Raw genomic sequence first — 72,089 nt, 5'->3', positions numbered from 1 at the left:
TGGATTCCAACTGTGGGTTAGAAAGTACATATCCATTGGGTCACTCAGGTAATTTGGGCCCATTCTGATGTAGGATTTGAAAATTAAAGCCTAGAATGTCTAAGAGATGGTATAGTTTAAATCTTTTTCAGGCTGTTAAAGGCATATTTTTCTCTTTTTCAGGCCACTCTAAAAAGGAAACCTGACGTTATTCCAGCTTCATGCCAAATCTGAGGGAGACATCACCTATACAGTGTGTCTCTCAGGTAATTTCAGAGCATTCTGATGTACGGTTTTAAAATTAAGGGCTTAAAAGTAGAGCTATATTGAATTGTTTTTAGGCTTTTAAAGCTGTATTTAACTCTCCTTCATGCCACTCTAAAATGGATTCCTACTGTTATGCCAGGTTCATTCCAACTGTGGGTTAGAAAGTACATATCCATTGTGTCACTCAGGTAATTTGGGCCCATTCTGATGTAGGATTTGAAAATTAAAGCCTAGAATGTCTAAGAGATGGTATAGTTTAAATCTTTTTCAGGCTGTTAAAGGCATATTTTTCTCTTTTTCAGGCCACTCTAAAAGGAAGCCTGACGTTATTCCAGCTTCTTGCCAAATCTGAGGGAGACATCACATATACAGTGTGTCTCTCAGGTAATTTCAGAGCATTCTGATGTACGGTTTTAAAATTAAGGGCTTAAAAGTAGAGCTATATTGAATTGTTTTTAGGCTTTTAAAGCTGTATTTAACTCTCCTTCATGCCACTCTAAAATGGATTCCTACTGTTATGCCAGGTTCATTCCAACTGTGGGTTAGAAAGTACATATCCATTGTGTCACTCAGGTAATTTGGGCCCATTCTGATGTAGGATTTGAAAATTAAAGCCTAGGATGTCTAAGGGATGGTATAGTTTAAATCTTTTTCAGGCTGTTGAAGGCATATTTTTCTCTTTTTCAGGCCACTCTAAAAAGGAAACCTGACGTTATTCCAGCTTCATGCCAAATCTGAGGGAGACATCACCTATACAGTGTGTCTGTCAGGTAATTTCAGAGCATTCTGATGTACGGTTTTAAAATTAAGGGCTTAAAAGTAGAGCTATATTGAATTGTTTTTAGGCTTTTAAAGCTGTATTTAACTCTCCTTCATGCCACTCTAAAATGGATTCCTACTGTTATGCCAGGTTCATTCCAACTGTGGGTTAGAAAGTACATATCCATTGTGTCACTCAGGTAATTTGGGCCCATTCTGATGTAGGATTTTAAAATTAAAGCCTAGAATGTCTAAGAGATGGTGTAGTTTAAATCTTTTTCAGGCTGTTAAAGGCATATTTTTCTCTTTTTCAGGCCACTCTAAAAAGGAAACCTGACGTTTTTCCAGCTTCATTCGAAGTCCGAGGGAGACATCACATATACAGTGTGTCTGTCAGGTAATTTAAGAGCATTCTGATGTACGGTTTTAAAATTAAGGTCTTAAAAGTAGAGCTATATTGAATAGTTTTTAGGCTTTTAAAGCTGTATTTAACTCTCCTTCATGCCACTCTAAAATGGATTCCTACTGTTATGCCAGGTTCATTCCAACTGTGGCTTAGAAAGTACATATCCATTGGGTCACTCAGGTAATTTGGGCCCATTCTGATGTAGGATTTTAAAATTAAAGCCTAGAATGTCTAAGAGATGGTCTAGTTTAAATCTTTTTCAGGCTGTTAAAGGCATATTTTTCTCTTTTTCAGGCCACTCTAAAAAGGAAACCTGACGTTATTCCAGCTTCATTCCAAGTCTGAGGGAGACATCACCTATACAGTGTGTCTATCAGGTAATATAAGAGCATTCTGATGTACGGTTTTAAAATTAAGGGCTTAAAAGTAGAGCTATATTGAATTGTTTTTAGGCTTTTAAAGCTGTTTTTAACTCTCCTTCATGCCACTCTAAAATGGATTCCTACTGTTATGCCAGGTTCATTCCAACTGTGGGTTAGAAAGTACATATCCATTGGGTCACTCAGGTAATTTGGGCCCATTCTGATGTAGGATTTTAAAATTAAAGCCTAGAATGTCTAAGAGATGGTCTAGTTTAAATCTTTTTCAGGCTGTTAAAGAAATATTTTTCTCTTTTTCAGGGCACTCTAAAAAGGAAACCTGACGTTATTCCAGCTTCATGCCAAATCTGAGGGAGACATCACCTATACAGTGTGTCTGTCAGGTAATTTCAGAGCATTCTGATGTACGGTTTTAAAATTAAGGGCTTAAAAGTAGAGCTATATTGAATTGTTTTTAGGCTTTTAAAGCTGTATTTAACTCTCCTTCATGCCACTCTAAAATGGATTCCAACTGTGGGTTAGAAAGTACATATCCATTGGGTCACTCAGGTAATTTGGGCCCATTCTGATGTAGGATTTGAAAATTAAAGCCTAGAATGTCTAAGAGATGGTATAGTTTAAATCTTTTTCAGGCTGTTAAAGGCATATTTTTCTCTTTTTCAGGCCACTCTAAAAGGAAACCTGACGTTATTCCAGCTTCATGCCAAATCTGAGGGAGACATCACCTATACAGTGTGTCTCTCAGGTAATTTCAGAGCATTCTGATGTACGGTTTTAAAATTAAGGGCTTAAAAGTAGAGCTATATTGAATTGTTTTTAGGCTTTTAAAGCTGTATTTAACTCTCCTTCATGCCACTCTAAAATGGATTCCTACTGTTATGCCAGGTTCATTCCAACTGTGGGTTAGAAAGTACATATCCATTGGGTCACTCAGGTAATTTGGGCCCATTCTGATGTAGGATTTTAAAATTAAAGCCTAGAATGTCTAAGAGATGGTGTAGTTTAAATCTTTTTCAGGCTGTTAAAGGCATATTTTTCTCTTTTTCAGGCCACTCTAAAAAGGAAACCTGACGTTATTCCAGCTTCATTCCAAGTCTGAGGGAGACATCACATATACAGTGTGTCTGTCAGGTAATTTCAGAGCATTCTGATGTACGGTTTTAAAATTAAGGGCTTAAAAGTAGAGCTATATTGAATTGTTTTTAGGCTTTTAAAGCTGTATTTAACTCTCCTTCATGCCACTCTAAAATGGATTCCTACTGTTATGCCAGGTTCATTCCAACTGTGGGTTAGAAAGTACATATCCATTGGGTCACTCAGGTAATTTGGGCCCATTCTGATGTAGGATTTTAAAATTAAAGCCTAGAATGTCTAAGAGATGGTCTAGTTTAAATCTTTTTCAGGCTGTTAAAGGCATATTTTTCTCTTTTTCAGGCCACTTTAAAAAGGAAACCTGACGTTATTCCAGCTTCATTCGAAGTCCGAGGGAGACATCACATATACAGTGTGTCTGTCAGGTAATTTCAGAGCATTTTGATGTACGGTTTTAAAATTAAGGTCTTAAAAGTAGAGCTATATTGAATTGTTTTTAGGCTTTTAAAGCTGTTTTTAACTCTCCTTCATGCCACTCTAAAATGGATTCCTACTGTTATGCCAGGTTCATTCCAACTGTGGGTTAGAAAGTACATATCCATTGGGTCACTCAGGTAATTTGGGCCCATTCTGATGTAGGATTTTAAAATTAAAGCCTAGAATGTCTAAGAGATGGTATAGTTTAAATCTTTTTCAGGCTGTTAAAGGCATATTTTTCTCTTTTTCAGGCCACTCTAAAAAGGAAACCTGACGTTATTCCAGCTTCATTCCAAGTCTGAGGGAGACATCACCTATACAGTGTGTCTGTCAGGTAATTTCAGAGCATTCTGATGTACGGTTTTAAAATTAAGGGCTTAAAAGTAGAGCTATATTGAATTGTTTTTAGGCTTTTAAAGCTGTATTTAACTCTCCTTCATGCCACTCTAAAATGGATTCCTACTGTTATGCCAGGTTCATTCCAACTGTGGGTTAGAAAGTACATATCCATTGGGTCACTCAGGTAATTTGGGCCCATTCTGATGTAGGATTTTAAAATTAAAGCCTAGAATGTCTAAGAGATGGTCTAGTTTAAATCTTTTTCAGGCCACTCTAAAAAGGAAACCTGACGTTATTCCAGCTTCATGCCAAATCTGAGGGAGACATCACCTATACAGTGTGTCTGTCAGGTAATTTCAGAGCATTCTGATGTACGGTTTTAAAATTAAGGGCTTAAAAGTAGAGCTATATTGAATTGTTTTTAGGCTTTTAAAGCTGTATTTAACTCTCCTTCATGCCACTCTAAAATGGATTCCAACTGTGGGTTAGAAAGTACATATCCATTGGGTCACTCAGGTAATTTGGGCCCATTCTGATGTAGGATTTGAAAATTAAAGCCTAGAATGTCTAAGAGATGGTATAGTTTAAATCTTTTTCAGGCTGTTAAAGGCATATTTTTCTCTTTTTCAGGCCACTCTAAAAAGGAAACCTGACGTTATTCCAGCTTCATGCCAAATCTGAGGGAGACATCACCTATACAGTGTGTCTCTCAGGTAATTTCAGAGCATTCTGATGTACGGTTTTAAAATTAAGGGCTTAAAAGTAGAGCTATATTGAATTGTTTTTAGGCTTTTAAAGCTGTATTTAACTCTCCTTCATGCCACTCTAAAATGGATTCCTACTGTTATGCCAGGTTCATTCCAACTGTGGGTTAGAAAGTACATATCCATTGTGTCACTCAGGTAATTTGGGCCCATTCTGATGTAGGATTTTAAAATTAAAGCCTAGAATGTCTAAGAGATGGTCTAGTTTAAATCTTTTTCAGGCTGTTAAAGGCATATTTTTCTCTTTTTCAGGCCACTCTAAAAAGGAAGCCTGACGTTATTCCAGCTTCTTGCCAAATCTGAGGGAGACATCACATATACAGTGTGTCTCTCAGGTAATTTCAGAGCATTCTGATGTACGGTTTTAAAATTAAGGGCTTAAAAGTAGAGCTATATTGAATTGTTTTTAGGCTTTTAAAGCTGTATTTAACTCTCCTTCATGCCACTCTAAAATGGATTCCTACTGTTATGCCAGGTTCATTCCAACTGTGGGTTAGAAAGTACATATCCATTGTGTCACTCAGGTAATTTGGGCCCATTCTGATGTAGGATTTTAAAATTAAAGCCTAGAATGTCTAAGAGATGGTGTAGTTTAAATCTTTTTCAGGCTGTTAAAGGCATATTTTCTCTTTTTCAGGCCACTCTAAAAGGAAACCTGACGTTATTCCAGCTTCATTCGAAGTCCGAGGGAGACATCACATATACAGTGTGTCTGTCAGGTAATTTCAGAGCATTCTGATGTACGGTTTTTAAATTAAGGGCTTAAAAGTAGAGCTATATTGAATTGTTTTTAGGCTTTTAAAGCTGTATCAACTCTCCTTCATGCCACTCTAAAATGGATTCCTATTGTTATGCCAGGTTCATTCCAACTGTGGGTTAGAAAGTACATATCCATTGGGTCACTCAGGTAATTTGGGCCCATTCTGATATAGGATTTTAAAATTAAAGCCTAGAATGTCTAAGAGATGGTATAGTTTAAATCTTTTTCAGGCTGTTAAAGGCATATTTTTCTCTTTTTCAGGCCACTCTAAAAGGAAACCTGACGTTATTACAGCTTCATGCCAAGTCCGAGGGAGACATCACCTATACAGTGTGTCTGTCAGGTAATTTCAGAGCATTCTGATGTACGGTTTTAAAATTAAGGGCTTAAAAGTAGAGCTATATTGAATTGTTTTTAGGCTTTTAAAGCTGTATTCAACTCTCCTTCATGCCACTCTAAAATGGATTCCTACTGTTATGCCAGGTTCATTCCAACTGTGGGTTAGAAAGTACATATCCATTGGGTCACTCAGGTAATTTGGGCCCATTCTGATGTAGGATTTTAAAATTAAAGCCTAGAATGTCTAAGAGATGGTCTAGTTTAAATCTTTTTCAGGCTGTTAAAGGCATATTTTTCTCTTTTTCAGGCCACTTTAAAAAGGAAACCTGACGTTATTCCAGCTTCATTCCAAGTCCGAGGAGACATCACATATACAGTGTGTCTGTCAGGTAATTTCAGAGCATTTTGATGTACGGTTTTAAAATTAAGGGCTTAAAAGTAGAGCTATATTGAATTGTTTTTAGGCTTTTAAAGCTGTATTTAACTCTCCTTCATGCCACTCTAAAATGGATTCCAACTGTGGGTTAGAAAGTACATATCCATTGGTCACTCAGGTAATTTGGGCCCATTCTGATGTAGGATTTGAAAATTAAAGCCTAGAATGTCTAAGAGATGGTATAGTTTAAATCTTTTTCAGGCTGTTAAAGGCATATTTTTCTCTTTTTCAGGCCACTCTAAAAAGGAAACCTGACGTTATTCCAGCTTCATGCCAATCGAGGGAGACATCACCTATACAGTGTGTCTCTCAGGTAATTTCAGAGCATTCTGATGTACGGTTTAAAATTAAGGGCTTAAAAGTAGAGCTATATTGAATTGTTTTTAGGCTTTTAAAGCTGTATTTAACTCTCCTTCATGCCACTCTAAAATGGATTCCTACTGTTATGCCAGTTCATTCCAACTGTGGGTTAGAAAGTACATATCCATTGTGTCACTCAGGTAATTTGGGCCCATTCTGATGTAGGATTTTAAAATTAAAGCCTAGAATGTCTAAGAGATGGTATAGTTTAAATCTTTTTCAGGCTGTTAAAGGCATATTTTTCTCTTTTTCAGGCCACTCTAAAAAGGAAACCTGACGTTATTCCAGCTTCATGCCAAATCTGAGGGAGACATCACATATACAGTGTGTCTCTCAGGTAATTTCAGAGCATTCTGATGTACGGTTTTTAAATTAAGGGCTTAAAAGTAGAGCTATATTGAATTGTTTTTAGGCTTTTAAAGCTGTATTTAACTCTCCTTCATGCCACTCTAAAATGGATTCCTACTGTTATGCCAGGTTCATTCCAACTGTGGGTTAGAAAGTACATATCCATTGTGTCACTCAGGTAATTTGGGCCCATTCTGATGTAGGATTGTAAAATTAAAGCCTAGAATGTCTAAGAGATGGTGTATTTTAAATCTTTTTCAGGTTGTTAAAGGCATATTTTTCTCTTTTTCAGGCCACTCTAAAAAGGAAACCTGATGTTATTCCAGCTTCATTCCAAGTCCGAGGGAGACTTCACATATACAGTGTGTCTGTCAGGTAATTTCAGAGCATTCTGATGTACGGTTTTAAAATTAAGGGCTTAAAAGTAGAGCTATATTGAATTGTTTTTAGGCTTTTAAAGCTGTATTCAACTCTCCTTCATGCCACTCTAAAATGGATTCCTACTGTTATGCCAGGTTCATTCCAACTGTGGGTTAGAAAGTACATATCCATTGGGTCACTCAGGTAATTTGGGCCCATTCTGATGTAGGATTTTAAAATTAAAGCCTAGAATGTCTAAGAGATGGTCTAGTTTAAATCTTTTTCAGGCTGTTAAAGGCATATTTTTCTCTTTTTCAGGCCACTCTAAAAAGGAAACCTGACGTTATTCCAGCTTCATTCCAAGTCCGAGGGAGACATCACCTATACAGTGTGTCTGTCAGGTAATTTCAGAGCATTCTGATGTACGGTTTTAAAATTAAGGGCTTAAAAGTAGAGCTATATTGAATTGTTTTTAGGCTTTTAAAGCTGTATTTAACTCTCCTTCATGCCACTCTAAAATGGATTCCTACTGTTATGCCAGGTTCATTCCAACTGTGGGTTAGAAAGTACATATCCATTGGGTCACTCAGGTAATTTGGGCCCATTCTGATGTAGGATTTTAAAATTAAAGCCTAGAATGTCTAAGAGATGGTCTAGTTTAAATCTTTTTCAGGCTGTTAAAGGCATATTTTTCTCTTTTTCAGGCCACTCTAAAAAGGAAACCTGACGTTATTCCAGCTTCATGCCAAGTCCGAGGGAGACATCACCTATACAGTGTGTCTGTCAGGTAATTTCAGAGCATTCTGATGTACGGTTTTAAAATTAAGGGCTTAAAAGTAGAGCTATATTGAATTGTTTTTAGGCTTTTAAAGCTGTATTTAACTCTCCTTCATGCCACTCTAAAATGGATTCCTACTGTATGCCAGGTTCCAACTGTGGGTTAGAAAGTACATATCCATTGGGTCACTCAGGTAATTTGGGCCCATTCTGATGTAGGATTTTAAAATTAAAGCCTAGAATGTCTAAGAGATGGTCTAGTTTAAATCTTTTTCAGGCTGTTAAAGGCATATTTTTCTCTTTTTCAGGCCACTCTAAAAAGGAAACCTGACGTTATTCCAGCTTCATTCCAAGTCCGAGGGAGACATCACCTATACAGTGTGTCTGTCAGGTAATTTCAGAGCATTCTGATGTACGGTTTTTAAATTAAGGGCTTAAAAGTAGAGCTATATTGAATTGTTTTTAGGCTTTTAAAGCTGTATTTAACTCTCCTTCATGCCACTCTAAAATGGATTCCTACTGTTATGCCAGGTTCATTCCAACTGTGGGTTAGAAAGTACATATCCATTGGGTCACTCAGGTAATTTGGGCCCATTCTGATGTAGGATTCTAAAATTAAAGCCTAGAATGTCTAAGAGATGGTATAGTTTAAATCTTTTTCAGGCTGTTAAAGGCATATTTTTCTCTTTTTCAGGCCACTCTAAAAAGGAAACCTGACGTTATTCCAGCTTCTTGCCAAGTCTGAGGGAGACATCACATATACAGTGTGTCTCTCAGGTAATTTCAGAGCATTCTGATGTACGGTTTTAAAATTAAGGGCTTAAAAGTAGAGCTATATTGAATTGTTTTTAGGCTTTTAAAGCTGTATTTAACTCTCCTTCATGCCACTCTAAAATGGATTCCTACTGTTATGCCAGGTTCATTCCAACTGTGGGTTAGAAAGTACATATCCATTGTGTCACTCAGGTAATTTGGGCCCATTCTGATGTAGGATTTTAAAATTAAAGCCTAGAATGTCTAAGAGATGGTGTAGTTTAAATCTTTTTCAGGCTGTTAAAGGCATATTTTTCTCTTTTTCAGGCCACTCTAAAAAGGAAACCTGACGTTATTCCAGCTTCATTCGAAGTCCGAGGGAGACATCACATATACAGTGTGTCTGTCAGGTAATTTAAGAGCATTCTGATGTACGGTTTTTAAATTAAGGGCTTAAAAGTAGAGCTATATTGAATTGTTTTTAGGCTTTTAAAGCTGTATTCAACTCTCCTTCATGCCACTCTAAAATGGATTCCTACTTTTATGCCAGGTTCATTCCAACTGTGGGTTAGAAAGTACATATCCATTGGGTCACTCAGGTAATTTGGGCCCATTCCGATGTAGGATTTTAAAATTAAAGCCTAGAATGTCTAAGAGATGGTCTAGTTTAAATCTTTTTCAGGCTGTTAAAGGCTATTTTTCTCTTTTTCAGGCCACTCTAAAAAGGAACCTGACGTTATTCCAGCTTCATTGCCAAATCTGAGGGAGACATCACTATACAGTGTGTCTCTCAGGTAATTTCAGAGCATTCTGGTGTACGGTTTTAAAATTAAGGGCTTAAAAGTAGAGCTATATTGAATTGTTTTTAGGCTTTTAAAGCTGTATTTAACTCTCCTTCATGCCACTCTAAAATGGATTCCAACTGTGGGTTAGAAAGTACATATCCATTGGGTCACTCAGGTAATTTGGGCCCATTCTGATGTAGGATTTGAAAATTAAAGCCTAGAATGTCTAAGAGATGGTCTAGTTTAAATCTTTTTCAGGCTGTTAAAGGCATATTTTTCTCTTTTTCAGGCCACTTTAAAAAGGAAACTTGACGTTATTCCAGCTTCATTCCAAGTCCGAGGGAGACATCACATATACAGTGTGTCTGTCAGGTAATTTCAGAGCATTCTGATGTACGGTTTTAAAATTAAGGGCTTAAAAGTAGAGCTATATTGAATTGTTTTTAGGCTTTTAAAGCTGTATTTAACTCTCCTTCATGCCACTCTAAAATGGATTCCAACTGTGGGTTAGAAAGTGCCTCCTTCTTCAAAGACAAAATTCAAAAGATTAGACAAACAGTCAGTGCCTCCATATCAAGTCCAGGATATGTGTTGTCACAGTGTTCAAGCAAAAATAGTTCCAATATGACAGAATTTCACACGATCAACCATACAAACCTGGAGGACATTATTCAACATCTGAAAACCTCGACCTGTTGCCTTGATGTTCTACCAACGGGACTTTTCAAAAATGTTTCCAATTGTTTGACTTCTGATCTTCTACAGATTGTGAACACATCTCTTCTTTCAGGTATCTTTCCACAGGCCCTGAAAACTGCAGTAATCAAGCCACTCTTAAAAAAGAACAACCTAGACAAGTCACTAATGAGCAACTATAGGCCAATATCAAACCTTCCGTTTTTAAGTAAAATCATTGAAAAAGTAGTCTTTCAACAACTCAACCATTTCTTGTCACTAAGCAACAGTTTTGATACCTTTCAGTCGGGTTTCCGACCACACCACAGCACTGAAACGGCTCTTGTCAAAGTCTTTAATGACATCCACCTTAACACAGATAATGGCAAAATTTCAATCTTAGTATTACTTGATCTCAGTGCTGCATTTGACACGGTCGACCACGATATACTACTAGACCGATTGGAAAACTGCGTTGGCCTTTCTGGCTCAGTACTAAACTGGTTTGAATCCTACCTAAAGAATAGGGATTACTTTGTGTCTATAGGTAATTATGCATCTGAGCGTACAAATATGACGTGCGGAGTTCCGCAAGGCTCCATTCTGGGGCCTCTTCTGTTTAACATCTACATGCTTCCACTGGCTCAGATTATGGAGAAAAACAAAATAAGTTACCATAGTTATGCGGACGACACACAAATTTACATAACCTTATCGCCAGGGGACTATAGTCCAATACAAAAACTGACTAAGTGCATCGAACAAATTAACGGCTGGATGTGCCAGAACTTTCTGAAATTAAATGAAGGAAAAACTGAGGTGGTTGTTTTTGGAGCAAGAGAGGAACGATTAAAAGTCTGCGCTCAGCTTCAAACAACAATGTTAAAAACAACAGACAAAGCCAGAAATCTTGGTGTAGTCATGGACTCAGACCTGAACTTTAACAGCCACATTAAGACAATTACAAAGTCAGCCTACTATCACCTTAAGAATATATCAAGGGTTAAAGGACTTATGTGTCAACAGGATTTGGAAAAACTTGTCCATGCCTTTATCTTCAGTAGACTTGACTACTGTAACGGGGTCTTTACAGGTCTCCCTAAAAATCAATCAGACAGCTGCAGCTGATTCAGAACGCTGCTGCTCGAGTCCTCACTAAGACCAAGAGACTGGATCACATCACTCCAGTTCTGAAGTCTTTACACTGGCTTCCTGTGTCTCAAAGAATTGATTTCAAAGTACTCTTGCTAGTTTATAAATCACTTAACGGTTTAGGTCCAAAATATATTGCTGATCTGCTACTACACTATGAACCACCCAGACCTCTCAGGTCATCTGGGACAGGTCTGCTTTCTGTCCCCAGAGTCAGAACTAAACAGGGTGAAGCAGCTTTCAGTTTCTATGCTCCTCATATCTGGAATAAACTCCCAGAAACCTGTAGATCCGCTGCTACTCTCAGTTCTTTTAAATCAAGGCTGAAGACCTTTCTATTTGATGCTGCCTTTCTTTAAATGACTAATCATTTCTTTAAATTTCTTATGCTGCACTGTAAATTTTATTCTTGTGTTTTATGTTTCTCTTTGTTTTTAACTGTCTATTCATGTGTTTTACCGGTTTTTAATGCTTGTGATTTTTAACTGTTTTTACTTGTGTTTTATCTGTTTAACTGATTTTGTGTAAAGCACTTTGAATTGCCTTGTTGCTGAAATGTGCTATACAAATAAAGCTGCCTTGCCTTGCCTTACATATCCATTGGGTCACTCAGGTAATTTGGGCCCATTCTGATGTAGGATTTGAAAATTAAAGCCTAGAATGTCTAAGAGATGGTATAGTTTAAATCTTTTTCAGGCTGTTAAAGGCATATTTTTCTCTTTTTCAGGCCACTCTAAAAAGGAAACCTGACGTTATTCCAGCTTCATGCCAAATCTGAGGGAGACATCACCTATACAGTGTGTCTCTCAGGTAATTTCAGAGCATTCTGATGTACGGTTTTAAAATTAAGGGCTTAAAAGTAGAGCTATATTGAATTGTTTTTAGGCTTTTAAAGCTGTATTTAACTCTCCTTCATGCCACTCTAAAATGGATTCCTACTGTTATGCCAGGTTCATTCCAACTGTGGGTTAGAAAGTACATATCCATTGTGTCACTCAGGTAATTTGGGCCCATTCTGATGTAGGATTTGAAAATTAAAGCCTAGAATGTCTAAGAGATGGTATAGTTTAAATCTTTTTCAGGCTGTTAAAGGCATATTTTTCTCTTTTTCAGGCCACTCTAAAAAGGAAGCCTGACGTTATTCCAGCTTCTTGCCAAATCTGAGGGAGACATCACATATACAGTGTGTCTCTCAGGTAATTTCAGAGCATTCTGATGTACGGTTTTAAAATTAAGGGCTTAAAAGTAGAGCTATATTGAATTGTTTTTAGGCTTTTAAAGCTGTATTTAACTCTCCTTCATGCCACTCTAAATGGATTCCTACTGTTATGCCAGGTTCATTCCAACTGTGGGTTAGAAAGTACATATCCATTGTGTCACTCAGGTAATTTGGGCCCATTCTGATGTAGGATTTTAAAATTAAAGCCTAGAATGTCTAAGAGATGGTGTAGTTTAAATCTTTTTCAGGCTGTTAAAGGCATATTTTTCTCTTTTTCAGGCCACTCTAAAAAGGAAACCTGACGTTATTCCAGCTTCATTCGAAGTCCGAGGGAGACATCACATATACAGTGTGTCTGTCAGGTAATTTAAGAGCATTCTGATGTACGGTTTTTAAATTAAGGGCTTAAAAGTAGAGCTATATTGAATTGTTTTTAGGCTTTTAAAGCTGTATTCAACTCTCCTTCATGCCACTCTAAAATGGATTCCTATTGTTATGCCAGGTTCATTCCAACTGTGGGTTAGAAAGTACATATCCATTGGGTCACTCAGGTAATTTGGGCCCATTCTGATATAGGATTTTAAAATTAAAGCCTAGAATGTCTAAGAGATGGTATAGTTTAAATCTTTTTCAGGCTGTTAAAGGCATATTTTTCTCTTTTTCAGGCCACTCTAAAAAGGAAACCTGACGTTATTACAGCTTCATGCCAAGTCCGAGGGAGACATCACCTATACAGTGTGTCTGTCAGGTAATTTCAGAGCATTCTGATGTACGGTTTTAAAATTAAGGGCTTAAAAGTAGAGCTATATTGAATTGTTTTTAGGCTTTTAAAGCTGTATTCAACTCTCCTTCATGCCACTCTAAAATGGATTCCTACTTTTATGCCAGGTTCATTCCAACTGTGGGTTAGAAAGTACATATCCATTGGGTCACTCAGGTAATTTGGGCCCATTCCGATGTAGGATTTTAAAATTAAAGCCTAGAATGTCTAAGAGATGGTCTAGTTTAAATCTTTTTCAGGCTGTTAAAGGCATATTTTTCTCTTTTTCAGGCCACTTTAAAAAGGAAACCTGACGTTATTCCAGCTTCATTCCAAGTCCGAGGGAGACATCACATATACAGTGTGTCTGTCAGGTAATTTCAGAGCATTTTGATGTACGGTTTTAAAATTAAGGGCTTAAAAGTAGAGCTATATTGAATTGTTTTTAGGCTTTTAAAGCTGTATTTAACTCTCCTTCATGCCACTCTAAAATGGATTCCAACTGTGGGTTAGAAAGTACATATCCATTGGGTCACTCAGGTAATTTGGGCCCATTCTGATGTAGGATTTGAAAATTAAAGCCTAGAATGTCTAAGAGATGGTATAGTTTAAATCTTTTTCAGGCTGTTAAAGGCATATTTTTCTCTTTTTCAGGCCACTCTAAAAAGGAAACCTGACGTTATTCCAGCTTCATGCCAAATCTGAGGGAGACATCACCTATACAGTGTGTCTCTCAGGTAATTTCAGAGCATTCTGATGTACGGTTTTAAAATTAAGGGCTTAAAAGTAGAGCAATATTGAATTGTTTTTAGGCTTTTAAAGCTGTATTTAACTCTCCTTCATGCCACTCTAAAATGGATTCCTACTGTTATGCCAGGTTCATTCCAACTGTGGGTTAGAAAGTACATATCCATTGTGTCACTCAGGTAATTTGGGCCCATTCTGATGTAGGATTTTAAAATTAAAGCCTAGAATGTCTAAGAGATGGTATAGTTTAAATCTTTTTCAGGCTGTTAAAGGCATATTTTTCTCTTTTTCAGGCCACTCTAAAAGGAAGCCTGACGTTATTCCAGCTTCTTGCCAAATCTGAGGGAGACATCACATTACAGTGTGTCTCTCAGGTAATTTCAGAGCATTCTGATGTACGGTTTTAAAATTAAGGGCTTAAAAGTAGAGCTATATTGAATTGTTTTTAGGCTTTTAAAGCTGTATTTAACTCTCCTTCATGCCACTCTAAAATGGATTCCTACTGTTATGCCAGGTTCATTCCAACTGTGGGTTAGAAAGTACATATCCATTGTGTCACTCAGGTAATTTGGGCCCATTCTGATGTAGGATTTTAAAATTAAAGCCTAGAATGTCTAAGAGATGGTGTAGTTTAAATCTTTTTCAGGCTGTTAAAGGCATATTTTTCTCTTTTTCAGGCCACTCTAAAAGGAAACCTGACGTTATTCCAGCTTCATTCGAAGTCCGAGGGAGACATCACATATACAGTGTGTCTGTCAGGTAATTTAAGAGCATTCTGATGTACGGTTTTTAAATTAAGGGCTTAAAGTAGAGCTATATTGAATTGTTTTTAGGCTTTTAAAGCTGTATTCAACTCTCCTTCATGCCACTCTAAAATGGATTCCTACTTTTATGCCAGGTTCATTCCAACTGTGGGTTAGAAAGTACATATCCATTGGGTCACTCAGGTAATTTGGGCCCATTCCGATGTAGGATTTTAAAATTAAAGCCTAGAATGTCTAAGAGATGGTCTAGTTTAAATCTTTTTCAGGCTGTTAAAGGCATATTTTTCTCTTTTTCAGGCCACTCTAAAAAGGAAGCCTGACGTTATTCCAGCTTCTTGCCAAATCTGAGGGAGACATCACATATACAGTGTGTCTCTCAGGTAATTTCAGAGCATTCTGATGTACGGTTTTAAAATTAAGGGCTTAAAAGTAGAGCTATATTGAATTGTTTTTAGGCTTTTAAAGCTGTATTTAACTCTCCTTCATGCCACTCTAAAATGGATTCCAACTGTGGGTTAGAAAGTACATATCCATTGGGTCACTCAGGTAATTTGGGCCCATTCTGATGTAGGATTTGAAAATTAAAGCCTAGAATGTCTAAGAGATGGTCTAGTTTAAATCTTTTTCAGGCTGTTAAAGGCATATTTTTCTCTTTTTCAGGCCACTTTAAAAAGGAAACTTGACGTTATTCCAGCTTCATTCCAAGTCCGAGGGAGACATCACATATACAGTGTGTCTGTCAGGTAATTTCAGAGCATTCTGATGTACGGTTTTAAAATTAAGGGCTTAAAAGTAGAGCTATATTGAATTGTTTTTAGGCTTTTAAAGCTGTATTTAACTCTCCTTCATGCCACTCTAAAATGGATTCCAACTGTGGGTTAGAAAGTGCCTCCTTCTTCAAAGACAAAATTCAAAAGATTAGACAAACAGTCAGTGCCTCCATATCAAGTCCAGGATATGTGTTGTCACAGTGTTCAAGCAAAAATAGTTCCAATATGACAGAATTTCACACGATCAACCATACAAACCTGGAGGACATTATTCAACATCTGAAAACCTCGACCTGTTGCCTTGATGTTCTACCAACGGGACTTTTCAAAAATGTTTCCAATTGTTTGACTTCTGATCTTCTACAGATTGTGAACACATCTCTTCTTTCAGGTATCTTTCCACAGGCCCTGAAAACTGCAGTAATCAAGCCACTCTTAAAAAAGAACAACCTAGACAAGTCACTAATGAGCAACTATAGGCCAATATCAAACCTTCCGTTTTTAAGTAAAATCATTGAAAAAGTAGTCTTTCAACAACTCAACCATTTCTTGTCACTAAGCAACAGTTTTGATACCTTTCAGTCGGGTTTCCGACCACACCACAGCACTGAAACGGCTCTTGTCAAAGTCTTTAATGACATCCACCTTAACACAGATAATGGCAAAATTTCAATCTTAGTATTACTTGATCTCAGTGCTGCATTTGACACGGTCGACCACGATATACTACTAGACCGATTGGAAAACTGCGTTGGCCTTTCTGGCTCAGTACTAAACTGGTTTGAATCCTACCTAAAGAATAGGGATTACTTTGTGTCTATAGGTAATTATGCATCTGAGCGTACAAATATGACGTGCGGAGTTCCGCAAGGCTCCATTCTGGGGCCTCTTCTGTTTAACATCTACATGCTTCCACTGGCTCAGATTATGGAGAAAAACAAAATAAGTTACCATAGTTATGCGGACGACACACAAATTTACATAACCTTATCGCCAGGGGACTATAGTCCAATACAAAAACTGACTAAGTGCATCGAACAAATTAACGGCTGGATGTGCCAGAACTTTCTGAAATTAAATGAAGGAAAAACTGAGGTGGTTGTTTTTGGAGCAAGAGAGGAACGATTAAAAGTCTGCGCTCAGCTTCAAACAACAATGTTAAAAACAACAGACAAAGCCAGAAATCTTGGTGTAGTCATGGACTCAGACCTGAACTTTAACAGCCACATTAAGACAATTACAAAGTCAGCCTACTATCACCTTAAGAATATATCAAGGGTTAAAGGACTTATGTGTCAACAGGATTTGGAAAAACTTGTCCATGCCTTTATCTTCAGTAGACTTGACTACTGTAACGGGGTCTTTACAGGTCTCCCTAAAAAATCAATCAGACAGCTGCAGCTGATTCAGAACGCTGCTGCTCGAGTCCTCACTAAGACCAAGAGACTGGATCACATCACTCCAGTTCTGAAGTCTTTACACTGGCTTCCTGTGTCTCAAAGAATTGATTTCAAAGTACTCTTGCTAGTTTATAAATCACTTAACGGTTTAGGTCCAAAATATATTGCTGATCTGCTACTACACTATGAACCACCCAGACCTCTCAGGTCATCTGGGACAGGTCTGCTTTCTGTCCCCAGAGTCAGAACTAAACAGGGTGAAGCAGCTTTCAGTTTCTATGCTCCTCATATCCGGAATAAACTCCCAGAAACCTGTAGATCCGCTGCTACTCTCAGTTCTTTTAAATCAAGGCTGAAGACCTTTCTATTTGATGCTGCCTTTCTTTAAATGACTAATCATTTCTTTAAATTTCTTATGCTGCACTGTAAATTTTATTCTTGTGTTTTATGTTTCTCTTTGTTTTTAACTGTCTATTCATGTGTTTTACCGGTTTTTAATGCTTGTGATTTTTAACTGTTTTTACTTGTGTTTTATCTGTTTAACTGATTTTGTGTAAAGCACTTTGAATTGCCTTGTTGCTGAAATGTGCTATACAAATAAAGCTGCCTTGCCTTGCCTTGCCTTACATATCCATTGGGTCACTCAGGTAATTTGGGCCCATTCTGATGTAGGATTTGAAAATTAAAGCCTAGAATGTCTAAGAGATGGTATAGTTTAAATCTTTTTCAGGCTGTTAAAGGCATATTTTTCTCTTTTTCAGGCCACTCTAAAAAGGAAACCTGACGTTATTCCAGCTTCATGCCAAATATGAGGGAGACATCACCTATACAGTGTGTCTCTCAGGTAATTTCAGAGCATTCTGATGTACGGTTTTAAAATTAAGGGCTTAAAAGTAGAGCTATATTGAATTGTTTTTAGGCTTTTAAAGCTGTAGTTAACTCTCCGTCATGCCACTCTAAAATGGATTCCTACTGTTATGCCAGGTTCATTCCAACTGTGGGTTAGAAAGTACATATCCATTGTGTCACTCAGGTAATTTGGGCCCATTCTGATGTAGGATTTGAAAATTAAAGCCTAGAATGTCTAAGAGATGGTATAGTTTAAATCTTTTTCAGGCTGTTAAAGGCATATTTTTCTCTTTTTCAGGCCACTCTAAAAAGGAAGCCTGACGTTATTCCAGCTTCTTGCCAAATCTGAGGGAGACATCACATATACAGTGTGTCTCTCAGGTAATTTCAGAGCATTCTGATGTACGGTTTTAAAATTAAGGGCTTAAAAGTAGAGCTATATTGAATTGTTTTTAGGCTTTTAAAGCTGTATTTAACTCTCCTTCATGCCACTCTAAAATGGATTCCTACTGTTATGCCAGGTTCATTCCAACTGTGGGTTAGAAAGTACATATCCATTGTGTCACTCAGGTAATTTGGGCCCATTCTGATGTAGGATTTTAAAATTAAAGCCTAGAATGTCTAAGAGATGGTGTAGTTTAAATCTTTTTCAGGCTGTTAAAGGCATATTTTTCTCTTTTTCAGGCCACTCTAAAAAGGAAACCTGACGTTATTCCAGCTTCATTCGAAGTCCGAGGGAGACATCACATATACAGTGTGTCTGTCAGGTAATTTCAGAGCATTTTGATGTACGGTTTTAAAATTAAGGGCTTAAAAGTAGAGCTATATTGAATTGTTTTTAGGCTTTTAAAGCTGTATTCAACTCTCCTTCATGCCACTCTAAATGGATTCCAACTGTGGGTTAGAAAGTACATATCCATTGGGTCACTCAGGTAATTTGGGCCCATTCTGATGTAGGATTTGAAAATTAAAGCCTAGAATGTCTAAGAGATGGTATAGTTTAAATCTTTTTCAGGCTGTTAAAGGCATATTTTTCTCTTTTTCAGGCCACTCTAAAAAGGAAACCTGACGTTATTCCAGCTTCATGCCAATCTGAGGGAGACATCACCTATACAGTGTGTCTCTCAGGTAATTTCAGAGCATTCTGATGTACGGTTTTAAAATTAAGGGCTTAAAAGTAGAGCAATATTGAATTGTTTTTAGGCTTTTAAAGCTGTATTTAACTCTCCTTCATGCCACTCTAAAATGGATTCCTACTGTTATGCCAGGTTCATTCCAACTGTGGGTTAGAAAGTACATATCCATTGTGTCACTCAGGTAATTTGGGCCCATTCTGATGTAGGATTTTAAAATTAAAGCCTAGAATGTCTAAGAGATGGTATAGTTTAAATCTTTTTCAGGCTGTTAAAGGCATATTTTTCTCTTTTTCAGGCCACTCTAAAAAGGAAGCCTGACGTTATTCCAGCTTCTTGCCAAATCTAGGGAGACATCACATATACAGTGTGTCTCTCAGGTAATTTCAGAGCATTCTGATGTACGGTTTTAAAATTAAGGGCTTAAAAGTAGAGCTATATTGAATGTTTTTAGGCTTTTAAAGCTGTATTTAACTCTCCTTCATGCCACTCTAAAATGGATTCCTACTGTTATGTTCATTCCAACTGTGGGTTAGAAAGTACATATCCATTGTGTCACTCAGGTAATTTGGGCCCATTCTGATGTAGGATTTTAAAATTAAAGCCTAGAATGTCTAAGAGATGGTGTAGTTTAAATCTTTTTCAGGCTGTTAAAGGCATATTTTTCTCTTTTTCAGGCCACTCTAAAAAGGAAACCTGACGTTATTCCAGCTTCATTCGAAGTCCGAGGGAGACATCACATATACAGTGTGTCTGTCAGGTAATTTCAGAGCATTCTGATGTACGGTTTTTAAATTAAGGGCTTAAAAGTAGAGCTATATTGAATTGTTTTTAGGCTTTTAAAGCTGTATTCAACTCTCCTTCATGCCACTCTAAAATGGATTCCTACTTTTATGCCAGGTTCATTCCAACTGTGGGTTAGAAAGTACATATCCATTGGGTCACTCAGGTAATTTGGGCCCATTCCGATGTAGGATTTTAAAATTAAAGCCTAGAATGTCTAAGAGATGGTCTAGTTTAAATCTTTTTCAGGCTGTTAAAGGCATATTTTTCTCTTTTTCAGGCCACTCTAAAAAGGAAACCTGACGTTATTCCAGCTTCATTCCAAGTCTGAGGGAGACATCACCTATACAGTGTGTCTATCAGGTAATATAAGAGCATTCTGGTGTACGGTTTTAAAATTAAGGGCTTAAAAGTAGAGTTATATTGAATTGTTTTTAGGCTTTTAAAGCTGTATTTAACTCTCCTTCATGCCACTCTAAAATGGATTCCTACTGTTATGCCAGGTTCATTCCAACTGTGGGTTAGAAAGTACATATCCATTGTGTCACTCAGGTAATTTGGGCCCATACTGATGTAGGATTTTAATTAAAGCCTAGAATATCTAAGAGATGGTGTAGTTTAATCTTTTTCAGGCTGTTAAAGGCATATTTTTCTCTTTTTCAGGCCACTCTAAAAAGGAAACCTGACGTTATTCCAGCTTCATTCGAAGTCCGAGGGAGACATCACCTATACAGTGTGTCTGTCAGGTAATTTCAGAGCATTTTGATGTACGGTTTTAAAATTAAGGTCTTAAAAGTAGAGCTATATTGAATTGTTTTTAGGCTTTTAAAGCTGTATTTAACTCTCCTTCATGCCACTCTAAAATGGATTCCTACTGTTATGCCAGGTTCATTCCAACTGTGGGTTAGAAAGTACATATCCATTGGGTCACTCAGGTAATTTGGGCCCATTCTGATGTAGGATTTTAAAATTAAAGCCTAGAATTTCTAAGAGATGGTCTAGTTTAAATCTTTTTCAGGCTGTTAAAGGTATATTTTTCTCTTTTTCAGGCCACTCTAAAAAGGAAACCTGACGTTATTCCAGCTTCATTCCAAGTCTGAGGGAGACATCACCTATACAGTGTGTCTGTCAGGTAATATAGGAGCATTCTGATGTATGGTTTTAAAATTAAGGGCTTAAAAGTAGAGCTATATTGAATTGTTTTTAGGCTTTTAAAGCTGTATTTAACTCTCCTTCATGCCACTCTAAAATGGATTCCAACTGTGGGTTAGAAAGTACATATCCATTGGGTCACTCAGGTAATTTGGGCCCATTCTGATGTAGGATTTGAATATTAAAGCCTAGAATGTCTAAGAGATGGTATAGTTTAAATCTTTTTCAGGCTGTTAAAGGCATATTTTTCTCTTTTTCAGGCCACTCTAAAAGGAAACCTGACGTTATTCCAGCTTCATGCCAATCTGAGGGAGACATCACCTATACAGTGTGTCTCTCAGGTAATTTCAGAGCATTCTGATGTACGGTTTTAAAATTAAGGGCTTAAAAGTAGAGCTATATTGAATTGTTTTTAGGCTTTTAAAGCTGTATTTAACTCTCCTTCATGCCACTCTAAAATGGATTCCTACTGTTATGCCAGGTTCATTCCAACTGTGGGTTAGAAAGTACATATCCATTGTGTCACTCAGGTAATTTGGGCCCATTCTGATGTAGGATTTGAAAATTAAAGCCTAGAATGTCTAAGAGATGGTATAGTTTAAATCTTTTTCAGGCTGTTAAAGGCATATTTTTCTCTTTTTCAGGCCACTCTAAAAAGGAAGCCTGACGTTATTCCAGCTTCTTGCCAAATCTGAGGGAGACATCACATATACAGTGTGTCTCTCCGGTAATTTCAGAGCATTCTGATGTACGGTTTTAAAATTAAGGGCTTAAAAGTAGAGCTATATTGAATTGTTTTTAGGCTTTTAAAGCTGTATTTAACTCTCCTTCATGCCACTCTAAAATGGATTCCTACTGTTATGCCAGGTTCATTCCAACTGTGGGTTAGAAAGTACATATCCATTGGGTCACTCAGGTAATTTGGGCCCATTCTGATGTAGGATTTTTAAATTAAAACCTAGAATTCTAAGAGATGGTCTAGTTTAAATCTTTTTCAGGCTGTTAAAGGCATATTTTTCTCTTTTTCAGGCCACTCTAAAAAGGAAACCTGACGTTATTCCAGCTTCATGCTAAGTTTGAGGGAGACATCACCTATACAGTGTCTGTCAGGTAATTTCAGAGCATTCTGATGTACGGTTTTAAAATTAAGGGCTTAAAAGTAGAGCTATATTGAATTGTTTTTAGGCTTTTAAAGCTGTATTCAACTCTCCTTCATGCCACTCTAAAATGGATTCCTACTGTTATGCCAGGTTCATTCCAACTGTGGGTTAGAAAGTACATATCCATTGTGTCACTCAGGTAATTTGGGCCCATTCTGATGTAGGATTTTAAAATTAAAGCCTAGAATGTCTAAGAGATGGTGTAGTTTAAATCTTTTTCAGGCTGTTAAAGGCATATTTTTCTCTTTTTCAGGCCACTCTAAAAAGGAAACCTGACGTTATTCCAGCTTCATTCGAAGTCCGAGGGAGACATCACATATACAGTGTGTCTGTCAGGTAATTTAAGAGCATTCTGATGTACGGTTTTTAAATTAAGGGCTTAAAAGTAGAGCTATATTGAATTGTTTTTAGGCTTTTAAAGCTGTATTCAACTCTCCTTCATGCCACTCTAAAATGGATTCCTATTGTTATGCCAGGTTCATTCCAACTGTGGGTTAGAAAGTACATATCCATTGGGTCACTCAGGTAATTTGGGCCCATTCTGATATAGGATTTTAAAATTAAAGCCTAGAATGTCTAAGAGATGGTATAGTTTAAATCTTTTTCAGGCTGTTAAAGGCATATTTTTCTTTTTTTCAGGCCACTCTAAAAGGAAACCTGACGTTATTCCAGCTTCATGCCAAGTCCGAGGGAGACATCACCTATACAGTGTGTCTGTCAGGTAATTTCAGAGCATTCTGATGTACGGTTTTAAAATTAAGGGCTTAAAAGTAGAGCTATATTGAATTGTTTTTAGGCTTTTAAAGCTGTATTCAACTCTCCTTCATGCCACTCTAAAATGGATTCCTACTTTTATGCCAGGTTCATTCCAACTGTGGGTTAGAAAGTACATATCCATTGGGTCACTCAGGTAATTTGGGCCCATTCCGATGTAGGATTTTAAAATTAAAGCCTAGAATGTCTAAGAGATGGTCTAGTTTAAATCTTTTTCAGGCTGTTAAAGGCATATTTTTCTCTTTTTCAGGCCACTTTAAAAAGGAAACCTGACGTTATTCCAGCTTCATTCCAAGTCCGAGGGAGACATCACATATACAGTGTGTCTGTCAGGTAATTTCAGAGCATTTTGATGTACGGTTTTAAAATTAAGGGCTTAAAAGTAGAGCTATATTGAATTGTTTTTAGGCTTTTAAAGCTGTATTTAACTCTCCTTCATGCCACTCTAAAATGGATTCCAACTGTGGGTTAGAAAGTACATATCCATTGGGTCACTCAGGTAATTTGGGCCCATTCTGATGTAGGATTTGAAAATTAAAGCCTAGAATGTCTAAGAGATGGTCTAGTTTAAATCTTTTTCAGGCTGTTAAAGGCATATTTTTCTCTTTTTCAGGCCACTTTAAAAAGGAAACTTGACGTTATTCCAGCTTCATTCCAAGTCCGAGGGAGACATCACATATACAGTGTGTCTGTCAGGTAATTTCAGAGCATTTTGATGTACGGTTTTAAAATTAAGGTCTTAAAAGTAGAGCTATATTGAATTGTCTTTAGGCTTTTAAAGCTGTATTTAACTCTCCTTCATGCCACTCTAAAATGGATTCCTACTGTTATGCCAGGTTCATTCCAACTGTGGGTTAGAAAGTACATATCCATTGTGTCACTCAGGTAATTTGGGCCCATACTGATGTAGGATTTATAATTAAAGCCTAGAATATCTAAGAGATGGTGTAGTTTAAATCTTTTTCAGGCTGTTAAAGGCATATTTTTCTCTTTTTCAGGCCACTCTAAAAAGGAAACCTGACGTTATTCCAGCTTCATTCGAAGTCCGAGGGAGACATCACCTATACAGTGTGTCTGTCAGGTAATTTCAGAGCATTTGATGTACGGTTTTAAAATTAAGGTCTTAAAAGTAGAGCTATATTGAATTGTTTTTAGGCTTTTAAAGCTGTATTTAACTCTCCTTCATGCCACTCTAAAATGGATTCCTACTGTTATGCCAGGTTCATTCCAACTGTGGGTTAGAAAGTACATATCCATTGGGTCACTCAGGTAATTTGGGCCCATTCCGATGTAGGATTTTAAAATTAAAGCCTAGAATGTCTAAGAGATGGTCTAGTTTAAATCTTTTTCAGGCTGTTAAAGGCATATTTTTCTCTTTTTCAGGCCACTTTAAAAAGGAAACCTGACGTTATTCCAGCTTCATTCCAAGTCCGAGGGAGACATCACATATACAGTGTGTCTGTCAGGTAATTTCAGAGCATTTTGATGAACGGTTTTAAAATTAAGGGCTTAAAAGTAGAGCTATATTGAATTGTTTTTAGGCTTTTAAAGCTGTATTTAACTCTCCTTCATGCCACTCTAAAATGGATTCCAACTGTGGGTTAGAAAGTACATATCCATTGGGTCACTCAGGTAATTTGGGCCCATTCTGATGTAGGATTTGAAAATTAAAGCCTAGATGTCTAAGAGATGGTCTAGTTTAAATCTTTTTCAGGCTGTTAAAGGCATATTTTTCTCTTTTTCAGGCCACTTTAAAAAGGAAACTTGACGTTATTCCAGCTTCATTCCAAGTCCGAGGGAGACATCACATATACAGTGTGTCTGTCAGGTAATTTCAGAGCATTTTGATGTACGGTTTTAAAATTAAGGTCTTAAAAGTAGAGCTATATTGAATTGTCTTTAGGCTTTTAAAGCTGTATTTAACTCTCCTTCATGCCACTCTAAAATGGATTCCTACTGTTATGCCAGGTTCATTCCAACTGTGGGTTAGAAAGTACATATCCATTGTGTCACTCAGGTAATTTGGGCCCATACTGATGTAGGATTTATAATTAAAGCCTAGAATATCTAAGAGATGGTGTAGTTTAAATCTTTTTCAGGCTGTTAAAGGCATATTTTTCTCTTTTTCAGGCCACTCTAAAAAGGAAACCTGACGTTATTCCAGCTTCATTCGAAGTCCGAGGGAGACATCACCTATACAGTGTGTCTGTCAGGTAATTTCAGAGCATTTTGATGTACGGTTTTAAAATTAAGGTCTTAAAAGTAGAGCTATATTGAATTGTTTTTAGGCTTTTAAAGCTGTATTTAACTCTCCTTCATGCCACTCTAAAATGGATTCCTACTGTTATGCCAGGTTCATTCCAACTGTGGGTTAGAAAGTACATATCCATTGGGTCACTCAGGTAATTTGGGCCCATTCTGATGTAGGATTTTAAAATTAAAGCCTAGAATTTCTAAGAGATGGTCTAGTTTAAATCTTTTTCAGGCTGTTAAAGGTATATTTTTCTCTTTTTCAGGCCACTCTAAAAAGGAAACCTGACGTTATTCCAGCTTCATTCCAAGTCTGAGGGAGACATCACCTATACAGTGTGTCTGTCAGGTAATATAAGAGCATTCTGATGTATGGTTTTAAAATTAAGGGCTTAAAAGTAGAGCTATATTGAATTGTTTTTAGGCTTTTAAAGCTGTATTTAACTCTCCTTCATGCCACTCTAAAATGGATTCCTACTGTTATGCCAGGTTCATTCCAACTGTGGGTTAGAAAGTACACATCCATTGGGTCACTTAGGTAATTTGGGCCCATTCTGATGTAGGATTTTAAAATTAAAGCCTAGAATGTCTAAGAGATGGTATAGTTTAAATCTTTTTCAGGCTGTTAAAGGCATATTTTTCTCTTTTTCAGGCCACTCTAAAAAGGAAACCTGACGTTATTCCAGCTTCATGCCAAGTTTGAGGGAGACATCACCTATACAGTGTCTGTCAGGTAATTTCAGAGCATTCTGATGTACGGTTTTAAAATTAAGGGCTTAAAAGTAGAGCTATATTGAAATTTAGGGCCCTTAACGACCCTTAACGTTGTCCTACGGGTCCCTGGGACCCATGGCATTGTCCTATGGGTCCCTGGGACCCATGGCATTGTCCTTCGGGTCCCTGGGACTCATGACATTGTCCTTCGGGTCCCCGGGACTCATGACATTGTCCTTCGGGTCCCCGGGACCCATGGCGTTGTCCTTCGGGTCCCCGGGACCCATGGCGTTGTCCTTCGGGTCCCCGGGACCCATGGCGTTGTCCTTCGGGTCCCCGGGACCCCGGAGGATGGGGGCGCCACGGCAGTTGTGGGACGTACGTATAATGGCATGGAACATAAAACAGCGGGGTCTCTGAGACCCAAAGGATGAGGCCACAATGGTATTTGACATGGAATGAAAGCGGTGTCTCGGGATCCCGAAGCAGAACGGCTGGCTAGTACAAAAGGTCACATAAGCTAACCATGTCCCTGTGACACAAAGGACAATACATGGGTTAAGAAACTACAGTAAACCTGTTGAAATGACAGCAACAGGCTTAAAACATCACAAAAAGCTCAGAAGAGGCTGAAAAGCACGTTTCCAGCATGGAGATGTGGCTTTTAAAGCTTCTGTTAAGAAACTACTGTAAACCTGTTGAAATGACAGCAACAAGTTTAAAACATCACAAAAAGCTCAGATGAGGCTGAAAAGCACGTTTCCAGCATGGAGATGTGTGTTTTAAAGCTTATTTTAAGAAACTAATGTAAAAATGTTGAAATGCCTGAAACAAGGTTAAAACATCACAAAAATCTCAGAAGAGGCTGAAAGGCAACTTTCCTGGATGGAGATGTGTGTTTTAAAGCTTCTGTTAAGAAACTACAGTATACCTGTTGAAATGACAGCAACAGGCTTAAAACATCACAAAAAGCTCAGAAGAGGCTGAAAGGCAACTTTCCGGGATGGAGATGTGTGTGTATAACAGGTACTGTTAAGAAACTAATGTAAAACTGTTGAAATGACAGAAACAAGCTTAAAACGTCACAAACAGCTCACAAGAGGCTGAATCGCACGTTTCCTGCATGGAGATGTGTGTAATTCAAGTACTGTTAAGAAATAATGTAAAACTGTTGAAATGACAGTAACAAGCTTGAAACGTCACAAAAAGCTCAGAAGAGGCTGAAATGCACGTTTCCTGCATGGAGATGTGTGTATAGCAGGTACTGTTAAGAAACTAATGTAAAACTGTTGAAATGACAGTAACAAGCTTAAAACGTCACAAAAAGCTCAGAAAAGGCTGAAAAGCCCGTTTCCACTATGGAGATGTGTGTTTTAAAGCTTCTGTTAAGAAACTACAGTATACCTGTTGAAATGACAGTAACAGGCTTAAAACATCACAAAAAGCTCAGATAAGGCTGAAAAGCACGTTTCCACTATGGAGATGTGTGTTTTAAAGCTTCTGTTAAGAAACTAATGTAAACTAGTTGAAATGACAGCAATAAGCTTAAAACATCACAAAAAGCTCAGAAGAGGCTGAAAAGCACGTTTCCAGCATGGAGATGTGTGTTTTAAAGCTGATGTTAAGAAACTACAGTATACCTGTTGAAATGACAGCAACAGGCTTAAAACATCACAAAAAGCTCAGAAGAGGCTGAAAAGCACGTTTCCTGCATGGATATGTGTGTACAGCAAGTACTGTTAAGAAACTAATGTAAAACTTTTGAAATGACAGTAACAAGCTTAAAACGTCCCTGACAGCTTAGAAGAGGTTGAACAGCAAGTTTCCTGCATGGAGATGTGTGTTTGGCAAGTACTGTTAGGAAACAACGTAAAACTGTTGAAATGACAGTAACAAGCTTAAAACGTCACAAACAGCTCAGAAGAGGCTGAAACGCACGTTTCCTGCATGGAGATGTGTGTAAAGCAAGTACTGTTAAGAAACTAATGTAAAACTGTTGAAATGACAGTGACAAGCTTAAAACGTCCCAGACAGCTTAGAAGAGGCTGAACAGCACGTTTCCTGCATGGAGATGTGTGTATAGCAAGTACTGTTAACCTTGTTACTTTCATTTCAACAGGTGTACATTAGCTTCTTAGTAGTAGCTGCTATACACACATCTCCATGCAGGAAAAGTGTGTTTCAGCCTCTTCCTTGTTACTGTCATTTCAACAGGTTTACATTAGTTTCTTAACAGTAGCTTCTATATACACATCTCCATGCAGGAAACGTGTGTTTTGGCCTCTTCTGATCTTTTTGTGATGTTTTAACCTCGTTTTCTCAACATTTCAACAGATTTACATTAGTTTCTTAACAGCAGCTGCTATACACACATCTCCATGCAGGAAACGTGTGTTTCGGCCTCTTCTGATCTTTCTTACTAGTAGCTTCTACGCAATTAAACTTTTTTATTGTTTCTGAGATGCATCACAAGTTTTTATTCAATGCTCTCTTAGCTCTGCCCTTCATGTCCCCTGTCTAACTATTGATGTTTGTTAAGAGCCAGATGCAAGTCAGTTATATATTGATGAAATCAAACCCCTGTCATTGCAAATGACATGGCTGAGAGTGCAGGAATCCATACTGATTGGTTTTGAATAGAAGAAACAAAGTTCCTCACCTTGAGATATTAAAAAAATAAGTTTACTTAGAATGTCACACATTAGAGAGATCAAAGGTTATTAAAATCCCTTCTTAAAAGAGGTCAGCTACTTTACTTATTCATATAAATGCTCTCACATACACTACTGAAATTCTCTCACATACACTACTGAAACGCTCTCACATACACTACTGAAACGCTCTAATATACACTACTGAAAAGCTCTCACACATACAAGTGAAATTCTTTTATACATACATTAAGATGATCAGTAGTGCGCGTGCGCGAAAGCTGCATGCTGCCTGTTGCCAGTTTCTTTTTGTTCAGTCTTGTTTTTTCACTGTAACTCTCTGAAGTCCTGCCCTCTCTAACAATGTTGTTTGAGAGAGTTGTTTTGTTTTATTTCATGTTTTAATGCTGCTTCCACCGGGACGCTAGGGTGGCCATTATAAAAAGGAGGACACTTTGCAAACACAGGGACACGCAAACATATATTTGCATGGTAAGATCCTGTTTTAAATTTTAATATGTTAAAATTCTCAGCATCAACAAGAATAATAATTATATATATATATATATATATATCCTGCAAGTTTTGCGCCCGCCTGTCATCTAAAGAGTTAAACTGACAGGCGGAAGCTTTTCTGGATTTGCCAGGCTAGCGGGGACAGGGATGGCAGCTGGGCAGACAGACGGAAATCCGGCGACACCCTGGAACTGCTGATGATCATGGCGTCCACGGTTGCCCGGTCCAGGGTCATGGCTTGGCAGACTGTGGCCCAGCGAAACACCTGGATCCACATGCCTCAGCTGCCCGCGGAAGTTAGACGCAAATTTCTGTACAGCCCCATACCTCCCAACAGGCTTTTTGGGCCCGGTCCCCCCCCCGCAGCAACAGTAGGCCCCACACGGCCGGCGGGCTGCACGAGGCCGGAGAACCACGCGGTCCAATCCGCCTCCCAAGCCACCCAGCAAACAACAACGACGGTGGCAATGACGGGACCCGGGGATCGCCTGTCCCTCTTCAGCTGAACGTTGGAAACACAACAACATGTTTAAGGGCCACTCCCTCCCATCTAAACAGCCGTTTTTCCCCTCAACCGAACAGCCCTTGTTTGCTCTGAACAACATGCTGATGTGACAGTCATTCCCCACACAAGCACACACAAGACCGCTGCTGCAAGCGGAGTACCACGGCCTCCTCGTTATGCCGGCGGGACAAGAGACACATTAACCCAGTGGCCGCTCCCGCCCCACATGGCGGCAACTGGCCACTGCCCTTTTTGAAAAAGCCCTACCATGGGCTGGTCTTACACACCGAACACACTGACTGCTGACCAGGTGGATGATCTTTTCAGCACTCATCTCACTTCAGAAGGGAGCAACAAGAGAGCTGCTGAGGAGACGGTTTTATTTTCTGGAGGGACTATCTCCAAGATGCAGAAGGTAATTAATGGTTTAATGGTCAAATAAACTGTTTTTTAGTATCATTATATTTATTTTATTACCTTGGTAGTCTTAACATTATTACAAAGCAACCTGCAAATGTTGAAAGATCAAACCTGTAATAAATCCATTGCTATAAGAGGCATTTAGATTTTAGACGCTTTGGTTTTGAGACTTGAAATACAATTTATTCAGTATCAGCTGATGTTAATTGCTTTAGAGATGATTCACATGCACATTAATTGGACCAACCACTGATATTTTCTTTTTTTCAGAAGAAGGGCTATCCAAACTAGAGAAGATATTGGCCTTCACAAGTGCAGCATCTGTGGTACCACCTATCTGCTTTTCCCCAACTCCTTCCATCCAATTCATTCACAAAGGAGATAATGGCTTCTCCACGTCAATGTTCCCTCTTGCCAACATGTGTTAAGTGCATCAATTTGCCACTACATGTGTCTTACCAACTGTTCAAGGAGAAGTTTGACTTCTTGTCAAACACATTGTTGAAACACATGGGTTTGGCAGGGTGTGAACATGTCATGCTCTGAAAACGTTTTCTGTCTTGCTTTCTGTTTGTGAAGTGAAGAAAAAACATCTATTCCATGATTCCCATCATTTTCAAGTAGGTTCACTATGAATAATTTCCATTGTGGTCTCATTAATAGTTACATCTATAAAGAATTACAACATTATTATTGGTTTGAAGTTCAGGTAATGGCCCTTCTTCATCAATGCCATAGTAGTTATCGGCATCACAAATGCTGTATGTATTCCTGCATTACTATTGACAACTGAATGCCACAGCTGGAGAGGTGTCTGCCCTCCTTGTGTGGAGAGGCCATGGTTGTTCCATTGATTGATTGATTGATGAATTTTGTTACTGTTCTTTCAATCCTAAAATAAACATAATGCAGACAAAATAAATGTAGTTAATTCACTGAATCCAGTACACACTGTTCCTCCGTGAAGTTAAAGATATTTATATAGTATCAAGATACTCTCTAACTCTATTGTGTTCTGCCCATTGTCTCTCAATCCTTTAGTTGTATACTGATACATCTCTAATAACACTGTTCAATCGTTTTCAGGAGCGTTTCACTTGTACGTGTGAGAGCGTTTCAGTAGTGTATGTGAGAGCGTTTCAGTAGTGTTTATGAGAGCGTTTCAGTAGTGTGTATGAGAGCGTTTCAGTAGTGTATGTGAGAGTGTTTCAGTAGTGTGTATGAGTGCGTTATAGTAGTGCATATGAGAGCGTTTCATTAGTGTGTGTGCATGAGAGCGTTTCAGTAGTGTGTGCAAGCGAATAATCCTCCTAGCTGTTTATGTGAGAGTGTTATAGTAGTGTATGTAAGAGCATTAAACATGTGTTTGTGAGAAGGAATTCTGAATAATGTCCCTGACGGCCCCTCATAATGATTGGTCTGATTTCTCTGCTTCAGTGGGTAGAGCTAACAGTAGGCAGCAGTTCATTTTCACATTTACAACATAACACAAACACAAATGGACCTAACATATTTTACAAAATCCAAGTAAAAATGGTTTTGTGTGGGAGGGCACCGCACTTTAGCTTGGCTGAATCCAGGAACACATCCAATGGTACCTTAACAGAATCTGACTCTATGTCCCTCCAAGACGGAGCATTTACAGAAGTAAAACAAGAACATGATAGTTCTCAATTGTGTTGTTAAATAGTAACAATACAGATTTGGACATTTCTTATTTCATATATATTTCCTGAAGAGTACTGCAGGTGGCGCGAGATGGATATTTTGAAATAAATACATGAATTTAGGTAATATGCTAATTTTTAATACATTTATTCTCCCTATCATGAATATAGATAAGGTCATCCACCTTTCTAAAGATGTACGTACTGAGTTTATTATTACGTCATAGTTTAATGGTGCTATAGTTGTTGGATTTCTTTGTTTTAAAAATAAAATTACGTTGTTATCAAAGAGAACTATTCTGTGATCACTGTTACCTATTGTCATCCCCTAGATTTGCCTACTAGAACTAATTGATATTTCTAGTGGTTGAATAGCTAGTGTGAACAGAAGTGGTATTAGAAGTGACCTTTGGGGGCAACCTCTTGTAATGTTGAAGGGCTCAGCCACCACTTCATTTGTCAGTACCTCAGCTACAGGGTTGAGATGTAATAGTTTATTCCAGTTAAGAAAGTATTCCCAAAACAAAATCCAGCTATAATGTCAAAGACATATTTCCACTCAACACTATACAAGGCCTTCTGCCCATCAAGTGAGAGACAAGCAGTGTCTTTCTCTTTATTTTGACAGTACAGTACATTAAGAACGTGCCTTACATTATGAAATCCTTGCCTTCCCTTTACAAAAACCTTTTGGTCATTCCCCAGTAGTACAAATGCAAGTAGTGATGATGATGACACAGGTACAGATGAGTGCTTGGTAGAATGAATTAAGATCACGCCTCCACAGGTTTCCCGGCAACAGGATCCAGACGCGTTCAAAGACAACAGAAAAACACAGACATACAGACAAGTAGACAACAACCAGGTTCAGAGAGAGGGATACCTGATAAGTGAGTTATTGCTTCCTAGTTCTTGTGCGATTGTTGTCCACTCCAGAGGACCTTTACTTGGATCAACAACACAATTAAAGTCCCCTGGTAGTTTTGAAATTCTTAAAAACAAATTGTTATAAAAATCAACACTGCCATAATTTGGTCCGTATAATGTGATTAAATTAAGACGTGTAGAATGTGGCCCTGTATGATTAAGAATCATTGGGATCCTCAGATCATCAATCTGCAGTGGAATAGATTTATGTATTAATTTTATTACAGGTCTAGATTTAGAAGACAAAGACAATATAACATGTTCTGGCAATCTTCATTTTATTTTGATGGTCTCATTAGATTTTGGCTTTTAACTGTTTTAACATGTTCATAACCGGCTTTACTTTACTCTTTTTTTTTTTACAGCAGGTAACAATAGGAAAGCTGAAATGACCAAAATGATACTTTTATTTTTGCTTTGCATATTGGTGACCCTCCTATTTTAATTATTTCATCATGGTTTGAGACTGCCATGGAGGATAAAATAACAAGACAATAAGGTTAATAAATAAAGTTGGTACTATAGTAAACATAGAGACCCAAACATGAACATGTTGTGGGAGCGAAAGGAAGACCCAAATGCGGAGCAGCAGGCAGGAGTTTCAAAAAGTCCAATCCAGCAAACACAGGAGCAACGGAAGAAGTCCAAAAACAATCCAAACAAAGGCACAGGGGAAAGGCAAAATTCCAACAGGGAAACAAAGCACAAGGGGAAACTCACTGGGGGTTGCTAGAGCACAGACAGGTACACAAGGGCTGGTAAGAGCTGACAGGACAATAGGCAAACTGGCAAACTCACAGGGTGACAGCAAAAGGATCTGACAACAGACAAAGGGAACACTGGGGTTATACACAAGAAGTAACGAGGTGACGGGGAACAGGTGAGACGTCAGGTGAATCACAGTAGGACGGGGCAGGACAATCAGACAGACACAAAGCAAAACTAGACAAGACAAAACCAGACAGGAAACAATACTACCAAAACAAAACAGGAAGTAGAACAAACAGACACTTACCAGGGAACACGAGACAGAATCAACAACACAAGACCAGGGAGAAAACTAAGAAACAAACACAAGGAGGCAAGAAAAAAGGGAAAAATAATCCCAACAAGACCCCAACCCATGACAGAACATGCCTAACTGGAACACACGGACAGCCCTAAACCCTTCAATATCTTCCTTTTACTGCTTCAAACAGGTCGACAACATAATGAGAAACCGCTCTTCTGGATTTTCTTAACCCTTGTGTTGTCTTCATGTCAAAATTGAAAACACTTTTGTTGAGGCTTTTTAACAATGTTTTAAACTTTTTCTTACATTTTCGTACGTATTTTTCAACCCGTACTGTATATGAAAAGCAGAAATTAAGAATTATTTAGACTAAAATTAGAGTGAAGTATGTTGACGGAAAATCACAGACTGGAATATGTCAACTTTTACTCAATACTATTTCAAAACCACTTCAATTTTGTTTTTCAAATGCTATATAATTGAATAAGACACCCCAAAATTAATAAAGTAGAGATTTGTACTTGCCAAAAAGCGTTGTGTGGAATCAATCATGTTAATTTGGGGATTTACAATTGAAAAGAACATTGATATAGGAAAACAGGTCAAGGACAACATGAAGGTTAAAACTCCTGTTAGTGTTCCTCACTAAATTAAAATGAATCCAAATCTTTCCTAGAAACACTTAACATTATAACTTGTGTCAAACAGACAATATACACCTTTAGTAAATGTTTTAAACTTTAACTAATGACTTAAATATTTTTTTTGCAGTATGGTGCGAACATAAAATAACCTACATTAAGTAGCCTAACCTAAAATAATGCACATGACAGCCTTGATTCCTTTTTATATGTTAAGGCATTGTGCCGCTGTTAGCTAGCTAAGGTTGGCTTGCTAGCACGTCAAATTAAGGTACCAATAAACATTATAATTTACGGTACAAAAATCCTTACCGACTGCAAAATTAACCAAATATACTATACAGGTGACTTATATGTTATACAAGTATAGCAAAAAGACTCATGTTCAATTTGCATTTGTATTGCTCCGTTGCGGGTCTCGCTATCGCGTCCTTGCCTGCCATTATCAAAAAAGTTTGCTAACTCCACCCCTTCCGCTACGTAGCCAAGATGGCGAACGCTGAGGGTGGAAAGCTCCTATGGCGCCATTTTAATGCTACAAAGAACTCCCCCCCCCCCGTTAGCACTCCATTGACTGCCATTCATTTTTACGTCACTTTGACAGCGAATAACATAATACATCTGAAGTGTTTAAAGACTTTATTTGTCCGTTGTTTATTTCTAAAGAAACACGACAATGTATAAAAGGCTCCGTTACCTTGTAGCTCACGTTATGTAGCAGACGTTGTAAAAATAGGCAAACGATTGTGTCATAACCAAGCAATTTGTTGTCGCATAGTCGACAAATCCCCTTATTGCCAGGAGAAGCTGGCAGACAGTTTGGACTTACATCAGCTGTTTAGGTTTAATTACTAATGTTAACTAGCATTTTAGTTAGCAAAAATTAGCCTGTGTCTATGTTATCTCCTAAAGTATACCTACGTTCTCCGTCTCTGCTGATTGGGAATGATTGAGATTTCTCTTGGCACAGTTACTGACTAACAACTTTCAGACAGGTTGCTCACGTCACATCTACGTTGTCAAGCTCAGTTGGAGGCTGCACAGTAACGCTCAGCTATCACCGGAAAAGAGCTTCTATTTTCCTTCACTGGTCTCTGTCCAGAACAATGGGATCTGTTGGTCCATTTCTTTAACCCTCTATGGCATGGTGTTGCCCTCAGGCAACAAACCACTATTTTGGCCCACACACCCCCCCTTTAAATTTTTAAAAGTAACAAATCAAATTAAAAGTCAGATGATCTGTGACCAATGAAATTTGAGGTGGGCGTCGGTTTGACCTTTTGTCTGTGGCGGGAAAAGTCCTTTTTGGAACCATTGCCGACTTGGACACACTGCTAGCAGAAGGTAAGATAAATTTCCCTTTTTAACATGTTTAAATTTGAATAACTTTGTATAAATAATATCTGTGATGTAAATAAATATGTGAAGAAGCATATTTGATTGAGTAAAGACACTTTTTGTCTTTATTTATATAGTAAAATGGTAGTTTTTCATTCGTTGCCTCAGGGCAACATTGCGCAGTTAGACCACTTTTGTTTGAACAATAACATTCTCATGGATAGAGATGTGCAGGGATGCATAGTTATCACCATAATCAATTTTTTGCTTTACTATTTACTATTACTTACAGGAAATGGATGCACAAATTTTATGGGTGTAAGGAAGATGATCGAGCAGTTAGGCTTATTCCTTCTGACAGTGAGGCAGTGAGGAAGAGTGGACCCAAGAATCAGGTTTGAGGGAGAATAAGGAGATCAGAATTCAGTCAGTAGAGTAACATACTGTATGTAATGAACATGCGTGTGTGTGTGTGTGTGTGTGTGTGTGTGTGTGTGTGTGTGTGTGTGTGTGTGTGTGTGTGTGTGTGTGTGTGTGCGCGTGTGTGTGGGTGAAGAGAGGTTTATGACCTATTCTAATTTTAATCTTCCCTTTTTGAAAACAGATGGCCTATCTGATGACAATGAGTCTGTGGATGAAGAGGACAATGAAGTTGATGATGATGCATCAGAGGAAGATGTTCCACGCTTACCCCGGTGGAGAACACCCCACAGTGCCAACATCACTGATTACACAGAATGGCAGGCCAGCCTGCCAAAATCAGACAATATCATGTCCCCCTACGAATACTTCAAGATGTTTTTTTCTGAAGACCTTCTGGAAGTAGTTGTGGAGCAGTCAAATTTATATGCCATTCAGTGTGACACCAACAAGCCCTTAACATCACTACTAAAGAACTTGAGCAGTTCATTGGTACAGCAGTGTACATGTCCTTGTTTGGATTACCAGGCACCCACATGTTTTGGAACAAAGCCACCCGAGTGTCCCAGGTAGCTGACACCATGGCACTAAACAGATGGGAGTTCATCAAAAAATCCCTGCACTTCAACAACAACAATCAAGTGAGACAAGGAGAAAATGTTGACCTACTCCACAAAATCAGACCACTGGTCACTCATCTCACCTTGAAGCTGCAGAAAATCCCAATGGGTGAGAAGCTGGCTGTAGATGAGCAGATGGTCCCTTTCAAGGGAAGAAATAGACTCAAGCAATACCTGCCATCAAAACCAAAAAGATGGGGCTACAAGATACTTATCTTGGCTGGCTCTGATGGTGTCCCGCACAATTTTGAGATTTACACAGGGAGAGTTGTGCAACACCCTGAGCTGCCGGATGTAGGAGCAAGTGGCAACGTTGTCCTTCGCCTGGCCGAGCCAATACCCACGCAGCAGAACTACAAGTTATTCTTTGACAACTGGTTCACAAGTGTCCCTCTGATACTCACACTAGCTCACCAGGGAATTCACTGTACTGGTACTATTCGTGGCAACAGACTACCGGGTGTCAACTTGATGTGTGACGCTGAGTTGAAGAGAACAGGACGTGGGTCTTTTGAACAGAAGACGGCCATGGTTGGGGAAACCACCTTGCATGCTGTGAAGTGGTATGATAACCGTTCAGTCAGTCTGCTCAGTGACTACATTGGTGCCCACCCAGTCACCGAGGTTGATAGGAGAGACTGCAGCAGCACTGGGATGAGGAGAGAAGAACAGATGAAGCTTTATACGTTCAAGTCGTATATTGCGGAAAGCCTGTGCAAAAGTGGCAAGAATCTGGATCGTAAGAGAGGTCGTCCCAGTTCCACAATTGCTGGGGAGTATGATGAAAAGAGGAGAAGAGGACCCACCACACCCATTCCGGTCCCAGATGTGCGTCTGGACGCGACAGCCCACTGGATGGTCATGTGTGAGAAGAAAGAGAGATGCAAGGTTCCAGGATGCAATGGTACACCTAAAGCCAAGTGCCAAAAATGTGATGTCCACCTCTGCTTCACATCCACCAGCAACTGCTTCCTGAGGTTTCACACAGAATAAAAGAGACTGTACTTTGTAAAAAAGAGAAACACTGATTCAATCGGTACTGTTGTGTTCTTTTTCTGCTCCCTCTTTTTACGAGTCTGTTATTCTGGGTGTCGTCCTTCCTGATTAGTACATGTCTCAATATTCTTTTTGGTCCTTTTTTTGGGCATCTTTGTAAATAATTCTGCAATCACCTCCAAGGCTTGAGGTACTAACATTTAATACAAAAGGGCAAAGGGTGCGCTTAGTTACCATGGGTGCATCACCAGTTTATTGATTATTTATTTAAATTTTGAGTGAATGACTAAGGCTCAGTGTGTTCCTCATAGTATAATACTTGTTAAAATTGTTGTTGTTATTGAAATAAAACTTCTTCTAATGTATTTGTTGCTTGTTTGTTCCTGATTACACCTATTATATAATATGTAAAACCTTGGCGTTTTAGGACCCTCATAGCATATTGTTGCCCTGAGGCAACAAACCAAAATCTGGTGGGGGGGCCGGGGGGCATTTTATGATTTATATATTATCACGGACCCCCAAACTCCCAAAAACTAGGGTGAAATATTTTTTTCCTCCTAAAATAAAAATTCATGCCATAATATCTATCTATCTATATCTATGATCGATCCACACTCAACTTTTTGACCGTTATAAGTGCACCATCCGAGTACTCTAAGTGCACTGCATTTGATCACACTTCCACAATGTAAGCACACTATGTACTCAAATAACTGCAAGTAGTGAAGTGTGCGATTTGAGACACTCCATCAGTCTTTTGTGCCTTTTTTTTTTTTTAAACATTTCTTCCTACTGTACTCCTGGTACCAGCTCCCCCATCTCTCTGATGTACTTATCCACGTTGGCAGGCTTATTGAAGAAAGCTGTGCGCTCCCTGTTCGGAAGATGATTCGATGTTTCCTAAGTCCATGCGCAAATGTTTTGTGGGAAAAGGGTATAGGAAACAAGCCTGACTATGATTTTTATTTTTAGGCCTAAAATAGAGTTATTACATACAAATAAAAATAAAATACAAATAAATGGATGGATGAATGGATGGACCATTATAAAGGTCTACTAGAGGTTAAAAACAGGGTAAAAACACAAGCAAAGCAATAACAAAAAAAAGATTAACAAGAAGCTGCTACCTGGTGAAGATCCCAACACACTACAAACAGTCAGACTGGCCAGTATTACAATCTATATATAATAGGCAATATCAGCTGCTATATCTAAACAAAACAAGACAAAAATGATCTGCACCGGCCCTTTATCAGCAGATATTGCTATGATCGACAATCGGCATCAGCGGATAAAAACATAATCATACTTTTTAATATAACAATTTTGACCCCATAATTGTGACCTTTTCTCTCAAAGCTTTGACTTTTTTAATCTCATAAGTATCTTTTTTATCTCATAGGCCTAACTATGACTTTTTATCTCATAATTATGACAGTAATTAATTTACTGGCCGAAATGGGCTTCCATATACAGTATAAGACCTATTTAAGAGTTATTTCACACTTTTTTGTTAATTACATACTTCCATATGTGTCATTCATAGTTTTGATGCCGTCAGTGAGAATCTACAATGTAAATAGTCATGAAAATAAAGGAAACTCATTGAATGAGAAGGTGTAACCAAACTTTTGGCCTGTAGCCTACTGTAGATGTGCTGTAAATGGATAAAAATATCACCTTTATCATGTCAACTATTTTCTACAACTTTCTAAATAGAGACTGGTGGAAATTATAGCCTAATTATTTCCATAAAAAAAAAACTGTAAATATTTGCTTTTTTTCTGAAAAATAGACCGGAAGTGTTCCGTTTGCTGCTGTTGACGGAACACAGGCGTGAGAGCGCAGAAGCTAGAGACCGCACAGACGACAGGTTGAACATCGGATTCTTCTTAGTCCAAAAGGTTTGTATTTTATTTGTATTCAGTCCGTTTCGTCATAGGTCATGAGAACTGGGGATAGCTGATGTGTGAGTACTATTAAACAGCGATTGTGATTTAGGATCGCCCATCAATAAACGACAGTCAAACGCGCCTAGGACTTGATCGTGTCAATCAAGTCTTAACAGTCGTTTTAAAATATCAATAGGCTACGTCGCATTTAACCATGTGTGGAACAGCAATGAAAATATTGTAAAAAGACGTTATTTTATATTATTACTGCAGTGTTACAAGCTCACATGCAGCAGCGGACAGGATGAACCCGGCCTGTCGTTTGTTGCAACAGCCATCTTTTAGGAAATGTTATCCTTCACACAGCTTTAAAAAAAACGCTACAGAAATATTAGCAGTTGCACCACGCCTATCATGGATCTGTTTGTGATGTGTGTGTGTGGAGCCAGTTATTGCAGCGGTATTGCACTGGGGGTGGGGGTTCTGTTGCTTTGTACGCCGCGCCATGGCGTTATAACCTTTCTACTGCGGCTTCCAGTCGCTCTTATCTGTCTGTGTACTTATCCGTCTATGCAGGGCCGGCCCTAGACTTTTGGGGGCCCAATATCCTTGGTTATACTCCCAAACCACTGCTTACACGGACACAACAGAAGCAAAGTAGTTAGGGCCCGAATTGACTAATGGTCGGTGCAGGCCTGTTGAAATTGATCTATTTATTATTACTGTTATTATTAGGGCCAGAGCACCAATTGAAACTTAAGTAGTAGGGCTGGTATCAACAGTTATTTCCCAAATCGATTCAATTCTGATTCACAAGCAGGGTTTTTCTTGTTAGCGTTGTGGCCTGCAACAGTATTGACAGGAAATGAAGCTCTGGGGTCTCATAGGGAGGATCCTTACTAAAAGTGTATGTACGCCCAAAAGCCCAAAATGGTATACGAAAAAAAAAATTCAGATTTATAAAACGTGCCTTTTATAAATCACAGATTACCTACAAGTGTGTGTACATGAATCAGCCTTTTATCCTGCCCTGTACACACCCATTTTTCAACCATAAAAAGTCAATGCAAAGCACCTCGTGAAAGCTGCTAAGTAGGTTAATGACCCTGGCAGTTGTTCTTTCGTGACGCTGAATCATGCCGGATCATGCCAACTGGCGGAGAAAAAGCATAAAACCTCTCAGATGCTTGGTAATTGATAATAAGGAATTGGAATAAGATTTAACCTGAACTATATTATATCCAAGCATGTCTTAGTGATGAAGTTGAAGATTAAAATATTTATATTAAACTCTTAGCTGTAAACAGCCAGTTATCCCCAGAGTGTGGGGGACCTGTATTTGGACCAGGATGGCATAGTTCAGGCATGTTACCCACTCTACTGGACCCAATTCAGTACATAGATCCAGGAGAGCAACTTTAGGGAATTTAAAATGTCATCTTAGTCAGTCATTGTTCATGATAACGTAGATAATATGGAGAGAAAAAAACATGTGTGAGGCATCAATACTTACAATAAAAATATTAAGAGTTATCATTATTCCCATTATTATTCCCATTCCCAATATTTACTTTCTGCAGTCTGACATCAGTTCACCACCTCACCATCTGCGTTGCCAATTCCCATTCGCTCCAAATGTGCATACGCATGGATCAAGGGTTTGTGTGGAGGACCGCACATTCTCCCATCAAGTTTGTTTTTTATAAATCACAACCTTTGCGTGGGAAGTGACGTTTGCACAATTTCAGGCCTGTTTTTGGGCGTATGCTACGTTTATAAATGAGACCCCTGGCCTGTGAAATCTCTTTTCAGAATCCACTGACATGACCCAACAAAATGTTTGGAAAGAGGATGTCTGATATTATCTGAAGATAATCTGTTTCACAAACCTTGTCTGGTCAGGATCTACTACTACAAAGTCATGGCAACCACATACAGCGGCGAAAGCCTCATTGCCTACTGTACTATGTAAACCGCACTCATTCTGGTCTTGTTAAATATGGCAGCTATTGCTGGTAGCTTGAAAAATAGTGTTATGGGCACTGACTTTTTTTTGCAACATATTTTATTGAAAACTGAATCAAGTTATATGGAAATGAAGATTTTGTACAGTTTGGATTTTAAACTAAAACAAAGTGACACAGAGCACAACAAATTATACACAAAAGGCAAAGAAAAAATGTAAAATTAAAAGGCACTCAACCCGCCCACCCCAGTTGGAATCATATGCATACATAAAATGTAACGTAACTAAGTCTGGTAAGATCTGCAAGTTTGCAAATGGATGAAAAAAAACAGACAGTTAAATAAATGGACCAACAGATCCCGTTGCTCTGGATGGAGACCAGTGAAGGAAAATATGAGCACTTTTCCAACTGAGCTTGACAACGTAGATGTGGCTTGAGCAACGTGTCTGAAAGTTGTAAGTCTTCAGTTAGCTGTGCAAAGAGAAATCTGAATCATTCCCAATCAGCAGAGACGGAGAGCGTAGGTATATGTTAGGAGATAACATAGACACAGGCTAATTACTGCTAATTAACATGCTTGTTAGTAATTAAACCTAAACAGCTGATGTACGTCGAAACTCTCTGCGAGCTTCTCCTGGCAATACGGTGATTTGTCGACTGTGCAACAGCAAGTTGCGTGGTTATGACGCAATCGTTTGCCTAATTTTACAAAAACGTCTGCTATGGCGCCATAACATGAACTACAAGGTAATAGTGTAGCGGCCCCTCGGATTTATGGACTCGGACGCAGAGAGTTTCAAACGGTGTCAATTTATTCTTCCTCTTAAGGAGCACCAGGCACCATATGAACACCGTGAAAACTACGGAAAACAGAAGTACAAAAGTTTCAATGTAGATTCACAAACAATACATATATTAAATCATCTTCACATATTAATCGTACCTTATTCCGCTCTCCAAGGGCGCTAATCAAGTGTCTGTCCATTAGCTAGCATGCTTTCTAGCCTGACATCCTCACAGTTGGAGCTCTTAGAAATACCATGTACAGACATTAAAAGATTAATAAGGTAAATCGCAAGGTAAACCTTCTCTTAAAAGACTCAAATTGACAAATATGTAAACTACAAACATGTTAACAGGTTTACCTTCGCTCCGACGATGCGTGAGCACCACATGGAAAAGAGTGTGTAACAGGAAGTAGGGATGAGCGAGTACAGCATTATCTGTATCTGTATCTGTATCTGTTTACCACATGAATTATCCGGATCCGGATCCGTACTCGGACTGGGCGGGGCCTAAACCGGAAGTGGTCATATTTAACCCGGAAGTGGGTCGAGCGGCCGAGGGAGCACATTTCTCCTTGTTCTGTGTGTGTGTGATTGATCCAAGCGGGTTTGTAGGGGGGGGGGGGGGGGGGGGGGGCGCTGTGATTATCACAGAACGCTGCGCGGCCAGTTGAGGAGTTGTATTCAATCCGAGCACGGATATTGACTCATATTACTTGGATAATACTTGTACTCGGCAAAAGTGCTTCATCCGTACCGCATACTCGTTTCAGCCTGATACTCGGATCACCCCTAACAGGAAGTGTAGCGTCAAACAGAATACAAGAAGAAGAAAACAGCGCTTTCAAAATAAAAGCGGACCAACCCACAAAATGACAATAAAACCACAATGTCTTAACATTAAAAATACAATGTGTAAGACAATATCAGAGACATTTACAAATAGAGCCTTTTATACATTGTTGTTGTGTTACTTTAGAAATAAACAATGGACAAATAGAGTCTTGAAACAGATGTAAAGTTATTCACTATCAAAGTGGCGTCAAAATGAATTGCAGTCACTGGGATGCTAACTGCAGGTGATGGCTTTGTAGCATTAAAATGGCGCCATGCGAGCTACGCTTAGAGAAGAGAGGCTTACCCCCTTGGAAAAAATGTGTCTGTTTGTTGTCATTGTGTACTGAATTTTTTAAGTTTCAAGAAAAACTTAGTTTAGTAAAGTTTATTAGTTTATAATGTTGTGGACAGTTCCCCTTATAAAACTGTACAGTAAATGAGCAGCTTTAGCCTCTGTAGCTAATTAGGCTACATCTCTGTACCATTGTAAACTGAAGGAGTGTTTAGAGACTTCCACTGTAAAAGAATTCAATGTCTGGCTAGACAGAAGAAGTGAAACTGAGAAAATAGCGATTAGGGGGCATGGTTGAAGATGTATTCCTGTTATAATTGAAATTTTATTAAAATAAACAAACCAGAAGTTGTGTTAGTGGATAGAGTGGCATTGTGGGTTCAGACTTTATCCTATACTTCTGAGAAAATAACAGTTTTGATTTAGTGCTCATAATATGGTCATTTCAGGTTCATAGTTGTATTCAGAAGGTATATCAAAACACCATATTTTTGTTGTAGTTTTGCCTGCACATTGCTGCAGCTACTCTTTTCACCATGTGTGTTAAGCTCTCTGTTTTGGCAACAGAGTGAGATATCTCACTTCTGTTCCATCTTTGTTGGGAGTCGTACATGCTTGCTACTACGAAGTAGTGGTGCGCTCACCATGTATACCTCTGGTGGAGGTATTGCAGCGTTGTAACTCGAATACAGTCAAAGGTACTGCATTTTTTATTTATTTATAGCTAGAGCAACCTCTCTTTGCCTTTTTTGACTGCTTGAACAAGCTGCAGAGACGTTGTCTTGCCCCGCTAAGCCTTGCTCATGTAACAGCAGCATTTAAACTGTATTTCACACTATGATGGTTAGATTTGCAATTAATCAGCTGTTCACATGCATGCCAAACTGGAGGGGAAGTCCGTTACAGTTATGTAGGCCTATAGGCTATTCAACAACCTCTCTCTCTTCCGTTATCATCCTTCTGGACATTTCTGCTGCCTTTGACACAGTGACATTTTGACAATCAACAATCTGGATGTCTCAGGCTCTGCGCTCTCTTGCTCATATCTTACCTGGCGGACGAACCTACCAGGTAACTTGGAGAGGATCTATCTCAGAACCTTGCCCACTTAAAACTGGGGTCCTCAGTGATCAGCCCTGGGTCCTTTCCTCTTTTCTCTGTACACCAACTCTCTAGGGTCTATCATTCAATCGCACAGCTTTTTATAATCACAGCTACGCAGATGACACCCAACTAATTCTCTTCTTTTCGGACTTTGAAACGCAAGTAACAGCACGTACTGTATCTCGGCCTGACATTTCTTCTTGGATGTCCACACACCATCTGATACTCAACCTTGACAAGACTTAGGTCCTTTACCTTCCATGGAAGGCCTCTCCCACCCAGGACCTAACTATAACAATTGACAACTCTGTGGTAGTCCCCGCCCAGACTGCTAGAAACCTGGGTGTGACACTTGACAACCAACTCTCCTCCACTGCCAACATTGCTGTAACTACCCGATTGTGTAGATACATGCTGCATAACATCAGAAGGATATGTCCCCTTCTAACGCAGAAGGCGGCCCTGGTTCTGGTTTAGGCTCTAGTCAGCTCACATCTAGACTACTACAACTCACACCGCTCCTCCGCTCTTTTCACTGGTTACCAATTGCTACCTGCATCCGCTCCAAGACACTAGCATTTGCATACAGGGCTACGGATAAGCCCCAGTTTACATCCAGGACGTGGTCAAACCTTATACCCCAACCCGCCCACTCTGCTCTGGATCAGCCAACCCGCTTGCTGCCCCGTCACAGCGAGGGACAACTATTCACTCAACAAAAAGGGTTGGGCATCGTTTTGATTTGAATGAGTATTTCCGATTCTTCCTTTCAATTTTTGGTTCTTTTCTCTATTCCGATTCTTGAGGGGGGGAGTCTAAACATGTCACAGGTTTATTTCACAGAGCAAAATTGTATTTGAGTCAATTAGGAGTTTTAGTTTTGGGAGCTGCAGTCCATGTAGGAGAAAATTAGGAATTCCTCTGCACCAGACCAAAATGCAGATTTATATATGCAGAAGTTGCACCCTGGTCTGGACTCTCTGGACACTACTAACTTAATGCATTAAAAACAGTTCTTGTTCAGAAATATGAGCATGTCTGCCTTCTCATGCAATATACGTGAACATTCAGCCCATACAGTATAACACGTGTAGAGGAGGCCTGAACACACAAACACGAAAATGCCATGTTTAACATTAAAGGATAAGTCATGCGCTGGTTCCACCACCAGGCAGCACGGTTATCAGACGTAAAGGTTGGTGGTGTCTCCTTGTACATCTGCATTTCCTTCTCTGCATGGTCCTGGAGGACATGGTCCTCCTCTGTGATGACATCCTTTCTGCATCCTTATTGGCAAAAAGCTCCTCAAATGGAGCCTTTCTTGGATGTTTGCTTGGAGGTTGTAGGAAAAACATAGAATAGATTTGTTAAATGAAAAACATCTACTAAAGGCAAAGACTAAAATCCTAAATATAATTTCAGCATTTCTGTGCTTACGTTCTCATCTTTTTACATCCCCCCCCCCCGTTTGTTAAGCGTCCTTGGGTTTGTGAAAGGCGCTATATAAGTCAAAGTTATTATTAATATTATTATCATTTTCTCTAAATACATTGTTCTGTCATCACTATCTTCTCCACAGTCATCATCTGTTGACTGCAAATAACATAATTGGCATTTATAGACCAAACATTTTAATGACTGAATTGGAGACATTAAATGTTTCAACTTCAATGACATTATATAACCTGAACTTGCTCAGAGTCTGTCATCATGTCTCTCTTGATTTGGTACCAGACACCGATATTTTGTTTGAAGCGTGGGTCTAATGCTGTTAACACTTCAAGAAAGTTCCTTAAGTTCTCGCTCTGTAAAATAAAAATCAAGTCAACGGGATAGAATGATTTAATGTATTGTTCTTTAATGAAAGTTCACCTAATTTGTACCTGATATCGCTTGGACAAGTTTGCCCAAACTTGCCTCTTGAGATTTTATACAAATACTGTGTCTCAGTGTGTAACAGTAAAGTGCATTTCAAGCTTTTTTGCGAATTGGCAGGATCTGACCACATGTGGGCTTCTTTTCAGTTGAAACGCAAAGCGTGGAAGTGTACCTCTGCCTTCCTGAACTCTTTATCACTCAGCCGGGCAAGTCTGTGTGTGACAATTAGGATACATTTTAGAATATGAAATGCATAGTTATTCTCGCTTACACTTTTTGTTTTTAATTATCTAATATCAAACTCTCACTTGAAGTTGACTGAAACTTAAAACTTGCTTAGTGTTTTATTAATCTTGTGTATTGGTCTGTGCTGTATAAATACGTTGAGTAGGACACCCAGATTTCCTCTCTCCTATCTAGCTCTACCTGTCCCTCTCCATATTCTTTCTCAGCCGTTGATCCAAGCTGCCTGCTTGAATTGCAGGTATTGCTCTAAGAATCTCTCCATCATAAGGCAGAAAGAGTTCCATCGAATACTCACATTAAGTGTGAGTGAGTGCTGTGGCAGTTCTGACACAAACATTAAAATCACAAATACAGAGAAACAAATGACATAACATATACATATATATATATCATCATACAACATTTATGAGATTTTAGTTATATGATTTAGACATTAGCTATTTGAAAAAATTGAATGAATGCAAAATTTACATCACTAAAAAGGCATTTTAATTATAAAGCATTCACAGTGGTCAAATGAACAAATTCAGTGATTCTTACTGAGGAGATCTTGCATCTCTTGCAGAACAACCTTTGCCATCGAGGACCTCTTCATCCATCCGATGATGGCACATATCTTTGCAGTCCACTGCAGTCAGGGAGTAGAGACTCTCCTGCAAGATTGAGTGTGTGTCTGAGCAAAGCAGCCCAGTTTCACAAACTCTAGTCTTTTATGGCCGTGTTCATATTTGCTGCATTATCCACAGCAGCAGCCACTACTTTGTCAAAAATGCCATATTCTTTCAGGATGTCGACGTTCTCCTTTGCCACGGCGTGTCTGGTCTGGGCTGTGTAGACAGCTTTGGTTTGCAGTAGGGATGAGCGAGTACAGCATTATCTGTATCTGTTTACACATGAATTATCTGTATCGGCACTCGGACTGGGTGGGGCCTAACCCGTAAGTGGACGGGATTTAACCCGGAAGGGGGTCGGGTTGTCTTGAAATGGGCGGGGCTTTAACCAGTATTTTGTTATAAGTTGAAATGGGTTGATCAGAAATTGTTATATTTATTGCTGATTAGAAAACTATTTACATGACAGCATCAGCTTTGAGCTTCAGATCAATGGTGTTGTCATGGTAACAAACAAACTATATACAGAACAAGTTTTGCAACAACAAATACAACACATGCGTTGCAATTATGAAGTAAATGTAATGAACCAGAGTTTTCATACTCAATATAACTTTCTTTTTTACTTTTAAGACAGAGAGAAAGAGAGAGAGGGGCGGGGGGACCGTGTTCTACGGATCTAATAAGTTAGAGCCAGCAGAGGTTAAAAAAAAATCTCCAACGGCAGAGACGCAACGCGAGTCACATTCTACCAGGTAGCATGTCTGAAACCCCACGTTTACCAGAAACCTACACTGTAAAACTTTTCACCGTAAATTTACAGTAATATACTGGCAGCAGCTTCGCCAGTAAACTACTGTTAATTTACAGTAAGCATACTGTATTAAAATTAAAATTAGGTATTTTACTGTAAACAGGTATACAGTTACTAACTGTATTATTTGAATTTACAGTAATATACTGGCAGCAGCTTCACCAGTAAACTACTGTTAATTTACAGTAGGCATACGGTTTTAAACTACAGTATTTAACTGTAAACAGTATACAGTTACTAACTGTATTTGAATTTACAGTAATATACTGGCAGCAGCTTCGCCAGTAAACTACTGTTTATTTACAGTATGCATACTGTTATTTTTAATTACAGGTATTTTACTGTAAATAGACATAGTTTTACTTTATTTGAATTTACAGTTTTTTTTGGCAGCAGCTTTGCCAATATTACACTAAAATATAATTTCATGTTTATTTTGATTTACTGTAAATAAATATAATTAAATTTGTTGTACATGTACAACAATTGTGTTGACAGCACAAAAACATAGTGTTATGAAATTCTCAGTATACTGATCCAGAAGAATAAATTCTGCAGCTTTAAATGCTACCTCAGGGAACACTGCAATAAATAATTAGTCTTAAATAACAAGGAAAAAGCAAGATTCAAAATCTAATTAACTCTTTATTTTAGAATCAATCATAATGTAGTAACTCATCTTGTAACTGCTTGGCTCCCATGCAGTAACCGTTAAATCAAAAATCTTTAAAACATCAATGAAACACTTGAATGGGGCAAAACACTACATACAGCCGCAAGAACTGAACTAAACAACACAAAAACTAGCAGATATTGTTAATTGATGATGACAAATGATATCTGCAGCTAAACAAAACAATACAAGAGAAACTCAAACAAAGTCCCACTTGAAGTCGTTGAGCTTCCTGATCAGGGTGCAGACATGCGGGTTCACTGTTGAAGGTTTCTTCTGGACCATCTTTCCAGTTTTTCTGCTGGGTGCCTTTGATCCTCTCTCAGGATTAGTCCCCATGCAGATCCTAAATGACAATGGAACAACACAAATGCTATAGGTTAATGAAGAAATGGTTCATTTGGAGGAGAATATATCCTCTTTTAGTGTTAAAGGCACTACAGCTTAATTTGTATTTTTCTTATACAAGTAGTATTCAGCTACTAAACAAGAATAAAAACTGTATGTAATGTATGCCATTGTAGAATTACACATTCCAAAGGAAATAAACAATACAGTTACCAATAATTTAGAAATGTCCAGAAGTATATAATTTCTGGAAAAGATATTTTACCGCATAATACAATTAAGTTCACTTTATTCCTTCTGCATTTGTTGGTAACATTTCATGAACATTAGAGCTGTGTTGTTACAGTATTATTTTAGAAGACTTTAATGAGGGAAATATTTTTATTTTGAAATGTCACAAACAGTAACGATGCTTGACGGTGGTAGTTATGTGGCGTAACGAGTGACAATAGGCTGGGTTTTTGCAAAATTACTTTAAACCCCTAAGTTGTTTTTTTTAAATTATTTTAGTCAATGTTTATGCTTGTAGCAAATTAGAAGCTTTAGCTACTGAAATTCTAATCTCTGAGCACTTAATCAATAAAAAGTCAATCCCGGTGTATAATACAGTATGTGTGGAAAATCTCCTACCTCTGAATGAACTCCAACGAGCATGCAGCCTGGTCCTGGTATTGCAGGTTAAAGTTGTAGTGAGTTGACATTAGAACAGCAAGTCCCAGCTCAAAGGACCCCCCTCACTGACAACCTGGCCCTCCACGCTCACACCCCCCGCTGATCAGTCAGTTGGACCTAAAAGAAATAGGAATATAATAGAAATGGTAACAATATGATTTCATTGTACGTAATTAATTTGATCTGAATTTATTTACATATCCCCATATTTTTTTTAAACCACGTGAAATGTCTTCATATTTATGGCTATGGTAGAATTATACATTGTTCTACAATTATAAAACTAAACCTTTTTTCTATGGCATTGTGGCTATACCCAACAAATACAAAGCCTGATGACTTTCCATCAGTGTATTTTCCCCCATAAAAAATGGTGTGTTAGGTCATGACAACCAACATATATTTTTGTTAATGCTCTGTAGTATTGACTGTAATATAAATATATGATATAATAATGAACTCAAAAAGGTAATGCAGAGTAGACTGCTATACAAACAACGTACCGGTACTATTAATCTCAGCTTTCAGGCAGCGGGACAGTCTGTAACATGGCGGGAGTGGCAGACACCTGCAAAGAAAAACATAACAAAAATGCAATAATTACCTTATAGTAGCATTTTATGCCTTTATTTGGATAGGACAGCTTAGAATTGAAAGGGAGAGAGAAGGGGGATGACATGCAGCAAAGGTCCGCAGCTCGGAGTCAACCCGTGGCCGCTGCATCGGAGTTAAAAATGACAATAAACCGTTTGAAAAATAGATAACAAGTCAATATTATATCTTCGGTTGCACAAAAAGTCCGTTATCTAAAGTTATAGTTTTAGTAGTAAACCAAGCAAATATGATTAAACAATGTTCATTTGCAGAAATAAAAAAGTCCGCCTAAAATCTTTGAAAAATGGACCATGAAACCGTTTAAAAAAATTAAAAATTAAAAGTGAGTAACACGTCAATATAACATTCTTTTCTTTTGCACAAAAAGTCTGTTATCTAGCTAGTTAGAGTTATGGTTTTATAAGAAAACCCGAGCAAATATGAGAGCACCAAAGTCTGTAAGGTTCCAGTAGATTAGGGTTCCAGTAGATTAAGGTAGATGCAGCACTGCGTTAAGGAGTTTTCAAACGCGTGTACAGTATAACTTTAGGCTCCTTCAGGAAAATGTTTCTACTGGGTACTAACGTTAACGTCTATAGGGTACTAACACCATTAACGTTAAGATAGCTTAACGTTTACGGTGTTTGTGGTAATGTTAGCGACCGTGATAACGTTAGCTAGCTAACATTACTACTCACACCATTAACAATAACTAGCCGTTAACGGCGTTAGTGGTAATGTTAGCGACCGTGATAACGTTAGCTAGCTAACATTACTACTCACACCATTAACAATAAACTAGCCGTTAACGGCGTTAGTGGTAAAGTTAGCGACCGTGATAACGTTAGCTAGCTAACATTACTACTCACACCATTAACAATAAACTAGCCGTTAACGGCGTTAGTGGTAATGTTAGCGACCGTGATAACGTTAGCTAGCTAACATTACTACTCACACATTAACAATAAACTAGCCGTTAACGGCGTTAGTGGTAATGTTAGCGACCGTGATAACGTTAGCTAGCTAACATTACTACTCACACCATTAACAATAAACTAGCCGTTAACGGCGTTAGTGGTAATGTTAGCGACCGTGATAACGTTAGCTAGCTAACATTACTACTCACACCATTAACAATAAACTAGCCGTTAACGGCGTTAGTGGTAATGTTAGCGACCGTGATAACGTTAGCTAGCTAACATACTACTCACACCATTAACAATAAACTAGCCGTTAACGGCGTTAGTGGTAATGTTAGCGACCGTGAACACCAGATGATTAACTCTACTAGCTAGCTAGCTTAACGTTACTGTTACTGGGTGATCTGCTGCAATATCTAAAAAAAATGAATCGATAAAACTATTCTTAATATTTCAAGGCATGCAGGCAAACAAAAATATTTTCAAACTTACATAAATGTTGAAAAAGCCGCTGACTCGCGTCCTCTTGGTGCAACTGCTGCTGTCCACGCGCTTTCCTCAGAGACCAGAGACTGATATGCATCGCGAGCCTGTCGTTGTCTGAAATATTTTAAATTGTAATCCCCGCTTTTTTCTTTATTTTCCCGAGATGCACTGCGATTTACAGTAAATCTGTAATCAACATTCTGCAGATATTTGCTGTAGTCCTAGACCGTTAATTTATTTTCTCCCAGAATGCATTGCCACATACAGTATAATCCTGTATAATATTAAAACAGTAAAATACTGTGAGATTTTAGCTGTAAATTTACATCAAAGGTTTACAGTGTACTGGTTACTAAGTAAGTACTACAAACCGAGGTAAAAAACAAACCTGAAGCTCAAGAAACCCTAAACGTTAACGGAAAAGACCTGCAGACCTGAGTGACTGAGGGAGATGGAGAGAGAGGGAGAGAGAGAGAGAGCGCTGTTCACTTCTCAGTGTTCGGTGTGTGAGTGAGCACAGTGTGTGTATAGGGGAGGGGCGCTGTGACTATCACAGAACAACCCAGTCTCCGCTACCCAATGAGGAGTTTTCAATCCGAGCACAGATATTGACTCGTATTACTTGTATAATACTGTATTCGGCAAAAGTGCATTATTTGTACCGGATACTCGTTTAGCCGAGTATCCGGCTTGTCTCTAGTTTGCAGCGCTTTAAGCTTCATTTTGCTGTGACAGCTAGGTAGGGCTCTTGAGCAATATATTTCTATCTTGTACCAAGTTGGGCTTAACTGGTTTGCCAAATAGTCTCTGGTAAGGGCGGGTGTACTTGGGGTTGATACAACGGATCACATCCCTGTGAACATAAAATGTTAAAATTTCAATACTTTTTTCTAATTTCCCCCACATAAAATATACCTTTGTTTTGCAACTTAGAAAAGATTGAATCAAGAGATGAGGGACGAAAAAAAATATTCTTACATAGTAGACCAAATAAGGATGCTGTTACAAATTTAAAATGTTTTTCTTAGTTGATACCATTTTTTTTAAAGTATTAAAGGCAAGGTTGGTTAAGGTAAAAATGCTACAAAGCCATCACCCGCCGTTAGCATCCCATTGACTGCCATTCATTTTTCATGTCACTTTGACAGTGAATAACTTTGCACCTGAAGCGTTTAAAGACTCAATTTATCAATTGTTTATTTCTAAAGAAACACAACAATGTAACAAGCTCTGTTAACTTGTATGTCACGTTATGGCTCCGTAGCAGAGGTTTTTGTAAAAATAGGCTAACAATTGTGACATAACCACGCAACTTGCTGACGCATAGTCGACAAATCACCATATTGTCATGAGGAAGCTTGCAGACAGTTTGGACAGTGTAGGTTTAATTACTAATGTTAACTAGCATTTTAGTTAGCAATGCTAGATTGCTAGCCAACAATACTTTTCTCCTAAATGACTTCTTCACTTCACGTGAGTTGGATTATACAGTATGTTATTGACAGAAACCTGGCTTATGGCAAGTTCACCGTCTTTCTCTGAACTTCTCCCCACCCCCCGATGTGGCTTCCTCAGCTTCCCTTGGACCACCGGTAAAGGTGGAGGGCTAGCTGCTATGTTTAAGTATGGTTTTTGGAAGATTCCTTTTGACAGCTGCTCCACCTTTGAGCGGCAGCTGTTTAAGACCGCTTTTCCAATGTGTCCAAGGTGGTGTAATGACCTTCAAAATTTAATAACAATTTTGACTGGAGTGGACTGACTTTGTGGCTGGGATTGCGTTTAAATATGATTGCTTTTTAATTGTTGGGGATTTTAATATACATGTGTGCTGCAAATCCAGACCTACAGCTAAGGAATTTTTTTAATCCTATTGATTTTTAATCTCACACAGTCTGTCACTGGCTTGACACACGAAAAAGGACATACTTTGGACCTCATGCTGTCATATGGTTTAGGTGTTGCCATTAAAGAAATATGCGACACATATGCGTATTTCAGATCATCTGCCCGTCTTATTTACTGTGGTTGTGTCCTGTTTGGACGTTTCCACTGTTGCTCCCGAATGTTGTGGGCGTGCAATTAACCTCACAGCTGCTTTTAAAGACTCAGACTCAGTCAGTTCAATCTTAAGGATTGTAATCTTAATGTTGAGGAACTCACCAACCTCATTGCCTTTACTTGTCCTGAGATATTGGACTCTGTTGCTCCACTGAGGAAGAAACGCACTAAAGTACTTTCAGAACCGTGGCTAAATGAAACTACCTCTGCTCTCAAACGTGTCTGCAGAAAAGCTGGCACGTTTACACATTACATAAATACCAGGAAGCCCTTAAATCTAAGCTAAAAACTATTTTTTTTATCTCACCTGGTTGCTAGTAACACCCAGAAGCCTCAGGTTCTTTTAAAGTGATTAACTCTATTTTCAACCCTTGTGAACAGGGGCATCGGACTGGGGGAAAAAAAGAAAATGAGTACTCGGTATCAGCCGATATGCAAGGGCAGTTATCAGTATCGGAAAGCAAAAAATGGTATCGGACATTCTCTAGTTAAAGCAGCGCTTTTCATTCTCCACATTTTTTGGATCTGGGCTGGACTGGATCTTTTAGTTAGGACTAGGGCTGGTTACCGAATTCAATACTCTTAGGTACCGACCGGTTTTCCTCTAAAGTCCTCTAAGTATTGAAAATGCCTTGTCATTCAATACCCGATTTCAATACAAAGGAGTAAATTTCATCAGCATCAGTGAGCCAATATGCATGCAGAGACAGGCTCACGTAGTAGGAGCTTCAAAATGTGTTATTTTGTAATTTCAAGTTTAGACAACCTTATCAAAGTCAAGGTATCGGTATCCGTACCGGTATCTAATTTTTTTTTAACGATACCCAGCCCTACTTAGGACTGACCGGTTCATTTAGGAGCGACCGGATCCCATGCTTTAAGATGTTAAGTGAATATGGCCTCTGATGTTTGTGTTTTGTGTATCTGCTGTATTGCTCCCAGACAAAAGAGTGACTCAATTTGTTTTTTTTCTCTAACTTTCATCAGTCAGGATATGTCTGTAAGGATGGAAATGGATATCAATGGAGTGTCAAGGGCACACGTCTCTATTCTTCCTGCAACTGAGATCAAAGCTGCATTAAAACCAGAAGCAGAAAGACCTCGCTGTGCCAGCACTCCATGTTCACCTATTAGAGGTACTGTTGCAGGATACCAGATCCTGCACATGGACTCAAACTATCTGGTGGGCTTCACCACTGGGGAGGAGCTTCTCAAACTGGCCCATCAGTGGTCAGAAGGCACTCCGGAGAAGGGTTCTGTATCAGAAGCTGTGTCAAGCTCCATCCAGAGCACTGTCCCAAAGTCTGTAGACTTGGACATCCACCGTTCTTCAAGAATCTGCAAAAGCAAAAGTCGCTACTACCAACCCTACGACATTCCTACTGCCAGTGGGCGGAGACGGAGGCGTATGCCCAGCTCGAGCGACACCTTTCTCAGGTCCCTGGCCCACGGGGAGCCAGGGAAGGGTCATCATGCAACACTACCCCTATGTCTGCTTAAAGGGAAGAGGGCCCAGTCCAAGTCTCTGGACTACCTTAATTTGGACAAAATAAGCATCAAAGAGTCATCAGACACTGAGGTGTTACAGTACCAACTGCAGCACCTTACCCTGCGAGGGGAGCGCATGTTTTCCAGAAACAAGACATAAAAGCACAGTGGGAGGCCCTTTTTAGGCATCTTTCACCTGTTTGGGGATTTAGGTGCTATTTCCAGCTTGGTTTCTTTTTATTGTTCTTTAAGAAGGCAGTCTGATTATCTTGTAATTCTATTAACTGGGGGTTTTACCTTGTACTGTACACATAACATGAAGAAAATCTTTAAATCACTCCTCACATTGTAATGAGGTTGTTGAGGTTAAATAATGTGAATAATATAAACTTAGCAATAACTGGTAAACCTATTTATTGACTGTGTTGTGTGTTTTTACTGTTCAACAACACACTAATATTATCAGTTTACAGCTGATGAAAGCACATATCCCTTACTGTATCAGCTTTAAAATGCACCATTGCTATATGTCCAATAATAGTTGATCTTTGAGGAGTTGTGTTAGTGAAAGTTGTGTGATTTTCTTTTTTTTCTTCTTCAGATTATGGCGCTGCATATAACTGTCAAATTAGCGTTTGATATACTTAATAATAGTACTTAAAAATATTTTTATTATTGCAGTGTCATAAATACATGCTAAAATTTCAGCTTAATGGCCATCAGAGCATGAAGGGAAATGGAAGTATTATTTTTTTTTATATAGGAGTTGGCAGGTGATTGGCTTAAAGGGTCACGTAGTAATTAATTTCCTGAGGTCCTATATACATCTTTATTGACAACATGACAATGACCAATAACAGAGGAAATGGCAGTTCCCTGAAATTGTAACTCCTTGACCCCCCTGCTTCCCAATTCTCCAGCTTGTGATGGAAATTATTCTCAGCGTGCCTTTTTGAAGGATATCCCAATTCCCAAAATGCAAATAATGAGTGAGGAGGCTCCCTGGAGGAACTATAATTGAGGATACACCGATGTATCATTTAAATGTCTTTTCACTTTTGGTATGTAAATCAAGAGGCGCAAGAGAAAGAGAGAGTAAATACTGTAGATATAGGAATAAGAATGTCAAGATGTCGCACCTTTTTATTTGTTGTATTTAACATACACAAACATATATATAAATATATGATGTCTGTATGAAAAGAACTATACAAATATATGCAATATTATATAGCCTATACAAACGCACTCCATTATTGATGCATGAATTGGCTCTTTAATTCAAATCTGCGTGTAGGCTTGAAATAATACACCATTTACCCACAAATTATTTTCTCCGATTTAGAGACCCAGATGGACATTTGACTGCAGTTCACGACAGTTCCTTTATTCTGCGTTGCATTTTAAATGGTGTATTGTAACACTGTGCAAGTGTTTTCTTTAAAGATTAGAGAGGCTGCTTGTAAAAATTTCCATGCGCGCAGTAATGTCACTGCAGCTGACTACGTCTGACATTTTAGCAGCAAACTAACTGTAGTTATAAACTTGACAGAGGAAACAGAACTAAACCTTAGGCTTCTAAATTAGTTACAATGAAGTTATAAGCTGCTGTTTTTTGAGTTGTCCAACAGCAGCTCTGTTCACATTTTAGATCAACGTTGAAAATATTTTCTCTGTTATTGATTATATCACCCACCCACTAATAATCAAAATGTTAATTTGGATGATCTAAATGGCCCAATCTATAGATTAACCACAGGCAGGGTCTAAAATCAACAAAAGTACACATCGCTGCTGATAGTCAAGAAGGATCGTTGTCATTACTCTCTGAATGAAAGAAAATACAATGGCTAGTAAAAAGAAGATACTGCCATTGTCAGCTCTCGGACTTCTTCTTGTGGAAGAAACACTGATTTGCTAGTCAAGGACTAGCACTCCACCAATCAGATTGGTCACTGAGTCTGACTGCCCACTGGCCGATTCAACAAGTCAAATCGAATAGAGGGTACCCTGCAGGACTAAAAGATTTTAGCTTCAAATTCATTCAGCTGAACAAGTTTAAAAATATAGAATGTATATCACAGAAACTGTAACCTAAGTAAAAACTGTTCAATTAATTGATATTTTCTTTTTCATCTGCTTTTAGTAATTGTCAAATGATATATTAAAAAATATGTAGGCTATATGGGGAGTTAACTCACAGTTCCAAGGCTGCAACTAAATGACCATTTGTTGAGAAAGTGCGACCTGCATGATGACTTATTTTTTATTTAATGTCAAAAAAGGAGGAGGGCGCAAGTCTGCTGGAGTTGGCCAATGTGTGTTTGAGAAGGTGAGGGTCTGTGAGTGATTAGTCAACTGCATAACACTGTGACATGTGATTCTCGCTTTCGTTGCATCTCAATGTCCTGCACAACGTTGTCTCGGTCTCAGACAAAGAGGACAGGATTTTATTTCAACACAACAACTGCGGGATATCACTTAATAACTGATTTATTTGCATTTTTACATTGATGCTAATGTTAGCGCTGACATTTTCTACACGCTGCGGTACTGCTCCCTTACTTGGGCAAGAATGGTAGAAATGTGACAGGAAAATAAATGTTATAGACTGCTAAATCTATAACTATTTACCTCGTAAAAACAAATAGTGTTTTTAGCTCATCTCTGGCTCCCTCATCACTCAATATTTCCTACAGTGGGTGTTAGATAGTTAGATACTCCCCTTTCCTTGGAAGTTTAATCACCTTAGATATAATTTGTATTTCAGTGTTTAAAAAAAAAGTCAAAGGAGTAGTGAGGAGCCTGTATGAGGCTGAGGCAATAATACAGTACAAATGACATTAATAATACAATGTTTATATTTCTGAATGTGCATTTATTAGGACCATTTAATTAAAATGTGACTGAACTACAATACAGCCGATTGTAGTTTCTCAATCAATTACTAAAGCATTTATTAGTAATATTAAAATTGGGGAAATGTGAAAAAAATTGCGTTGTAGGTCAATTTAAGGTGTGCACCCCTGCATTTTCAGCCTGTGTCTCTACATTTTTTGTTTAGATGTTACACCACTGTAAAAAAGGGTTAGTCTTGAGCCAATCACCTGCCAACACCTGTATTCAAAAGACATGGTTTCCATTTTTATTCATGCTCTGTATGCCAACATTAGCATGTTTGTTTGACGTGGCAAGAACAAATTTGTGAAATTGACATTAGTCAACTTTGTCCTAAAGATCTGTGTATGTGCTACCTTTTTACCTTTGGGTATTCACCTTGGATAAGAAACCTTATGAACTTTGGTCCAACACCACAAACAAATACTGGGAAGGTGCATCCTCTCAAAGACCTAACAATGCTAATTTATCAAATGATTGCTGTCAGTCAATATCAGTGTTTTAAACCTTTTATTTACTTAATGATACTCACTTAACTGTGTAAGGATAGCTACAGATCTGTTTATTTAAGTCCATCTTACCATGCCAAATGTACATTTCAAGAGTTATTGATCATTGTAATCATTCCCTCTATCCATACAGTAATGCCTTCCTTTAAAAAAAAAATGTATAAGTAATTTTTACAGTCGTGACATGCAACAAACATTACAGCAAGGACTTTTCAATTACATTATCAGCTCCTTGAGACCACAACTCACCAGCACGCCCCAAAATAATCCTTTCCTAATGTGAATACACTGTAAAAGCTGAGGAAGAGAATCCATTTCCCAGTTTTTCATTTTAGCTTTGGGACTGTTGGTTTTACACTCTCTTAGTCATTCACACAATGGGGATCCCTACGCAGCCAGTATGGACAGGACTGCATCTCTGAGTACATATGATACCATATGTGTATTGTATTAAGAAAACATCGTCACTATCAAACAGTCAATCCAACAAATTTGAAAGGTGGCTTTTTAGCCGGATTCTTCATAGAAAACAGCAAATTTAGTAATTGGTAACAAGAAACCAGTTCACATGATGGGAGTTAAAAACACATCTGTAGAAATTTCTAAAACTACTCTTGCAGTATCATCCACTACAAAAGGAGAGTGAAAGAGTTCCTATGCACAACCCAGAAGAGTATAATTTCAGTATTTTTTTGCATGTTTATTGGTTATTGATGGAAAATATGGTTGTTAATATGTTGCCTTTAGAATACAATATTGTTGCATCTTTAGTTTTGTACATTGGTTATGGGCGTACTGTTATGGGAAAACTCAGGAGTAGCTCTGGATACGTGAAAAAAGGTTCAGCAGACTTACACAGAAGCATTTAATGAAAACTTGATTGAGGAGAATTACGATTATCCCAACTGTAGTCTGTATATCTTCTGTTAAAGCTGTCAAGTTTGGGTTTTGTGAGGCTATTGATGGCGCCATAACTTATTGCATAGTTTATGTGATAATGTCATTTCAATTTGTTCTGTTGTAAAAAATGAACCAATCTGAGTAAAATGGGTGCAGTCTGTCTGTTAGTTTGGACCCATTCATCTCAGTGTTGCAGATCCAGTCCAAAAATCTGACATTTTCAGACTACAGTTTTCCATTTTAAATTTAGAACATATGCATTTTTTGAAAATCAAAACATTTATTAATTTATATACACACAATTTTTTTTATAATACAACCACGGAATAAGTGAATATTCCGCTGATCAAATTGGAGACGTTAGAAATTCCAATGAAAATAGACTTGGCAAATGAATCAAGACGTACATTAAACATGTCTCACTGAAGAGAGCAAAAAGTGCAGCAGATGCAGAAACTATAACTTTCCGCAAATTAATACATTAAGTCATACTTTCATCTCGATTTTCACATTGTTTTTGCTCGTTGAGGTTTGACTGGAGCTCTTAATTACACTATCTTCTCGCGCTGCCTTCTGCAATGGTTTAATAAATGGTTAAATGGTTTAAAACTATCTGGAGAATTAGCACCACCAACTTTTTATGCAAATATTTGCTTTTCAGTAGCGGATGAAAATGCACATTATTTCAAATTTGGCTGATTTCTTCGTATTTGGTTAACATTTGAGCAAAATTTGGATAGGCAGTATTTCCATTTTAAAACATGGGGATGCAATTGAAATGTGGACATTATACATGTTGGGTGGAAATGTTCTTTTGCTTTAAATATTGGTGCTCACCTTATATATCCTATTTATTTAAGTGTTTTTTAGTTAACAAATATGATCATAAAAATCAGAGACAATTACCTATTTGCTTAATGGGTGCAGTCATTTAATACTGTTGTGTTGGAAGTTGCTTAAAGGCTACTGTTGATGTAAATCAGCATCAATGTTATGATTTTGATGATCATATTACAGAAAAGTAAATAAAGTAGCAGACTTCAGTTGTGACATTGAATACTACTGTCTGGACATTGAATGCTACCGTCTGAAACATTTCTTGGTACCAAATAAAACTACATGTGAACAGGTAATTGTGGTGTGGGGATTTTGCATCACATACAGATAAGGTAAATGTTAAACCACTACTAAGGTCAATACAATCAATAGTTGTTATATTAGCTACTACTGCCAAGCAAAGCAGTAATTTGAAAATCATACATTGAAATGATATAATTTTCTGGCATTTTGAAACTTTGATGTAAAACTCAAGGGGTGTACAAACCATTTCTCTTTATACTATAGGCCTACGTAAAGTCACTCTTAGGCACTTCTATTGATTCCTTAATTCCTGAAATTTTCAAGTTGATTCAGGGTTTAATATAAACTACAAAGCCACTACAGATGAAGCCATCTAAAATTTCCACTCCCTTGTGCTGGAGCCCCGGCAGATCCGTGACAGGTCCCTGGCAAGGCCGTGGCTGGAAAAACAATCCCCCGCAATGATGTAGTGAGTCCGGAGCCGACCGTTATTGCCCGTAAACACTGTGTGAAAAACCAGTTGCAATGGTTTATCTATCCACCAGAGGGAGAAGTGATTTGGATGCTGATTCCGTTAGCAGGCCTGAGAAATCAGCTTTCTAACCCCCCCCCATAGATCAATGCTACTGTACCAAAAGACCATATAGTATATACCTAAAAAGAAGTATTTACAGTAAACCAAGTAAAGTATTGTAACGTGAATATACAACAATGGTTGTATTAGCCGCTACAGAGCTTCGGGATAGTGGCACCTGCAAACCGGGTACAGGCACTGCCAGCTGGAAGCCTTTTTAGGGGACATGAAAGTAAAATTAAGCTTGAAAAAGGGAGCATCATGCAGCGCTGACAGTTAAATTGAGGCACCAAAACAACTCTTTAGACTACGGAGGAAAATTAAGGATAATAACATTGTTGTCGATGCTGAAGTTGGCATCTGATTCGCAGCTTCCAATTCGGCAGTTAAAGGGAAATTTAAGGAAAACTTAAAGCTGAAGTTAGCTTCCGATTGACCACATTGGTCCGGGTCCGTGTCCAAAACCACCATACCTAGACTTGACAAATCTGGGCTAAACTAACCCAGAGAGGCTAAAGAGTCTTAAAAACACAGTTTTACATTTGTGAAAGCTTTATTCTATTATGTGAAAAAGAGATTTTACTGTTCTTTTCATATGTAGACCACAATGGACCAGGTCCAGATTAAGAACCACCATATGTAATCAAATCTGGACTAAATTACCCCAAAGAGGCTAAAGAGTCTTAGGTACAGTGGTTTTGGAACTGGACCTGGTCCAATGTGGTCTACATATAAAAAAGAAAAAATCTCCCTTTATTGCATTTTCACAAATAGCACAAAGCCTTCACAAACCTGAACTTGTGTTTTTAATGGTCTTTAGCCTCTCTAGGATAAATGAGTCTTAATTTGACAAGTCTAGGTACATTTTGCGAATCGGATGCCAACTTCAAGTTTGTGTTTTACAACCTAGACTATTAATATTGATTAATATCAAGGGGGTAAGCCTCTCCTCTTTAAGAGTAGCTTGCATGGCTCTGTCTGTTACCTGTCTGGTTTTTGGCATGATGGCGCCGGCGTGGCTGGTTCGCCGCTTGGCTCTCCTGACTGTTACGAGTTTTATACTGTTTTTATTGAGTATCATCAAGACCACTGACTCTCTGCGGACGTATGATCGTACAGAGCTCTTACATATCAAAGTTTTGCTGGATTCATGTGCTGAATATAACAATAATGGATCTTCAAAGTCGCGTCCCTCTTACCTGGCCGACATACCAGAGCACCTGCTCCGCCTGAAGGCCCTGCTTCCTAGGAAACGCCGGCGCAGAGGAGTGCGCAGCGGCAGGCTAGTCAGGCTGAAATCCTGGCTAGCACTCTCTCCTGATTTGGCGTTGTCCCATGCAGGTATCCCTCAAGAATATGACGCTTGTTTTTACCGGCTGATATCTCGGCGCATCTTTGCTCCTGCTGGCAGCTTTTTGGTCCCTGTTGTCGGTCAACTGGATGAGTGTCTTGCTGTGCGCCATTGCCGACCTCGGCTACGTGGAGTGAACCCAGGCCATCTCCAGCCGTTAAGACGGGTAGCTTCGGCAGCCAACCTCGTCCAGGCTTCAACTAGGTGTGCGCTTGTGAATGCAAGATCCGTGATGAATAAGTCGTTTATTCTGAAGGACTTCTTCGATGCGCATTCATTGGATTTATTCTTTATTACGGAAACATGGATTAATCTGGGTGAGTCCACTGCCTTTTCGGAACTTCGGTAAAGTTAGAAAGACATTCGCAGATTCGAACTTCCGGGATCAATAACTCTGAATCGAAATGTTTTTAAATCACAAACTACTTATCTTTCCTTTCGTAGTAAGGTTAACAACGACCTACAAACTCATTTTCATCCAAAAAAACCGTCCTTGAATCTGGAGAAATAACATTGTTCTCTACGAGCAGCCGGTGGAGAGACGGCAGCGAGACGAGGGCTAGGGACCGTCTACAAATTAAAACACCGACTAGAGATACCACAAAAATATTCATTAATTTACTTATTAAATAAGGTAGTGCCTCCATACTTACCTCGATTATTACTTGTGTACTGGTAGTTGTACTACAACAGTTATTTATCAAAAATAACCAAAAACACAATTTTGTTGAATTTATTTTGCATAAATCATTCAATAGTTATTATAGAAATGATGATTCAGGTCTCTTAAAGGGCTAGACACATAAAAGGACCCCTGCTGGTTATACTACAGCACTTATTTATCAAAAATATCCATATTTGTAATTTTGCATAATTTATTTTGCATAAATCATTCAATAGTTCTTATAGAAATGATGATTCAGGTCTGTTAAAGGGCTAGATACATAGAAGAACCCCTGCTGGTTATACTACAGCAGTTATTTCTCAAAAATATCCATATTTATAATTTTGGTGAATTTATTTTGCATAAATCTTTCAATAGTTATTATAGAAATGATGATTCAGGTCTGTTAAGGGCTAGACACATAGAAGGACCCCTGCTGGTTATATTACAGCACTTATTTATCAAAAATACCACAAAACCTAATTTTGGTGAATTTATTTGGCATAAATCATTCAATAGTTCTTATAGAAATGATGATTCAGGTCTCTTAAAGGGCTAGACACATAAAAGGACCCCTGCTGGTTATACTACAGCAGTTATTTATCAAAAATACCACAAAACCTTATTTTGGTGAATTTATTTGGCATAAATCATTCAATAGTTATTATAGAAATGATGATTCAGGTCTGTTAAAGCGCTAGACACATAGAAGGACCCCTGCTGGTTATACTACAGCAGTTATTTCTCAAAAATATCCATATTTGTAATTTTGCATAATTTATTTTGCATAAATCATTCAATAGTTATTATAGAAATGATGATTCAGGTCTGTTAAAGGGCTAGACACATAGAAGGACCCCTGCTGGTTATACTACAACAGTTATTTCTCAAAAATATCCATATTTATAATTTTGGTGAATTTATTTTGCATAAATCATTCAATAGTTATTATAGAAATGATGATTCAGGTCTGTTAAAGGGCTAGACACATAAAAGGACCCGTGCTGGTTATACTACAACAGTTATTTATCAAAAATACCCATATTTGTAATTTTGCCTAATTTATTTTGCATAGATCTTTCAATAGTTATTATAGAAATGATGATTCAGGTCTGTTAAAGGGCTAGACACATAGAAGGACCCCTGCTGGTTATACTACAGCAGTTATTTCTCCAAAATAACCCAAAACCTAATTTTGGTGAATTTATTTGGCATAAATCTTTCAATAGTTATTATAGAAATGATGATTCAGGTCTCTTAAAGGGCTAGACACATAGAAGGACCCCTGCTGGTTATACTACAGCAGTTATTTCTCAAAAATAACAATATTTCTAATTTTGGTGAATTTATTTGGCATAAATCTTTCAATAGTTAATATAGAAATGATGATTCAGGTCTGTTAAAGGGCTAGACACATAGAAGGACCCCTGCTGGTTATACTACAGCAGTTATTTCTCCAAAATATCCATATTTGTAATTTTTGTGAATTTATTTTGCATAAATCATTCAATAGTTATTATAGAAATGATGATTCAGGTCTGTTAAAGGGCTAGACACATAGAAGGACCCCTGCTGGTTATACTACAGCAGTTATTTCTCAAAAATATCCATATTTGTAATTTTGGTGAATTTCTTTTGCATAAATCATTCAATAGATATTATAGAAATTATGATTCAGGTCTGTTAAAGGGCTAGACACATAGAAGGACCCCTGCTGGTTATACTACAGCAGTTATTTCTCAAAAATATCCATATTTGTAATTTTGGTGAATTTCTTTTGCATAAATCATTCAATAGATATTATAGAAATTATGATTCAGGTCTGTTAAAGGGCTAGACACATAGAAGGACCCCTGCTGGTTATACTACAGCAGTTATTTCTCCAAAATATCCATATTTGTAATTTTTGTGAATTTATTTTGCATAAATCATTCAATAGTTATTATAGAAATGATGATTCAGGTCTGTTAAAGGGCTAGACACATAGAAGGACCCCTGCTGGTTATACTACAGCAGTTATTTCTCAAAAATAACCAAAAATATAATTTTGGTGAATTTATTTGGCATAAATCATTCAATAGTTCTTATAGAAATGATGATTCAGGTCTGTTAAAGGGCTAGACATAGAGGTGGACCCCTGTTGGTAATACTACAGCAGTTATTTCTCAAAAATATCCATATTTGTAATTTTGGTGAATTTATTTTGCATAAATCATTCAATAGATATTATAGAAATTATGATTCAGGTCTGTTAAAGGGCTAGACACATAGAAGGACCCCTGCTGGTTATACTACAGCAGTTATTTCTCAAAAATATCCATATTTGTAATTTTGGTGAATTTATTTTGCATAAATCTTTCAATAGTTAATATAGAAATGATGATTCAGGTCTGTTAAAGGGCTAGACACATAGAAGGACCCCTGCTGGTTATACTACAGCAGTTATTTCTCCAAAATATCCATATTTTTAATTTTTGTGAATTTATTTTGCATAAATCATTCAATAGTTCTTATAGAAATGATGATTCAGGTCTGTTAAAGGGCTAGACACATAGAAGGACCCCTGCTGGTTATACTACAGCAGTTATTTCTCAAAAATAACCAAAACCTAATTTTGGTGAATTTATTTTGCATAAATCAGTCAATAGTTATTATAGAAATGATGATTCATGGCTCTAATAGACAAATAGAAGGCCCCCTACTGGTTGTTCTTTAACATTGTTTTTAAAAATAGGCACTTGACCATTACCTTCTACCTGCAGTGATCACACTTTAGATCATGTCAGTACATGTCCACTCCCTTTTAACCAATGAAATGAAGAGTGCAAGAGGTCACAATGTCACCAGCCAATCAAGAGCAACCTTTCAATTGTGTTATTTAGTGATTTTCGTCAGTAATCACATTATTTTAGTCTTACTGCAAAACCTCTGATGGGATCATCCAGATTTTGTAATTTACTTGAAGATTTGCCACCTTTCCTGTCCCATGGAGATATGTAAGTAATCATTTAATTGTATCATCTTTTCTTTCTCGTTAGTAACTCTTAGAACTTTGTTTTTTTTCTTCTAAAAATAATATCTTGGAATTGTTTAGATTGTCTTTATTGATAGGACAGAGTAAGTAAGAAAAATTGGAGAGAATAAAGCTTTTATTGCCTTAATGTATAGGATGGATTAAAGTGGGAGATAGAGAGCATGCAGAAAATGTCCTTTAGGTCTGACAATTATGCAACAAGGACTGAGTCTCTGTGTCTATAAAAATGAGTGTGTTATTTTTGTTGTTATATTTACCCGCTGTAGAAATTGGGTAATTAGTTTTTTACGTGTTCTGAGGTCCTTAAAACGTCTTGTAACAGAATACATTTTATATAACTGTAATGCTAAGACAGGTGAAGATGATTTTTTAAGCCAAATTGTAACCATTACTTATAATCCTTGACCCAAAAGAAGCCATTTCATTGTAGTGAGTCAATTTGTCAAAAATTGGTCTTACTGTACATATTGACCTATTGTGACCTTGAGGATAATCACAGCCTCATTAAACGTTAGAAGCACAATCTACAGACATATAGCATTCAGAGAGTGTATTGTTTGCCTTGGAGAATAAGAGTGTTCGGGGATGGTTCTGTCAAGTATTTGATGTAGGGGTGTCTATTTAGCTCAACTGGTTGAGCGTGTGCCCCCATGTACAGAGGTTCAGTTCTTGTAGCAGCTGTGGGTTCAATTCCAACCTGCATCGCTTTGCTAGAAATGTCATTCCCACTCTCTCGCTGCTTTCATTTATTCAGCTGTTAAATAAAATGTGAAAATGCACAAAATATAATTAGTGAAATACAAAAAATATTTCATACAAAATTAGATAATGCACTTTTCAGCTTTTAAGCTGTTCTGTAGTGGTAGATTTTTATTTATTTACAGTATAGTAAGGTATAGTATTAAACCAGAAATATCTCCAACTGAGAATTAATTTAACTTTCAATATACATATACACTGTGTGTGTGTGGCATACACCGTTTACCTGTTAGCCTTAGGGATCTTAAGTTGTGTTGAATGTGATGTTTGGAGTGCAAATTTTATCTCTACATATTGGGCAGCCTTATTTTACTTCCCAAACTACAGTTTAATACTAAAACTCACTTTATCCTGACAAAAGTTTTAACGGTGCCTTTTCCCTAGGTTACAGGAAATCGGAAGACAATGGGGAGAATTAAAAAAGGCAAGAAAGCTCAAAGGAAATGCTTATGGACAATGGCTGGTGGAATTGAACCTTTAGTGAAAACTATGAAAAGTGCTAAGATTACAACTCGAGAAACAGGGTATTCCTCGGCAATCTGGTCGGAACTCTCAATTAAAATATTTGGACAAGATGATCCAAAAAACCGTCATTGGCTGTGGCTCATATGGAAAACAAATCGAAAGGGAGTGAAAGATTTGATCATTAAAAAACTGGAAAACACAGATAATAATAAAGATCTGTTAATAGAGGAAAAAAAGAAATCTTGCGAAAGTAAGGAGCCAGAACAGCACAGCAAAGTTCGAGAGGCACATTATGAAGACAGTGGGTCAGAGGACCAAGCTGTGATCTCGATTCACAATATTGAAGGAAAATCAGATAATGAAACAGCATTAGAAAGTCACACAGAAGGAGAGGAAAACATTACAGTAGAGGAAGCAGTCACAGATAATGAATTATATGATTCAAGAGACAAACAACAGACAACATTTCAGAGTGGAGAAACACCTGGACGTGAAAAGACATGCAACAAAAAAAATGGAGAAAGTTGCCAGTAATTAGTAAGAAGTTCAAAATTACAGTGAATAAAAAGAAATGGAACAAAATTGTTCCACTGCATGGGTCAACCAAATTAAGGCAACCATGGACCAATGTGTTGTACAACAGTTTCCGTGAAAAAAATCCATGTTGTACCCTTGCTTTCAAGAGTCAGCACATCAAAACTCCTCACAGTCGAAAAACAAAGTGTCCTTATTTAAACATAAGTGCAGTTTGTACATTCCCTTCCTGCAATGCCAAATACATCTTTAAAAGGAAAAGGGAGCCATTTGGAGAAACACAGGTCAAGATATCTGTGCTACAAAGAGGGAAAATTACACACCAAGCAACAGAAAAAAAATTCAGACAAGCATCACATACAAGAAGAGGAAAAATTGCACAAGCACTAAGAAAAGGAGTCAGCACAGTCTTCTACAATAAACTTAAAAAAACACCCATTGCTGAACTAATTTCTGGGAACATAACCCGCAGTCTGAATAAAAATGTTCTTAAGGTGATCAGGTCAGAGGCAGGTAAAAGTAAAAGGATACATGACGACGTATTGATGGAGATGTACCTTACCCAAAACATCATGAAGGAATGTGACTACAGATTCAAAAAGATGCCTGGATACATCCAGCACTTTCAGGTTGACCCCTTCGGTGTTCATATGTACACTGAAACAGGAATAAGCCTGATTGTGCAACACCTGCGAAAAAGGACCCCACTGACCTTATACCTAGATGCTACAGGTAATGTTGCATCAAAGGTTCCTGGTCAGACAAAAAGGATCCTTTACTATGCACTCACTCTTCCTGGCGGGGGTCAGAATGCACCCCCCCTTCCAGTCTGTGAAATGCTGACAACTGACCACTCCATACCATCAATCACATTCTGGCTCATGCAGTTCATCCGCAAACTGTCACAGTTCACAAAACTAAGATTAAATCAGGTTGAAACAGATTACAGCTGGGCACTTCTCCAGAGTGTTCTTCTGTCTTTCAACAGGGAGAGCATTGTGAGCTACTTGGACAGGGCATTTTCAGTTTGTTCAAAACTGAAGACATGGAAGGAGATCAAAATGTTTACAGTGCTACACATATGCTCTGCCCATGTAATCAAAGCCGTCACCCAGTCAATTGGGAGAAAAACAGAAGACAAAGGGTTAAAAGATTTTGCAACATTTGCATTTGCTAGGTTGCAAAACACTACATCCATTAAAACAGCACTCAAAATCTTCCGGCCATTGTGCACAGTTTTAACTGGAAAACACAACACAGAAACTGTCCTGAGTAATTTGAAGGCCATGCAAGACTTAATAAAAACATGCAAGATTCCAGACATGGAAGACATAGAAAAGGTACAAGACAGCGCCTTAGCTCAGGAGGAAGATGAAGATGACAGAAGAAATGCACAGACAATTGTTGGCAGATCTCCCTTCACATACGAGTTCAAGAAGATCTTGGAGGAGGTGAAGGGTGAGCTGGAAGAAAAGGATGCTGAGAGTGCAGTTGAAGAGGAGAATCCATACTACTGCCCAGGCATTGTTGATGTCTTATTTGACAATTACCTTGGCATTTTCCCCCATTGGAGTGGTCTGCTATTGGGGAATTTGAAAAGGTATGCTTCAGACAAAGAAGATGACAACTTTGGCCCATGTAAAACAAGGGACACAAACTGCCATGTGGAGAGATGGTTTGGAATAGTCAAACATTCTATTCTGAAAAAGCAGAGGCGACTGAGGCCAGGGACCTTTGTCAGGAAGATGTTTGGCTCTCTACAGGGGAGGTACAGAGAACACATCATTTGTCATAACTTCTCCGAACAGTTATTACTAAAACCAAAGCTACCAGACATCCACCAATCTCATGAGGCATGGGCAAAGAGAGATGGAACAAAGCCAAACACTGCCAGCTCCAAATATTACACTGCTCCAACATCCGTTCCAGTTCCAAAGAGAGCCAAGTCAACCCACAAAAGATCACAGAGTCGTTTAGAGAGGAGCATGGATGAGAATAACAGCAGCAATGACCTCACAGGTCAACTATCCTGGCCTGCAACAGAGGTAATTGTTTGCTGATCACTCAAATACAATGTATGCTGTACATGCAATAAAGACATTGTTAAGGAAACATTATAAAACTTAAAGGTGGCCGGGTTACCTTACCTTGTAGAGTAGGTCCACACATATAGAGGTTTACTCCTCAATGCAGCGTCCGCGGGTTCGACTCCGACCTGCGGCCCTTTGTTGCATGTCACCCCCCCTCCCCCCCCCTCCCTTCGACCCTTTCATCTGTCATATGTACATTAAGGCGTAAAATGCCCCTAAAAAATAAAAATATAATTAAAGCATCATTCAGACAGCTGTATTCACCCAATGACTCAGTTATAAACATATACCTTACTAACATAAAGATGAAATATAATTTTTGATAATGTGACACATATTAAAGAATCAAAAATGAGATGGGCATGTTCAATGGTAGCTTTCTGTGCCAGTAATCTACATCTTGAGTTTGCAAGTCTTACACTTTAATGAGTTTAAAAATGATGTACGAAATTATTACATATTTTTTTCATACTGTATGCTTCTAGGTTGATGTCCTTTGGGCAAGCAAACCAACGGAAGTTGTTGTGGCAGTTGTGAGATGCGCTAAACAGAAGATTGATTTCACCATGCGGCACAGCGAATTTCTCAGTTTAAGGCCTGATGAACTGCTCATAGGCGAGGCAAGTATATAATTCAAACTGTTACTGTCCCACATTGTTTGTCTAATTTATTTATCTGTTTACAAAGTCTATCTGAAAATGAAAAACATAGAAGGTGTGGAGTATGACTTCCGAAAAAGGTTTCAGCAAAGGGGTTGCATTATTGATCAATTGTCTCACATGTGGACAGCGACATGATTATAAATATTTTTACATTAGACCCTCCTTTCCTTTTTGTTATGATTACATACAATGTCTCCAATAGGTGATTGGGTGCTACCTTCAAGCAATCCTCAATTCAAAGGCTTCTGCTGGCCGACTGTTTAACATGAACCACTACGTAATGGGACTAATTTTACATGGTACAAGAGAGCAGATGGCCAGGCAAGGGTTGACAAATGTAAGTAACAAATTTCTTATTTCGCGGTCTTTTTGCTGCTGTACATAAATAACACAGTAATAACAGTCCCAATGTTATGACTATTTTTTATGTCAGGTCACATTTAATGACTATGATGGAGCCATTGGTTTCGTTAATATAAAAAATCTGCACTGGAAGTTTGTGGTGAGTACACTAATGTATGTAGTGCTATGTGTCTTCAAAGAATTAACTGTATGGCTCATGGTTTGTGCATTCAAAGGGTTGTCCGCTTTGATTTTTAAGTAGTATGCCATTAACCTTATCAAGTAAATACACATAGGTAAGTTAATATGCTTAAATGAAAGCGGAAGTACTTTCAACATTTTAGTAAAATTACTGTATGTTCCATATTAAGATAGTGACATATTTCCAAATGTAGCCAACCTTTGTTAACCCTGCAGTATTCTATTAGTGCCTTATGATTTTTTAAAAAGATTGTAAGTTTATATTTAAATATCTTCATCTGTGTCTTCATGAAATCATTCCCAGTATTATTCAAACAAAGTACTGTGATCATCAAATAATATTTGTGGTCCCTGATTCTCCTCTTTTGACATTTTCTTTTTTTCCATTCTTTAATAACCAAGATTATGAAACTTCTAATTGTCATTAAAGTTTAAAGTCAAATGTTAAAAAAATAATTGACAAAAGTAATTTGTCTATTGTGGCTTTGATCTTTTCACTCAATAAAGCTGATTATGTTATCTTTCCTGTTGTTGCAGACATAGGTTTCTTGAAGATTGCACGGTTTAATGATATTTTACCATTTCAAACAGTATCTTCATGCACTCACAAGCCACATTTTTGTGGTTGATCCTCTGGAAGGGACAAATGAAGTTGAGGACTCCAGAAAGGCTGGCCACAGATTTGGGTAATATTAAATATATTAATGGAAATAGGTAATACACACACACACATTTGGTAATACAATAGACTAGATGCAAAGGTTAACAAAAATGGAATTTTGTTTCATCCTGTAGACAGTATTTCAAGATGCGCAGGAACAGACTGGGAAAGGAGGACTGGGTGAACATTAAGTGGAAGCCTGGCAAGATAACCCACACCTTTCAGAAAGATTCTACCAGTTGTGGGGTCTTTGTCATGCAGGTGATACTGTACAACATGCTGTCTTTATGATATATCTGAC

The 72,089-nt window shown here is 38.1% G+C and overlaps 3 protein-coding genes across 3 annotated transcripts in view; all 3 read left to right on the top strand.

Annotated features, from left to right (window-relative positions):
• Positions 1–29,623: 29,623 nt before the first annotated feature.
• On the top strand, positions 29,624–37,393 carry LOC116678206 (piggyBac transposable element-derived protein 3). Its single transcript, XM_032508233.1, has 4 exons — positions 29,624–29,770; positions 32,230–32,332; positions 35,965–36,219; positions 36,309–37,393. Exons 1-4 carry the CDS (start codon positions 29,624–29,626, stop codon positions 37,391–37,393), a joined length of 1,590 nt encoding a protein of 529 aa, XP_032364124.1.
• A 1,808-nt stretch (positions 37,394–39,201) lies between these two features.
• On the top strand, positions 39,202–56,586 carry LOC116678209 (UNC119-binding protein C5orf30 homolog). The gene is made up of 2 exons (XM_032508237.1): positions 39,202–39,303; positions 54,564–56,586. The coding sequence occupies exon 2, from the start codon at positions 54,571–54,573 to the stop codon at positions 55,222–55,224; it is 654 nt and encodes a 217-aa protein (XP_032364128.1). The 5' UTR covers positions 39,202–39,303; positions 54,564–54,570; the 3' UTR covers positions 55,225–56,586.
• A 14,266-nt stretch (positions 56,587–70,852) lies between these two features.
• LOC116678208 (uncharacterized) overlaps positions 70,853–72,089 on the top strand; it is a 2,047-nt gene continuing 810 nt past the window's right edge. Inside the window, exons 1-4 of the mRNA XM_032508235.1 lie at positions 70,853–70,921; positions 71,018–71,086; positions 71,719–71,813; positions 71,923–72,049. Of these exons, the coding sequence (XP_032364126.1) occupies positions 70,865–70,921; positions 71,018–71,086; positions 71,719–71,813; positions 71,923–72,049 (348 nt within the window). The 5' untranslated portion in view covers positions 70,853–70,864. The remainder of the gene's footprint in view (positions 70,922–71,017; positions 71,087–71,718; positions 71,814–71,922; positions 72,050–72,089) is intronic.

The sequence above is a fragment of the Etheostoma spectabile genome, unplaced genomic scaffold, assembly GCF_008692095.1.
Source record: "Etheostoma spectabile isolate EspeVRDwgs_2016 unplaced genomic scaffold, UIUC_Espe_1.0 scaffold00006622, whole genome shotgun sequence".
NCBI classification, from domain to species: domain Eukaryota; kingdom Metazoa; phylum Chordata; class Actinopteri; order Perciformes; family Percidae; genus Etheostoma; species Etheostoma spectabile.
The sequence above is the reverse complement of the archived record's forward strand: the minus strand, read 5'-3'. Positions and strand labels throughout refer to the sequence as shown.

Excerpts from the sequence above, each read along its gene's own strand:
- LOC116678209 (XM_032508237.1), top strand. The coding sequence starts at position 54,571 with ATGTCTGTAAGGATGGAAATGGATATCAATGGAGTGTCAAGGGCACAC.
- LOC116678206 (XM_032508233.1), top strand. The coding sequence starts at position 29,624 with ATGGGCTGGTCTTACACACCGAACACACTGACTGCTGACCAGGTGGAT. Across the intron at positions 29,771-32,229 it reads CTATCTCCAAGATGCAGAAG|GTTTCCCGGCAACAGGATCC; the intron begins GTAATTAATGGT and ends ACGCCTCCACAG. Across the intron at positions 32,333-35,964 it reads GAGAGAGGGATACCTGATAA|ATGGCCTATCTGATGACAAT; the intron begins GTGAGTTATTGC and ends TTTTGAAAACAG.